Source organism: Lolium perenne, chromosome 7 (genome assembly GCF_019359855.2).
Source record: "Lolium perenne isolate Kyuss_39 chromosome 7, Kyuss_2.0, whole genome shotgun sequence".
In the NCBI taxonomy this organism is placed as follows: Eukaryota; Viridiplantae; Streptophyta; class Magnoliopsida; order Poales; family Poaceae; genus Lolium; species Lolium perenne.
In genome coordinates, this window is record NC_067250.2 from 316977095 (window position 1) to 317049183 (window position 72089).

General features: G+C 44.8%; 2 protein-coding genes and 1 long non-coding RNA gene across 5 annotated transcripts; all 3 read left to right on the plus strand.

Annotated features, from left to right (window-relative positions):
* The first annotated feature begins 18289 nt into the window (after positions 1-18289).
* Positions 18290-19602, plus strand: LOC127314989 (seed lectin-like). The gene is made up of 3 exons (XM_051345531.1): positions 18290-18616; positions 18701-19184; positions 19571-19602. The coding sequence occupies exons 1-3, from the start codon at positions 18290-18292 to the stop codon at positions 19600-19602; spliced, it is 843 nt and encodes a 280-aa protein (XP_051201491.1).
* A 12819-nt stretch (positions 19603-32421) lies between these two features.
* LOC127313212 (L-type lectin-domain containing receptor kinase IX.1-like) lies at positions 32422-34041 on the plus strand. The gene is made up of 2 exons (XM_051343766.1): positions 32422-32925; positions 33218-34041. The coding sequence occupies exons 1-2, from the start codon at positions 32456-32458 to the stop codon at positions 33993-33995; spliced, it is 1248 nt and encodes a 415-aa protein (XP_051199726.1). The 5' UTR covers positions 32422-32455; the 3' UTR covers positions 33996-34041.
* A 5083-nt stretch (positions 34042-39124) lies between these two features.
* Positions 39125-45176, plus strand: LOC127317444 (uncharacterized). 3 transcript variants are annotated; one of them, XR_007861147.2, is made up of 6 exons: positions 39126-39755; positions 39898-40075; positions 40394-41808; positions 41910-42018; positions 43225-44554; positions 44749-45176. It is a non-coding gene; the product is annotated as an uncharacterized lncRNA (long non-coding RNA). The 3 variants fall into 3 exon arrangements; XR_007861146.1 differs by having other exon boundaries at positions 39130-39755; positions 41752-41808; XR_011747920.1 differs by having other exon boundaries at positions 39125-39755; positions 39898-41808.
* Positions 45177-72089: the final 26913 nt, after the last annotated feature.

The following is a 72089-nucleotide window of genomic DNA, read 5'->3' on the forward strand; positions in this document are numbered from 1 at the left end:
TACCTTTGCGATTTTGAGTCTTCTCTCTTATCCGAGTTTCTCCGAGTCTTAGGTTCCGACGCGGGTTGGACGATCTTTCCCTTTATCCTATTAGGACCGATCTTCGGAGGATCTCAGCAGAAGCTCATCATCAACAGCGGAACAACGACTTCTTGTTAGTGGTGTCGCCGATCAACATGGAGCAACAATTCTTGTTAGTGGTGTTGAGGAGATCGACACGTCGCCTGAAGACCCGATAGTTCACCTCTCTCCCCCGTACCTTGAGGTGGAACCTCGGGGCGAGGTTCCTTGTTAATGGTGCCAATTGTAACGGCCCAGGGTAGCACCCCTATTAGCATTGCTTGTTCTTTTTATCTTTGTGCATCATCATGGCATATGCATCATACCATCCATGTTTTATTTAACAAAATAAAATTATTTTATAAACCTAGCTGTTTTATTTTCCTTTCATGTGGTTTCTATATAAATTCTCCCTTATCTTTTCTTTAAAATAAACCCCCCTCTAACCCAGGTCCTATTCTCTCCCGGGTCTCCTTTCTTATCCTCCCGGCCTGCTTCCCTCCAGTCCAGCCCATCTCTTTCTAGCTCTCTCTTCTAACCCGGTGGCCCAAGCCAACCCAGCATCGGTGGCCCATACCTTTTCAGCGGAAGACCTTTTCTTCCTCGTCGTTTTCCTTGGGCACAGACACGCTCCTCGCATGCTCGTTCCGTGGACGAGTTCCCTTTCGCCGCGCTCACCTCCTCGCGTGATCCCCTCTCACCTGCTCCTCCTTATCATCTACTGCAGACCGAGCCTCCCCACATCGCTCTCCCTTCCCACTTTTTCTTCCTCTGCACGAAAGAAGCAACGCGAAGGAGAGGGTTTCCCCGGCGCCAATTCACCGCCGCCAGGCCAACTCCGTCCATCCCAATCCACGTCGCCGGCGCCGTTCGACGCGCCTCACCGTCGCGCAGCTACTGGTGGAAGAAAATCGAGCCGGGGTTGGCTCAACACGTCGCCTTCGTCACGGTTCTCCCTCAGCACCGGCCGTCAATCCTCCGACTCCGGCCACCACGGTCCCTTCCTCGCGACATTGACCTCACCAACGCGTTCCTGGTACTTCCCTCTCCCTCCTGGATCCCTCCTTCTACCCCACCCCTTCCTGGTTCGTCTCACCGACGTTGACCCGTCGCCAACCTTCACAGATCCTCGCCGCCGGCGCCCCTCCGGTGGTCCCCAAGACGGCGCGCCGCCACCTTCAGGTTCACCTCGTCGAGGCGGTTCCAACGCACCCACACTCGCCTCCTGGGACGCCCCCGTTCGCCCGCGCGCATCCGCGTCTGCCGTGGTGACCACGTTCTCTGGAACGCGCAAGGCATCGAGCATCTTCCGTGCGCCCCGCATGCTTCGCCAGCGTGGTATCCACCTCGCCGCCCGGGCCCCACCTGTCATTCACCCGAGTAACTCTCTCTCTGGTGAGAAAACCCCTCCAGATCCAGATCCGTCAGTTTTGCAACGAGGCCCCTGCATCTTTTGCTTTCCTAACCCGCGGTCCCCTGCTATGTCAGCAGCTTCCGCCCAGTCAGCAGCCAGTCAACTTCGCCCGGACCCGCCCGTCAGTCCCTGTGGCTAGCCCAGTTCCGGTATAAAACGTTTCCCGAGCTCTCGCGGTGCGCGCCCGCGGCCCACGGCCGGACGGGATCACGCTGGCGAACTTGCTCCAGGAGGCCCTCACCGAGGTCCGCAGACTCAGCGCGACGCACGGCTGAAAATATGTAAACCTTGCTAAAATCATATCTTTAAATCCGTAACTTGGAATGAAATGTTTTATATATGAAAGTTGATCAGAAAAATGCAAGGATCATGAATATGCCATCCATATGCCCCTTTGCATCTCGCATCATGTCGCGCGTTGATAGTTCGTGCATACCACCTAACATATATGCGGAGTATTTCGGATATTCACCTAAGATTTCCCCGCTCCGTTTAATATTGAAGTAGCTCACCCCTGCCATGATATGCCATGATGATGCACAAAGATAAAAAGAACAAGCAATGCTAATAGGGGTGCTACCCTGGGCCGTTACACCCCACATAAGAGAACAGGTCTCCCGTGTGCATACCGAACCCTTCCGCATCGACGGTGCTGGCTAGGGGATCTTGTTCGTACAAGGAGGGGAGCCCGTCAACGTATCTTTAGTTCAAAGCCCAGCCGCCGCCCCTCTCCCCAAAAGTTCAGCAACGAGAACCTCGATCGCCGTGCCGTGCCAGGGCAGTGCCGGTGGAGCGCGTGGTCCGATGAGCACAAGATCGGACAGAGTAGTCTCGCCGGCCGGCGACCACTTGGGAGACACCCACTCCTCGACATCAACGATGCCATCGCTGCCCACTTCCAAGGTATTTCATCTATAATAATTATGCCTAATCACATGTATGTTGCCAACAACAAATGCAATTAGTATCGCGGATTGCTCCACCGTGGTTGGCAATGATTGACTACGGGCTAACAAATCCTCATCTAACATGACCATTTATACAAAACACTTTTACTTCTTCTTAACACCTTTTATCGTTATATCTACATTGTTTTTTCTTGATATATATCATTCGACATACTATTTTGAATAATATTACACGCTTATTTATGTTAAAGCGATGATAGTAATGTCCAACTATTTACGTTATAAAATCATTTGTAGGGCGAAACTAAACTTATTTTGTGAACAAGTTGTTTGTATTTGTTTTGGGATGTTCGACATATGTATTCCACCATAAATCTACACCTAATCAATGTTACTCTATTATATGTTTGAATGTATCATTAAATATCAACACAACCAGATATGTTTTGAAGTTTACAAAGCTCACAAATAGCTTGAGATGGAGGTTTCTAGAGGATAAGACTATCAAACTTAAAACGTGAAACTGATAGATAAATCTAGACTATATAATATGTCAGCTAATAATTTAGCCCCAAATTTATATTGCAAATCTAGACTATGAAAGTGATAGATAACTTGAGACAATAGTTTCACTTGGTGGACGAAGGTTCATAGTTATCCATGAACATATGCTTTGTATCAAAATCTTGTAGTTCTTAACAAAAATGATATTTGCAGTTGAAACTTGGTACATGTCAAATGCACCTATATCTCTTTCTTTAAGATGTCTTGGTACTTGTCAAATGCACCAATATGTATATCGTACTGTACTATTGTTACAAAAATCAGAGTCGTAATTTGAAATATTTTGTCTGAACGGAACGCCACCTTTTTTTCTTTTTGTCAAACGAAAACAACGAAACAAAAACGACAACACGTGCTTTCCCCGTGCCGTGCCGTCGCCACCACCACCAGTCGTCGTGCTCCTCTCGTCTCTCTCCCCGCAGAGCACGCCTCTCCATGGCTCCCCACCCCCACCTCCAACCAATCCAATGGAGGCGACCCCACTCTCGCCGTCCGTATCCTCCTTCGCCTTCGCTCCGGCTCGATCTCTCCTGCTCTCCACCGAACCCTAGCTAGCCAGCTAGCCTGGATTTCTCGAATCGTGAGGCCACCGCGCGCGGGCGTGTGCGGCGGAGCATGCGAAGCGAGCGCTCGACCCAAACCCCCACCCGCACCGCCATGCCCGACCCGCTCGCCATGGCCGATGACCGCGTAATTCGACTGGGACTCCGCCCGGCGGCGATGATGACCCAGGCTCCCGAGCTGCGGACGCGCCGGGTCGCCGTTTCTCGGTGCCAGCCCCCTTACCGCCGCCCTCGGTCGCGCATCGGCTCGGAGGCCCCTCGGGGCTGCCGCCGGTGCGGACGGCAGCCGCGGCGGCGCGGGCTTGGGGACCGAACGGCGGGGCCCGTGGTCGAGGGTTGGTTTGCCGGCGCGGATTCTGAGCCGCCGTCGATGGAATTAGTCGCAGTTCAGCTGCATTTCGTTTTGGACCCGGTGTGTTCCCCATCTCCCCCAACCTTTTCTCCTCCTCCATGTCCCTCTCTCTGTGCGCGTGCGCAGTGAACACTTCACACCCTGAAGGCCTGAACCCAAACCCTAAACAAATCAGTTGAGCTCTTGTAGCCGACTCGCCGACCCATACGTCCAATTGTTCGCCGCCTCAGTTCCCCACCCTACGGTGCCGCCAGCCTCTGCCGTTCCATTGCTTTGGAATCGGCTGTGGCATGGGCTGGGAACCGTATGGTGTTATCTGATGCGTGGGTTGGAGGTTTGGTTGGTCGAGGCCGGGTCTGAGGAGCTAGCTCCTGAGCATGATTGATGTATGCATATGCATGGATGGATGGATGTGAGTATGTATGTATGTATGGATGGATATTATGGTCAATGTTGCTTTGTGTGCTTGAGCAGAGGCTGCGGCCTGGGAGCAGAGGCGGCTCTAAGACCTCTCCTATAATCCGCGCTGCCCTTGTGCCGCAGCCGTGCCGCAGCATGCTTCTCATGCTCGTCGCCTTCATCGCCGTCCTCGTTTCGCCTCACTGTATCCCTGATCTGTCCAACTGGTTCGCAACCGGGGACATTGGCTTTTGAAGTGTGGACTTCTCTCCTCTAGGTGCTATGCCGTGATGAAGAATGGTATCTTCTTTTTCGGCGAAGGGAATATATTAATCATAAGAATGGAATCCTTGTGAGGGGCGATGATGTTGACCGGCCGAAATAAGCATGCCTTTGAGCAATCAAGGACAGCTGTGGGTTGTGAGTACCAAATTAGAGCCCACCCTTACCTCTCTTGCAGCCTGTTCAATTCTTCGCTAATGTTGGATGCTCTGTGCCTCGGACGGTCATTCTGATGAGTGATAACCAGTGCAGTCCTCTTACATTGCGTTGGGTAGATGATGCAGTAAGAGACGTGAGGGTTGGGCTTGCTATTGGAAAGGAAAAACTGAGCCCTCTTTTGTTATGCTACTCTTCTTCTCTAAGATGTGCTTTTTTTCTTCTTCTCTATTTTTCTCTACTGGTTGATGTGGAGTGAGGATCCATCTGGACTTGCTGTGTCTTCTGTTGGTGATGAACTCAACTAACTTAGTTTGCTTGGATTGATTTCTAGTTGGCATTTGTTTTTGCATATGGAATGAAGCAATGGAATCCTTTTAAGGCTGTGTGGCATTGAGATGGTTTTAAGGCTGTATGTGGAATTGAGATGGGGATTCTGATATTCCAGTATTTGAACCAACTTTTGTCTATTTTTCCATTTGGCTACCCAACTTTTTTTTTCTGCTTTTGTGCCTAAGCAATTCAATAACTGGCCAACCGCAAGCTGATCCCAATGGGCAGTAATGATGATCCATGGCTGAGCCGTTCATGCCTTTATGCAATCAAATTAGTGCCCCACCCTCACCTCTCTTACAGCTAGGGTTGAAAATGAAAGGGAAACTTTTCGCCCGTTTTCGAAGAAAAAGGAAATGGAGGGTCAAATACGGAAAAGGAAGCGGCATTTGGAGGAAAAGAAATGGAAACGGTAAAATCATAAACGGAAACGGAAAAGAAAATGAGGGAGTCCTTTCCGACGGAAAGGGAAATGGCAGAGGAAATTCCGAAAAAATAATACGGAAAGTTTCCGGAAATATAACCTAGAGAGGCTCATGCATTTAGTAGGCCTACATTTACACATGAAACTGGGCTTAGCCATGTATCAAGTCCACTAATTACTCTAACCGTAATCACTTTGTATAATTGTGTGTGCATGCAGCTGTTAAACTATGTGTATTAATTTATGTTGAATTGCCGCTTGTCGAAGTTAAGTGATATATCTTGTCTTATTGTCTTTTTATTTCTGTGTGTCTTTCGGTCTACTAATCAAGGTATTATACCGCATTGTGTTGTGGCAAATATCCGTTTTCGTAACGTAATCCGCTAAGTATTCGTTCTGTATTCATATCCGATGATTTCTATTTTCATATTCGTTTCCGGGGTTTCCGATTCCATTTTCGATTCCGACAAGATAGGGAAACAAAAACGATAAAGCATGTTTTCGTCCGTTTTTGTTTCATTTTCAACCCTGCTTACAGCCTTGTCAATCAGTCGCTAATGTTGGATGTTCTGTATCTTGGATGGTCATTCAAATGAATGATAACCAGTGCAGATACACTTACGCTTCGATGGGTAGATTACGCAGCAAGAGATGTAAGGGTTGGATGAATGATAACTCGTCCCCCTTGTCAGTATATATTTTTTAAGTTCGGGTTCTTGCTTTCATTTTCTTCTCATTTTGTTGAAAGCTGGCCTGATGGTCTTCAGTTTTGTGGTGCGGTAGTATTACCACTGCCCCAACTCAGGTGTCTGTTTATTTAGCAGACCATTTACAACACCAATTTTCATCGGACAAATTTGCCGAGCAGCACATTTATTTTTCTCTTTGGAGCACATGCATCCCTTTTGGTCGATGACGCTATAACCTGGCTTGCAAGTTTATGTTTTCCCGTTGTTTATTTTCAGTACATGTCTCCTTTAATCTTAAGTGAACAAATGCCAACTGTTTATTTGATTGCAAGTTACATGGCCATCAGTGCAATGTGCTGAATTAACTTTTCAACATGGCATGTCTATTCCCCTTGTGTTGACGAGTAATATTCTTTTCCGAATGGCTATGATGATTTTTGCCCCTTGTTGAAGATGTTTCAACAGATCATGAGTTGGAGATGTTTTGGTTCCATCCTCAGTTAGACAGCTAGTCATTTCCTTCAATTGCTGGTTCATGTTTTCCTGTTTTTTTTTCAATGCAGTGTCTCCTTTAATCTTTAACCAAACAAATGCCAACTGTTTCCCGGGTTGTGCCGATCAGTGCAATGTTCTGAATTAATTCTTGAACATAACATATTTATTTGTGTGAATGGCTATGATGATTTTTGCCCCTTGGTGCTGAAGTTGTTTGAATAGATCCTGAGTTGGAGATGTTTTGGTTGCATGCAAAATATTTGCTCAGCTAGTCGTTAAACTAGGAGGCCTTGCTCTGGGAGCAAGTTACCAGTTGCGGCTTTTTGTTGCTGGAGAGAGGAAGAGAGAGATTGTGCTGCATGATGCTGCTACCGAAGCATTTTCCAACTTTGGGTGATTGTGGTGGGGTGAGTCTGAGCCATTAAATCAGTGTTCACTCCAAAAGTCGTAGTATTTTATAAATTATTCCTCACGAGTCATGTCCACCATTGCCAGCGCTGTAAGTTCTACCTGGGAGTCCAGCTGCTAATGCTGTGTTGAACTGCAGATGTTCTGTATCTGTCCTGTTTGTTCCACTCCTACCTGTTCATAAGCAAAGTGACCTTTTGAAGGTAGTTCCCCCATTCAATTTAGTTGCTATCGATCTACCTATCTATGAGGGGTGATGGAGCAAACGTGTCTGAGATAGATTTATATTAATCAAGGCATCACCAGAATACTGACGGCTCTGTCTTGGACGCTCATTCTAAATTTCCAATGAATGATAACCAGCAGAGCTCGACTTCAATGGTGTGTTAATCTGGTGACAAAAAATGTTGGGGCTAGGTTGTATGATCGATCAAAGGAAAATCTGATCCCTTAAATGCAACTACACTGCCTCCCTGCATAGTATTCTTGCTTCACCCTTCGGATCAAAGAGGACCTTAGGTTGTTGCTGCGGCTGTTGCTCCTCCCCCTCCCCCTCCCCCTCCCCCTCCCCCTCCCTCCGTCCCTCCCTCCCTCCCTCCCTCTCTCTCTAATATTCCTTTGAATCAAAGCGGCCTCTTACTCTCTGAGCATCTATGATGCAGGAAGTACTCGGTTGTGAATCTGGACTGTAAGAGATGCTGCTAGCTACTCCCTCTGTTCCATAATATTTTTTTTACCATGAACAAACCTTAAGCAGACAGGGTCTGATCGGTCGCTGGTTCTAGATCCCTCCTCTAAGGGTGCCGCCTCCAACGAGCAGTTGGGTGCTGGGAACCCTCAGGGAGTAGAGATGGGACCCTGTGATGCATGGAATTCAGTGGTGGCAGACTTGGTGGTGAATATGTGATAGTTCTCCATGAACCTTTGAATCAAAGAGGACCTTAAGGTTGTTGCATTTGTCCTAAATGGCCCTTCTTAGCACTTCATTATACTTGTGGTCGAGGGTGTCTACAGCTGCAATATATCAAGTGTTCGATATCTCAAGGCTTGCTGGTTCCTGGTCCCACCTCTAAGGGTGCCGCCTCCACCAAGCAGTTGAGTGCTGGGAACCCTATGGAGTAGGGGCGGAACCAGCTGTGCGATATTGACTGCTGGTTTATTGCCATACAAGATTCTTGGGGGAGCTGAAAGGGCCTTTTTTTTTGCTTTGGAATGTATCTCAACCATGGGAAGAGATAGTGATCATGTAGGCTTGCCTTTGAGCATTTTAGGCAGCCATCGTATGTGCAATTTACACTTTGCTCTAAAATGAAGAAACAATTTCGTTATGAGGGGCAGTGATGATTGACCATTGCTGATATAAACACACCCTTGAGCAATTGAGGTGCGTGTGTGTATCAAATTGGACCCCCCCCCCCCCCCCCCCCCTCCCTCTTCTCCCGGAGCTGTTTTGATCATGTGCTTATTTTGGTGGTTCTGTCCTTGGATGGTCATTCTTGTCAGTGATAATCAGGGCAGATTTTCTAAAGTAGAGACCAGATTGATCTGGTGATGGGAGACGTTAGTGATAGGGTTGCATGATCGATGAAAGGCGAATCTGAGCCCAACTCAAATGCAGTTATACTGGTTCCAAGCAAGATGTGCTACAATCATTATACTCTTATATTGGTTGTTTTAGCATCTTATATTGTGGTATGGAGGGAGTATGTAGTTTTAGTTCTGTATCCATGTTCATGGCTTGTTTGATTCACAGGATTTTAAAATAATACATGGAAACTGGATTACATTGTCATGCATCCTTTTATTATGGTGGTCAAGCTTGAGGGTGATGATGATTGACTTTGGCTGAAATAAGCGTTCCTTTGAGAGATCAAGGCAGCTGTGGTTATCAAGTTAGATCCCCCCTCTCATCTATATGATCCTTTTTGATCCTGTGAACTGCTGGTTTTGTCCTTGGATGGTCATTCTAGCTGCCTCATAACCAGGGCAGCTCCACAGTTAAAACAGGTTCATCTGGTGATAAGAGATGATGGGGCTAAGGTATATGATCGAGCAAAGGCGAATCTGAGCCCCTATAAGCATGATGTGCTACACAGTGTCCTTAAACATTTGTGTTTGCAGGTTTTGCTTATTTATGCTCCAGTGTTTATAGCTTTGTTTGCAAGGTTTTATGCTCTTTCACCTTTATTGCAAAAATTGTTGGTCTTTGATTCATTAACTTAATGTTCTGTTAATTTTGTTCCCACGTTTTTTTTGGTATACATTGGGTGCAATTTAATCCGCAACACTTCGTCTATTTCAGTGTTTGCCTCTTTGATTTCACCTTGCAATTTTTGTGGCCCACAACACACAATACTCTGTGGTTGCACACTTTCCCTGTTTCAATATGTGCCTCTTCTTTGATTTCACCTTGCAGATATTTGTCCTTTGTGTGGTTCTAGGTCAAATTTTGCAATCATTGAGAATTTGAGAACACCTGTGGATGCCTTCTAGGTTGTAAGCAATGCATAAAAATTCTTAGCTTTATAGATGTTGTAACTTCGTTATCTTTGTTGGTTGCCTGTTTGATTGAGCCATAAATCTTCAACCCGATTCTGGGAACCAGCACCTCGTGAAGGAGGCACAAGTGCCCTGAATGCCAGTTGCCTAAAGGATCGGGCTCGGAGATGGGCCTGGGTCCGTTTAGCCCATGGTTCCCGCTAAGCGAGACCTATTCTCCCCTGGTCAAAACTGAACCGGGAAAGTAATAAAATGCCTGGGTAACACTTGCGCTCATTATTTTGTTTGATGACAAGTGCAGTTTTTCCTCTTTTTGTTAATGATGATGTTATTTTGCTAAAATATTGATCTGAATGATTACTGTTTTCTCGCCTTATGTATGTTGTGCTTCTTAACAAATGTATAACGTTTAGTATTTTTTTCTATATCAAAATAATTCCTCCGTCCTGTAGTTTATTCTTATATTTTGATTCTTTACAGGTCCATGAGAATTTGGTTCCTTGGTATCCTGTAAGTTGCTACACTAATGTTGCATCCTTTGCTATTTGTCTTTGCTAATTTGATAATTCTGTTTGACCCTCTATTTGCGCAGGCCTTTTTACTCTCCAGTGATATTTTATTGATTCTGACCTAAAGGTCATAAATATTGTGCAAGTTCAGATTTCTGGGTCAGTTCTATCCTTTCTGAATGGATGTGATGATTTAGCTGCCCTTGCTGAGTTTGGAACACCATGTAAATTGGTAACTTGCTTTATTCAGTTTGCTTCTAAACTAGGAGGGCTTGTTCCGCAGCAAGTAACCAGTTTACCAGCTACTCCGATTTATTTTGGACGGAGGTAGGAGTACTTATTACTGTAGATATTGGATGACATTCCAATTTACAGTATGTGGAGTGACAGTATGTGCAGTTGCCATGGTGGGTGATGCATGGGTGGGGTTTGCTGTGCGTTCTTGTCATGGGTTTAGTCGATGCCAGATCATAGCACCTCACAAGGACATTGAAAGAGCTTTCGGGTGTTTTGCAAGTTAGGTTTATCATTGTTCGTGACACACCCCGATTTTGGGACAAAAAAAAAAAACCCTTGTCAACATCATGACATGTTGTGTGATTCTTCACAACATGATCATCGAGGATGAAAGAGAATTGAGCTTGCCCTGCTTATATGACAACGTTGGCACCCGAGTGGAACCCCAACGCAATTTGGATCGCATTGAAGCTTTCCTTGAAACTAATCGGCAGATTGAAAATGCCAGTACCCATGTCCAGCTCGTTTATGATCTGAAGATGCACCACTGGCAGCGACATGGTCATCGCCTTTGATCCCACCATTCCATTCATTTATATGTCACATATATCATTGTTGAGACATTTGTTCATTTGTCCAATTTTCCGAGAATTGTTGTAATTTGGTTGAGATATTTTTCATTTATTCAATTTTCCTAAAACTGTTGTAAAAATTTGATTCAGACTATTGTTTATGTGTTGTAATAATTTGGATGATTATTAGATTAATTAATTGATCCATTGTTGTATGTCCTGCATTTGAATTCTATGAAAAGCCCTGCCTTTACGGGTTCTGAACCCGCTGACGCGGAACAGAGCCCGTAAACCAAAACTGTAAATATTCTTTTACAGTTTTGGTTTACGGGCTCTATCTGCGCCAGCCATTTTACGACCCGTAAACACGAGTTCGGTGAACTGAACTCCATTTTTTCAGTTCGCGTTTTTACGGACTCTGCTAGAGATGCTCTTATCACCTCAGAAGTTTGGATCTAGCTCCGTCCAAAAAGAAGCGAATCAATTTTTAAATTTCTTCCATTTTATGAAAATTATCCGAGAGTTATCTAAATTTGGATGTATTTAGACATGAAAGAATATCTAGATACATTCAAATTTTGATAAACTTTCAGACAAATTTGATGGAACGGATGAAGTAGCATATATATTTGTCGTCGTGGTGAACAGACAGATGCCATGGGATGGCTTAAGTTGGGGCCGAATGTGCGCTAAAGGATTCGGGGAAGGGTTTTCGATTAGATAGGATGAACTTCCGGATGCTTTTCTCAAGAACTCAGCCGAAGGCAGCGATACAATAAGAAACACACAAGGAAGAACTCTGCTCTAGATCTTTCTCTTCATTGATCTTAACAGGATACAGGTTTGTTTTTGATACAAGGTCCATCGTCGTCGTCGTGCCCGCAAAGGGCAGTGCCCCCTCTCCTTATATAGGGGAGAGGGTGGCTTACAGGGCAAGAAACCCTAATGGCATCTTTGACTAGACAAACTACTTTACAAAGTTATTTTAATCATAGATGACGCCGGGGTCTTCTTTAATCAGGGAGGCTGATGTCCTCTGGCTTCTTTCAGCGTCATCTTCCTCTTTGGCGCCAGGGCTTCGTTTAAAGCTACTTTGCTTAGCTCATCTTTGTCCTCTAGCTCTGAAGAGAATCTTTGACCAGTCTTGCCGACATGCTCTTCTTACCGGTAGCCAGGTGTCTTCTTTACCCGGTTCCGGTATACCCCTCTTGGGGATACCGGCTTAGCTCTACTTAGCCAAACACTTAACTTTGTCCTCCGGTATAAACATTAAACCGGTATCTTGATGTCTCAAACCCTCCGGTTTGGCATGCCTTTAGCATACCGGGGGTCATCCCCCCAACATTAGTCCCCGAAGCTGGTATAGTCCGGTGGATCCTATCCAACGGACCATGCCAGGTTCTATTTTCTCAAGGTACCGGTTTAAACCTTCCGGTTTCCATTTAAACTCATCCGGCTCCTTGCCGAACCCACTTAGCTGAACAACCATCATCGAACATCTCCGGCTTCTTTCTGCCGGTTCCTTGGTCTTTAATGCTTGTCTCGACAAAGTCCAGAATACCCCGAAACTTGTGCCTGTCAGAGACATGTGCACTGTACCTGGCGCGCCATCGTCGGGCTTCAAATCCTTCGTCTCCCTCGCGCAGTTAATGTGGCGCACCGGATCCATGTGACCCTTCCGGAACTTGGGCCGCCGGTTCCGGCTATGACGACAACGATTGTGTTGTGCTTGAGGTATTTACGTCACTTGTGTTATCTTGTGCTTTCTTTGTGGCGCCGGTTTCAGCTGACCGGTAACCCCCGGTGCTAGAGCACGTGACTCCCATCGATGCCGAAGTAGGAGATCCCCCGGCCTCCAGAGTGCGTAAGGCTCCGGCTTCCGATGCCGGCAGCAGCGATGCTCCGGCTGCCAAGCGCTGGAAGGTATCGAGTTCCGTTCCCTCAGGCCAGAAGGGGAAGAAACAGATGGCGGTCTCCTTCGGGTAAACCTCATCAGCACAGCCTTCCGGTTTAGTGGTGCCATCGCATGTTTGTGTCTCGGGGCAACTGAAAGTTGCGCACTGGTGGTTCTTCCCTCATGACCCGGGGGCCAAAGCACTTTGGGCCTGGTGGTCCCTGAGACTTGATCATTTCGGATAGATACACCCCATCCAGCCTGTGCCTCGCATCCCAGTCTGGCAGGCATCTTTCTCCGACACGCTCCCCTAATGGATTCCGGTAAGCTCGTTCCATTCCGGAATCGGCTTCATCATACCGGCTTGGCACTGCGACATTACCCCTTGCGTACCTTGGCGGCCTTTTGTCACCGGCATACGCCGCTCTGGACGCGCGATAACTTTGCCCGGTCTTGCCTCTTCTGGCATCATTTTTTCCGGCATAGCCATTTTCGGCCTACCTCGCCCCTTGGCTTTTCCTACCGGCATCATGTTGCCCGGCTTGTTGCTTTCCGGCCAGAACCGGATTATACACAGTCATCTGCTGTGCATTTGCATCCTTTTCTTTTCTTCTGTCCGGATGAGGGGACGAGGCCTGCCCGTGCGACTTGCTTTTGGCATTCCTTGCCGAACGCATGGATTGAGATGCTGCTTTGTTATTGCGTGCCATCTCTGCATTTTGTGCCTCAATTGTATCAAGTAGCTCTTTTACCCTAGCCTGCTGTTTCACCCGAAGCTGCTGCGGGTCAGCGGTATCAGCCGATGGGCCGTACTAGGTTCACTCAAACTCCATACCGGATTAGTTACTCCGGTATCTATTTTTACCACTCCGAACATCGTCTGCGTTTTCCAACACAGGACCGCACCTACCCGGAACATTCATAACTTATCTGGTATCTTATGCCGGTTTTCACATGAAATCCGATGTATATACTCACAGTCCCCGAGTTTCAGGTTAAGCACGCAGTACTTGGCGCGAAACTTGTCAAAAAACCGGCATAGCCAGTCCCCGAGTTTCGGGTTAAGCACACAGTACTTGGCGCGAAACTTGTCAAAAAACCGGCATAGCCAGTCCCCGAGTTTCAGGTTAAGCACACAGTACTTGGCGCGAAACCTGCCAAGAAACCGGCATAGCCAGTCCCCGAGTTTCGGGTTAAGTACGCAGTACTTGGCGCGAATCTTGCCAATGGTTAGCTCTTGTTCTCATCTCCTTCTTTTACCGGCATCTTTTTACCATCTTGGCATGTTTGACATTTTGCCCTCTTGGGCTTACCACATACCGGTGTATAGCCTTCTTGGCGTATACCGGATTGAAATTTTGCCATCTTGGCATGTTTGACATTTTGCCCTCTTGGGCTTGTCACATACCGGTGTATAGCCTTCTTGGCGTATACCGGATTGAAATTTTGCCATCTTGGCACGTTTGACATTTTGCCCTCTTGGGCTTGTCACATACCGGTGTATAGCCTTCTTGGCGTATACCGGATTGAAATTTTGCCATCTTGGCACGTTTGACATTTTGCCCTCTTGGGCTTGTCACATACCGGTGTATAGCCTTCTTGGCGTATACCGGATTGAAATTTTGCCATCTTGGCACGTTTGACATTTTGCCCTCTTGGACTTGTCACATACCGGTGTATAGCCTTCTTGGCGTATACCGGATTGAAATTTTGCCATCTTGGCACGTTTGACATTTTGCCCTCTTGGGCTATGTCAAGATGATATTCGACGAGCCATGGTAGTTGGCCATCCCAGACATACAGTGACTTGATATAATAGTCATCGCCATGTTACTTGTAATATGACGTAGCCGACTTTGGCATGATATTTTGGCCAACCGGAATAAACAGCAATCTGGGATATTAGATGGTGCCATGATAAACGGCGATCTAAGAGTTTGGATGATGCCATGATAAACGGCGACCTGAGAGTTTGGATGATGCCACGATAAACGGCGATCTGAGACAAACTGTATGATGTCAATATATATGATGAGCTAAAAAGGTTAACGATAGCAATGAATTCTCATCCGAAAATAGTTGTGCCTAAAGACAAGGTTAGTCAATGCATATACATCACAAATACTTAACCTTAGTAGCAACTCTACGCATATGAATGTCGGCCCGGCTTTGTTCGAGCCTCGCTGCCCCTGAGCAAGCCCCAGAAACACCTGCTACTGCCATCCAAGCCCCGGATAGCTCATTTCCACTTTACCTGTGAAAACTCGGTTCCTGTCTCATGACAAATAATCTCGTGAAATTTCCCCCGGTATGCCGGGGTGAGAAGATGTAAGATACAATTTAAGACTTTTTGGTTGTGTTGAACTGAAGTAGTTTATAGGTTTGCATGCTTGACTCTTAAGCTCTTTATGCGAAACCGGTTAATTTACGTTTCCAACCTTTCCGGTATGTTCCGCTTTCTTCTTTTGCATGGTGGATACTCCGGATTCATTCCCGAGTTCAATCTGATGCATACTTGATTCTTTTACTTTGGCTCTGTGTACCTCTTTTGGGTGTTTGACGTACGAGGCCCAAAGTTCTTTTGCCAAGCAAGCATGTTCTTGAACTCAGATAAAAAACTCGAATTCTTTTACAAAAAAACCGGTATGACTGGGGTTAATTAAACTTTTTTCCGGATTGTTTGTTTTCGATTTCTCTTTGCGTGTTTCACGTGCTTAGACCCTTCCGGTTTATCTTGCTTGCCATGAAGCCGGGTTTCGGACAGCAGCAAAGTCGAAGACTCCGGTAGGTTTACCATGCTACTATACCGGAAAAAGAAGATGTCCAACAATCAAACCGGTATACTGAAAAAAGAAACACATTGCATGCGATTCCGGTAGAGGCAGTCCCCGAGATTCATTCGAGGTGCCGGCATATTACTGATAGCAAATAAGGTACGCAAAAGAACTCCTTACATTACCGGGGTTGATAGCGATGGGCGTGGCCAACGAGCTCATGGCGGCCTGCAGCAGGGTTGCCGCCGGTGGCGCGGTAGAGGTGCCGGGATGATCCCGTCGGGCTCCGTTGGAGGCTTTGCCATGCGCCCGAACTTGGCGGGCCCAGCACCCTCCTCAGCTGCCGCTTCGCCAACGCCTCCTGCGCCGGCCATCATAACCTCGACGCTGTCGGCTGCGCGGTCGGAGCGCAGCCCGCGAGTTGGTGAAGATCTTGGCGGGTCTGGCGCCACCAGTACCGGCGAGAGGTACTGGCGCTCCGGGACGGTGCCGAGGTAGACGCGGTGGCTGCCAAGCTCCATGACGTGGCCGTTCTTGGGAAACTTACCGCCGTTGGCGAAGCAGCCCGTGTTGTCGTTGATGAAGTCCATGGAGGAAACACGGTCGACGAGCGCGGTGACGACACGCTCGCCGACGATGGTGAGGAGGCCCGCCGAATATGAACTCCAGCAAGCGCAGCTGCTGGCCCCACGGTGGGCGCCAACTGTCGTCGTGGTGAACAGACAGATGCCATGGGATGGCTTAAGTTGGGGCCGAATGTGCGCTAGAGGATTCGGGGGAGGGTTTTCGATTAGATAGGATGAACTTCCGGATGTTTTCCTCAAGAACTCAGCCGAAGGCAGCGATACAAGAAGAAACACACAAGGAAGAACTCTGCTCTAGATCTTTCTCTTCATTGATCTTAACAGGATACAGGATTGTTTTTGATACAAGGTTCATCGTCATCGTCGTGCCCGCAAAGGGCAGTGCCCCCTCTCCTTATATAGGGGAGAGGGTGGCTTACAGGGCAAGAAACCCTAATGGCATCTTTGACTAGACAAACTACTTTACAAAGTTACTTTAATCATAGATGACGCCGGGGTCTTCTTTAATCAGGGAGGCTGACGTCCTCCGGCTTCTTTCAGCGTCATCTTCCTCTTTGGTGCCAGGGCTTCGTTTAAAGCTACTTTGCTTAGCTCATCTTTGTCCTCTAGCTCTGAAGAGAATCTTTGACCAGTCTTGCCGACATGCTCTTCTTACCGGTAGCCCGGTGTCTTCTTTACCCGGTTCCGGTATACCTCTCTTGGGGATACCGGCTTAGCTCTACTTAGCCAAACACTTAACTTTATCCTCCGGTATAAACATTAAACCGGTTTCTTGATGGCTCAACCCATCCGGTTTGGCATGCCTTTGGCATACCGGGGGTCATCCCCCCAACAATATTTATTGTTTTGTGGATTCCGTGGGGCAGAAGTAAAGTCTGATGATGTGCATAGGTAGATTTCGGAAAACAAGGGCTGCGATATCGAGCGAACGTGCCGATTCTCGCACGACGGCGGAACGGGTGGCAGCCGACGGTGATGGCTTTTTTTTGAAAAAAGGAAAAAAAAATGAAAATTGGTAGAACCCACAGAAAAATAGCTTGGCAAGTTTTCTTTACCATCGCGTGAGCTTGCTAACACGGGCACGTTACAGGAATATGCAGAGGTACCGACGGCCATGGGCCCTCGGTGTAGCCGTAAAAGGTCGTCGGCGTAGTCTACGTCGAAGATCACGGTCAGCGTAGCTCCTCGGGCGAGATTCGCCTCGGTGGAGACACATGTGCCCTCGGTGTTGACCTATATGCCGACGGTGGCCGTCGGCGTATGGACCCTCTGCGCAGGCCACATCATCCCGTCCGTTAACTTCAAAAAAATCATTTTTTTTCTCAAAATTTTCAATCTCTCAAATTAACCATTTTAACTCTAACTACATTTAATCTTAGGTTAAATTACACTCATGGTCAAACTTCCCAATTTGGTCACCCATCCTCACACTTCTCCACTCTAGGACACTTAACATCTTGGTTTCTTTCGGTTGAGTTTTCATCTTCTTCACGAAACATTACTGAAAATACTACCATATCAATCTTATTAACCGGTAGACCCTGATATCATGAATTTTTATTTTTTGATTTTTTTATCATTTTCTGCCATTCAACTGAAACTTAAAAAGACGATTGGGGGGGGGGGGGGGGTGCGTAGAGGGAAAAGGAGTTGAAGACTATACCGAGGGTGGCCGTCGGCGTAGACAAAGGAAAAAAAGAGAGGAGCCTACGCCGAGGGTGGCCATCGGCGTAGCTCTGACGTCGTGACACCGTCACGGCCTGGCCTTGGAAGGACACATGTCCATGTCTACACCGATGGCCTGGAGTGCGCCGAGAGTAGCCGTCGGCGTAGCGTTGCCTACGCCGACGGCTCTCTTGACGGGCGGCCTGTTCAGGTCATATGACTTTTGGCCGTCAGCGTAGCCGCAAGCTGTCGGCGCCTTATACCATTCCTGTAGTGTATCTAGGAAAAGACTGGCTTGATGTAGACATGCAAGGGACTTTGGCGTGTCAAGCGGCTTCCGTGGAACAGATCAAACGGAGGACTATGAGAAGAAAATCATGGCTACAGGACAGGATCAGGACCATTGACTGATTGACTAGTGACTAGCCAAGCAGGTTCGTTCAACTTTGTGCATATCAGCATATGTAGCTCAGACATTACTCCTAACGATCATTGGCCAACCGTGGTAATGAAGAGAGGCAAGTGCTTTCTCGTCCATGGTTTCCCCTGCTTACTCCTACTCGTCGTATCTGGCTGCCTTCCTCATGTCAGCTCCCTTAGCTTCAATTACAACTTCTCTGCTCCCACCGGTTTCGCCAGCACCGATCTCAGGTACATGAACGACTCTGCCCCCGTTCTCGACCGGATCGAGCTGACGAACCAATCGAGGAGGTGGAGCACCGGCCGTGTAGCCCACAACCAGCTGTTGCGTATATGGGACCACAGAACCAGCAAGGTCGCCAGCTTCACCAGCAACTTCACCTTCGCCATCAAGCCCGCCAGCAGCAACCCCCGGGCAAGTAGCTCGATTTTTTTCTGATGGCCTGCGTGGCGTCCATTTATTTTGTTTAATTAAGCAAAACCTTTTCTTGTGCTACAGAGAGGTGATGGCATGGCGTTCTTCGTGGGGCCTTACATGCCGTACTACATGCCCATGGACGCGCCCGCCGGCCACCTCGGGCTATTCAACAACCGCGACAATCCCGGAAACAACTACTTCCCGCCCACTGTCGGTGTGGAATTTGACACGTTCAGGAACGTTGACTGGGACCCCGCTGAAACCAACTGCCACATCGGCGTCAACGTCAATAGCATCAGGTCGACTAACTACACGGCGGTACCGGAAGGGATCTTCAACGGGATCATGTCGGCGGAGGTCAGGTACGATGCTAAAGCGGCCACGCTCTCGGCCACCCTGCGGTTACTCGACCCGCCGGGGCAGGGTACATACACGGTCAGCGCGAACGTCGACCTGCAGGGCGCCGGTCTGCCGGAGATGGTGGAGGTTGGGTTATCGGCGTCCATCGGGGACTACATCGAGCAGCATCATATTCTTTCTTGGTCCTTCCAGACCATTATGATCGGTAAGTGGATTCGCCCCTTCTTTGGCTATGTTCAAGTCCCACCAAAAAGTAAATAAAATTCTAGGTTTTTTAAAATCAAATTTATGAAAATTTGTTCAAATCTACATAAAAATGCCTGATTTGTATCTAAGATTTGTGTCAGCTCAGAGAAACGGAGAACATGATGGACACTGTGAGGTCCTTTTAGTATTCCAGACTCCTTTTGTTTATTTCTTTGTTTATTTGAGACGAGAGTGGACAAATAGAGGCAGAGTTACATGTAGTCCTTTATTTTTAAAATTTTGAAAAAAAAATATTTTAAAAATATGAAACAAAGATTATGGACGTAGCCAATGATAAAATCTACAAATGTGCAAAATCTCAATGTGAATTTTTTTGTATTTTAGGCTACACAAAAATGATAAATATGTGGATCTGATTATAGTGAATAGTGCACATTTCAAAACTATAAAACTTGTCAGATTTCATCATTTTGTGTATCTTAGAATACAAAGAATTTAACACTGAGATTTTACACATTTGTAGTATACATTCGTTGGCTATATCTGAGATTTTTTTTACTTTAAAATATAACTGTTGATGCCTTTTTTAAAATAAAGAGCTACATCTAGCTCGGCCTACATTTACAGTTTTCGATGGACTATTCTCTTAGGGTTTGTCCAGCTCTTGCTCGCGCACCCCGGAACTAGATTAATTCTCGGTGTTGCACTACTGTAACTGATTTTTTGTACCACGTGAATATTTTGATGACTACATGAATTTTTTTGTGAATTGCAACACCTACATGCAATTCAAAAAACTCGCTTGCAATCAACTTGTAACTCATAGGGGCTACTACATGAATATTTATTTATATTACTTACACAATTTTTGTCAGCTGCAACCCCCCAAAAAATAAACTTTCCTACCCCTTGCAACTCAAAGTGGTACCACACGTGAACACCTATAACTTAAAATACTCAGTTACAATGTTGCGCGAATCACGAAGAAATCTAAGGGCTATGGTGGTGACCGAGCGATAACTAAATAGATAAGAACTCGCAAAACAGATTGTGTTATATATGGAGTAGCTTTTTTTCAAGAAAATCGAAGTACTCGTTTTAGAAGATGCTTTCATTAGCCCACCTCTCAACGTACATCGGTAGATGCATATATAACATAGTTTATTATAAGCACACATTCATAATTAAAATGACCAAATTGAAATGTGTGATATGCGACACAAATAGAAAATAAACAAACAATATAGGCCATACAACACATCACACTCGCACATTCAGAATTATATGTCACACACGTTATCCAAACCAGGACATAAACTCACTGCTAAGACATTTCAGCCCTTTGGCACCATTTTTTTTTATCATCTTCCAGTGTTATGTACTTTGTATGAGCGTCCATGTTCGCAGCGAGTTGACACGTAAGAAAAACACTTGTGAAAAGCATATCACTTCATTTTTCAAAATCAAAATAATTATGAAAAATCCATATAGACCAAAATAAAGCTACATATCCCATATAGAAAAAGAGAACAAAGAAAAAAAGCATTACATGTCTGGAGAAGCATTAAAATTAAATGCATAGTAAGCTGCACACAACGTTACCTTGGGCATTGGACAATCAAAAAATAAATGTTGTATAGTGTCATATCGAAACCAAAATCTAGACTGTGTTTCATCCTACCAAATTCACTTAGCTAGATTATCTTTCGGAAACCTTAAATTATTGCTGGCACTTTAAGGTTCATAGCATTTTGGGATTGAATCCACAAGAATGAGATAAAGCAGAGTACAAATAATACTAACTATAAAACACTTAATAGTATCCTAATCACTCTTAAAACTGCATCCTTCGTTGGAAGTGTGAAATTTTCCAATTTACTAATAACGTCATGCCAATACATATTGCAAGTGGACAAACAGAAGTCCAATGAAACATGATTTAAGAGGCCATTGTCCCTAAAATCGAGGTAATAGTGGCATATTTGTTCCAGGCATTATTTCTAGGATATCGCTTGCAAAGTTCGCCATTGTCGAACTACTTATCTTCCTAGAAGCAAGACTGCGCACTGTTCTCGATTTTAATAGAACAAAACTGAACTAAGCTATCTTTAACTCTTAATAAACCTTTCGACGAGTGACTTTAGACGTGAGATAGTGGTATTCGCATCATATATTAGTTCCAAAGTACGACTTTGACGTTAAATTTCAGAACCCATTTACTAAGGAGGCATTTAGTGTTCAGACCAATTTCATGTATACCCAAACCCCCTCATCTTGTGGCATGCATAAAAAACCCATTTAGCGAGTCTATATCTATGTACAAATTTATTTTTTATTTTGTTCAGATTGCTAGAAAAATAGGAAACCACAAAAGTCCCGTCTTATGCACGCATCCCTTAGGAATTTACAAAAAGGACATCATAAAAATCAGGAGGCGGCTTAGTACTGAATTAGTTCTTATCAAACAACAATCATAATACAAAATTTCTGCTTTCTAGGAACTCAATTTTACTAACTTTGTACTCAGTAACTTCCAATGTCGGATTTAGAGTTTTGTTTAATCAATCCGAATACCAGGATACTTAAACGGAAAAGAGCTAACACGACAGCCCAAAAGTCAAGCATACATGTTTTCTTGCTCTTTGGCAGCATCAGAACAACATAGCCCACTCTTAAGGAAATTTATTTTTAATAAAAAAATATTCAAGTACAATTCAAATGAGTTTTGGGTTTGCCTCTTTCTCCGTGTCAGCGTGCATAAAGAGGATAAATCATCCACATATTGTAAAATGGACAAACTATTGTGAAATTTTAGACAACACCACTTATCATCCCTTCTTACTTTGCTATATTGATTAAAATTTCTATCATACTAACAATAATTTAAAAAATCCTTGGTGATAGAGGATCGTGTTGTTGAGTCCCCCTTTTGTTTGAAAGTTACTAAAGACATGTATTAGCATTAACTAAACTACAACACTTCCTTTGTACACTCAATTCTCTATACATGCTATCCACAATGGTGTAAATCCTTTATTCGAAGAGCTAGTTGCCAAAATATTCCATGTCATCAACCAACAACAACCTACCATAAACTCCTCCACTAGAGCCAGTGCGCTTTAATTATTTGATAGGAGGTGAGAAAATATGCAAACTTCCTCTCTATTTTCGACTTGAAACTTTTGTAATTGCTATTATTAATTTACAATCGATTTCCCATGCCAATACCTAATTTTATAGGAAGATGAGATAAAATGATTGAACACATCGCTACTAAAGCATAAGATTAGTCATAGTGCAAGTAAATTCAGCAGTAACATCACACTATTTAAGATAAATTTGCTGATGTGGCAATGAGTTAATGAGGAGAGATGATGATAGATTAACATAACTAGTTATCGTAATAACATATTTTTTAAGACACAATGTGTCTACAAGCTAACTAATTCAAATATTTATGATACAACTTTCATTTTACGATGCACTATGAAATAACATAGACTAGTGTCATACGTATGATACTATCCTATGTTACTGCCCACTATGACTAATCTAATACTCCATGTACGATCATGGTGAATGAAGGATCATTCATTACCCCTTTTTGTATTATTACATGAATGAGATAATCAACAAAAGGCTACGATGATGCACATTCATCAATACAAAACCTAAGTACTCTATCTAGTTGTGAAGAATGTACCATGCAAATACGACCTCCATTCCAAAAAGCAACATGTATATTTTTAGTCACAAGGCAAAGCATACTAAGTTTGGCTAGACATATACACAAAAATAGCAAAATTTATAGAATACATTATATGGTGAATCAATTGATATAGATTTGGTAATATAGATGTTCATATTTTTTTGTCTCTAAACTTAGTAAATTTAGAGAATGTTAACTTTTGTCTAAACTAAGAAGGTATGTCTGGCGGCACGCCGTGCCCTTGGCTATTATATTGTTGGATATATTATTGTAGAAGTACCACAATATCCGGGGTACCAAAGTGTCGTAGAAGTGATGATGTGTAAGTATTGTTGGAATAATGTAAAAGTGCTACTATAGTGCCAAGGTTTAGGTTTTTTCTCGTTGCCACAGGGGTGACCATAATGCGGTGAAAAAAGTGGGTAGTGTGGACAAAAAACAATAGCTGATCGTGAGGAAATGTAGAAAATAAAGTAGTTTTGCAGTAGCACTACATAGTGGTTGCGGTGCCTAGAGACAGCGTGCGCAGGCTGAAATAGGCCGCGGATGGTGGAACAAGTTATTTCCGTAAATAACTACAGAAGGAAGTAGTATTCTCACCGGTTGTTTTTAGAGCTACTGCTGAAGAAGTTATTAATATTTTCCCCTGCTAAAAGAGGCGGCAAACAGTGCAGTAGGTTTATTTTTCTGAAGGTACCGTAGAAGAATGCAGGTCTAGGCGGTGGAGTAGCTATAATTTTTTTAAAAAAATCATGTAGCAAAAGGTAATAGTATTTTCCCCGTGTGAAAGAAATGGTATAGTGGTATTTTTCCCGGGTAAAAGATGGCAGTAGTATAGACATAGGACGGTCAAGTAACTGTATTTTCCGATGATGCTGTAGAAAATTATTGTAGTATTTCTCGTATAAAACAGACAACAAATTGTCACGACAGTATAGGGGATGAACGGTGGAGTGACTATATTTTTCCAAGGAGGTAGAATGAAGTAGTATTTTCCCGGGTAAAATAAGTTTTAAATAGTGAAGTATTTTTATTTCTGAAGCTGCTACAGAAGAAAGCGGTAATATTTATCCCGAATGAAAGAGGCGACGGACGTTCATGTTCGTTGGGCACCGTTCATGAACACATTAGCACGCTGGAATAACTATATTTTTTCGAGGAGATAACATAAAGAAGGCAATAGCAATTTCCTGGCTAAAAGTGATAGCGGATGGTGAACTATTTTTTATTTCCTGAGTTGCTACAAAATAAGTCAGTTGTATTTCTCCTGGCTAAATAAGGCACCACACGGTGGAGCGAGTTTCCCGACTGAAAAATGCAATGGACGGTGGAGTGAGTATATGTTTTTTTTCCAAAATTAGCGTAATTATATTTTTTTAAGATACCGTAGAAGAAGGTAGTAGTATTTTGTTTGGGAAATGTCAGTACTATAGGTGACGGACGGCAGCGTAACTAAATATTTCTCCAAACATATCGTTCCGCTGTTGAAATAATGTATAACCGCTACTGTAGCTCCAAGGTTTGGAATTATTATTTTCCCATCGTTGAGTGGGGTGATCGTGATACGGTGGAAAAAGATGGTAGTACAGATAAAAATCTCTAGGTGATCGTGAGATGATGGAAAAGAAGGAGAGTAGGCGGAGAGAGAAAGCGGATCGGCTCCCGCGGCGCTCGACTGGGCGTCTCGGGGGCGACCTAGGGCCGCCCGTCCGCTCCTCCACCGGCGTTGACCCGCGCCGCCGGCCCTCGCCGCGGTGGCGGCGGGCCCTGTCCCCAAAGGCGGGCGGGGATCCTCTGGCCGCGGCTCGTGCGGGAGAGACCGGAAGCCGGGGCGGCGGCCTCGGGTGGGTGGAGCTTGGCCGTGCTGCGGTCGGCCGCTGCGGCCGCGTGGGCGGCGTGGCGGCACGTTCCTGGTGGCAGGCGTGCGGGCGTCGGGCGGCGACCCCGGGTTTTATGGCGGTGGTGGCTGTGCATCCGGACGGCGTGGCTCTGGTTGGCAGAGGCGACGGCGGGGTTCAGCGGCTGCATGGGTGGACGCCGGGGCGGCGGCCCCGGGATGGGTGGCTGCTGGCGTGGTGGCCGGCCGCGTGGCGGCCGCTGTGGCTGCGAGGGCAGCATAGCGGCTGGACCGGGGAGCTCGCGCTGCTGCGGTCGACGGCTCGGCCTTGGACCCCTGTGTTGGCGTTCATCGAAGCTCCCTCTCTGTGGCGGTTGGCGGCGCCTGCGGAGATCTTCTCGGCGAGCTTGGCCGGCAGTAATGGTGCGACTCGGCTCTTCAGTCTCGCGTGGTGCGGGTGGTGGCAGCGGAGTTCGCGGAGCTCCTTGGTCTGGTGGCGGTGGTGGCTTGTGTACGGCGGTGGCGCCGCTTCTGCACATGAGGTGTGTCTGCGGAGTGCGGGCTGGCAGCGTTTTCGGTCTTCATCTCGCTGTCCGGCCACGTGAGGTTGTGGTGGTTCGTTTGCTCCGGGCGAAAGCCTGACCGCGCGGCGTCTGCGGATGTCGCCGTCCTTCTTGGGGGGGCGGTCGTGGAGCTCTACGACCTTCGCTGCCTCGGGTTCACATCTTCGGGTGAAAGCCGAGATCCCGTGGGATCGGACGACGGCGTCGTTTCTTCGTCGTTTCCCCTCTTGAGGGCGTCGTCTTGAAGTTGGTGATCTCTCTCGCGCCCTCCGGCGGCCTCGACACATAGGGCATCTGGGTTGGCAGGATGTCAACCGGAGATGCGGGTGTTCCGGGTGGAGGCTTGAGTGGCAACGACGATGGTGGTGACCAAGGTTTGGTTGCGGCAAGGTCATGTTAGTTGGCTCCATTCCGGCGTGTTCGAATGTCTTCGTGGTGGTCTCTCCTTGCCGTGAAGTCGAAGCCACCCTCGGGCGGTGTACGATGACCCTCAAGGGGCAGTCCAGTGAAGGTCCTATTCGGCGTTTGTCTTGCGCATCTCCTCTCCGAGGCTCGTCGTCAGAAGCGGAGCTGCCGGTCTCTCCTCGATGAGCCATCTGTTTGGCATAGGCCGGCTTGAGCTTCTTAGCTTTTGTGGGTAGCCAGGGTGGCTGGGTGCGCCCTTCTGGCAGAGTGTGTGTGGTTATGGGTGTGCTCTGGCACTGTTGTTGTTGGTTTTTGCCCGACTTTCTCCTAAAAATCGGGCACCTTCTTCTTAATGAATAGATGAGGCAAAGCTTTTACCTCCGTTTCAAAAAAAAAAGAAAAAAAAAAGAAGGAGAGTAATATAGGAGTAGCACTACATTGTAGTTGTGCTGCCTAGAGAGATACCGACTGCCTAGAGAGATCCCGACACACTGTTTGAACAAGTTTTCCAGTACATCTCCATCTCCATCTCCATCTCCATCTCCACTACTATTAAAGTCACGAAGTTGGCAGGAACATCCAATCTCGGCCCTCCATTCTCCAAAATCTTATGGCTAAGGTCTCTCCAATGACATTGCAAAATAGACGCAGCCATTGGAATAGGAACTTACAGGTACGCTAGCCTGATTTCCGGGATTGCCGCTAATCACATACTTCACGATCCGGAAAAAAGTCCATCTTCCCATAATCATCTGAATGACCGCGAGCACCCTGCTCCAAGCCTCTAACCACCTCGCCCATCGTCCTTTCACAGACGCCGTGTTCGACGATCGTTCGTCATTGCCTGCTGAGTGTTGTACTAGCATGTTAGAGCATATCCAGTCGCGTCCCCCAAATCGCGCCGGATTGAGTGTTTGAGAGACGTGTTTTATTCGTGCCACGTTTGGGGCAAGTCGCTCTCCAGTCGCGTCCCCAAACACCCTCCCCAAATGAATATTGGTGCACGAAAATAAAGATTTTTCATTCAAATTTGATTATATATTACAAAGTTTGAATGAAAACGGCTAGATTTCATCTAAACCTAGCCTACTGACCGCCCGGCGGTGCGTTCGACGGCCCCGCCCCGTCGTCGTCTCCCCTCCGACGCAGCTCTTGCTGCGCGAGCCGCCTCTCCGTGCGTAGGGCAGTGGCCAGATGCCGCTGCTCCAGCAGCGGGTCGACGTCCGCCCTCCCCTGCTGCGCCGCCTGGAGGGAGAGCTCGACGGCGCGATGAATTTGCGCCTCTTCGCGGGCACGGGCGTCGTCCTGGAGCTTCTTCCGACTCGAAGGACTCGACGAGCGCGCGTTGCTAATCGGCCGTCTCGTCCGGGTGCGGCCCGTCGTCGTCGTCGGCCCGTCCTCCTCCACCTCGGTCTCCTCCTCCTGCGCCTCGGCCTCCTCCTCCTCCATTGGTGCCTCCTCCTCATCCGTTGGGGCCTCCATCATCGCCGCCGCCAACTCGTCCGCCCGCCTCCTCCAGGCCGCCTCCGTTGCCGCCAGCGCCACCTCCCGCTGCTGACGCTCCTCCGCCGCCAGCTGCTGCTGGCGCTCGAGCGACTCCCGCCGCCAGCGCTCGATCGCCACCCACCATTCGCGGTACTGCGCCTCCCGCTCCTCGCGCTGGCACCGGTGCTTATCATCCCACCGCCGGCTCATATCCTCTGTCCGGCGCCACCGCGCCTCCTCTTCCGTGGAGGCGTGGAGGCTCGGCAGCACCGACGAGACGTCTCGCCTGCCCCTCCGTCGCCATTAAGGCAAAGATGTCGACGTGTGTCACTGCGCGCGAATAACTTCCGCCGCGAGGTAGGTGACGGTTAGGTCCAAAATTGAATGAGTCGCTGACTCGTCGGGCCCGCGTCGCTTCGCCTCGCTTTTCGTTGTGTCCGGCGTGCCCGGAGCGTCCCCTGTGGGACGGGGCCGGACTTGGGGCGCCGGACACCGTATCGAGACGCGCCGTACAAAATTGGGCTTTGGGGGACGCGGCTGGAACCATTTTTTGGTCCGGCGCGCCTTGCTTTGGGAGACGCTTTGGGGGATGCGACTGGAGATGCTCTTAGACGCCTCCTGCTTCTATGAGGACCTTCTCGTGGTCTTGAGCAATGCTCGTTTTGATTGATTGCAAAGAGCGTGCAGGATTCTCTTTGCAATCAATGAAATGGTCCCGGAGAAAGAAATCAGTCTCTTCAGTCCAGCGGATGCCTAAAATTCATTTTTCCTTTGAATTACTCATTTTCGCTACGAGAGCAAAACGTGCGTGAGAGAGAGGAACGCTGAGATCGTGGGCATCTCGCCAGGATGGGCAGCGACACACCAGGTTTCTCTTTCTCAGGCCTGACGGCGGCCGTGGCAGGTCTGGCCTGGCGGCTCAGGTGGATGGCGGCCAGCACTTGGGCGACACGGCCTCCTCGGAGCAGTCGTGCTTGTCAAAGATCAACTCATGGCGTCGATGAAATAGCTGGCGTTGGAGCTGGTGCCGGATCAGATCGCCACAGGTCAGGAGGTCACCAGATCGCCACCGTCAAGAGCGCCATCATGCACCTGGTGGACTTTGACGGAGGAACAGGTGATTGGGTCCTGCGGCGTAAGCATTGTGCCCGTACATCACTAATGTATGTGAATGTGAAAGTGGGCAAAGATTAGGCACGGCAGTAGGCATGGCTCGCGCGTTAGATCACCCGGGGTGAGTTGCTTACTTTTATGCCTAGCAATGCCTCGAATAGTTATATTTTCAATGAGGAATTCTGCACGGAAGACCTAACTCTTTTCTGGTTGTAGTATGACGACACCATGACCACTCAACTGATTTTAGTCTCTCTCTCTCCGGTGAAGTTTTTCGTAAACAAAATGCATTTTAGAGGAGTAAGAGGTGAAGCATCATTCCAAGTACAAATGCTTGGGTGTACAAATGTATTTTCGCCAGTACAACTCATTCTTTATGTGTCTTTTCTTTTTATTTGAAATGGAGGATATAACCACAGTCCGCTTAAAGTGCTTGTAGTTCAGCACAGAGTGTCTCACGAACTACCAAAGTTAGGACCAGTCTGTCAGATGAATGAATACTTGTCTTTGAACTAAGATGCATTAGAGTACATAGATGTTATTTTAGCTAATAACTTTTTCCTACAAAAATATATGTGAATACATTTATGCTAGACGAGTAACCGAGTAGTCAACAATTTTTTGAGGATGCAGAGATATATTATAGAAGCACGAGGATAACGTTGACATATGTATTTATATTGTTTGCACCTTCTTCATTTGTAAATGTCATTTATTTTTGTTGCGCTTGAATAATTAATATTATTGTTGGTAGAAAATAATTTATGATAACAAAATTATGTGAACAAAAGGATAACCATCTTGATAATACCATCACTAGATGCCGGTTGTTTTTGGAGTTGCTACAGAAAAAGACAGTGGTATTTTCTCCTACTGAAAGATGGAGTGAACGGTGGAGTAATTATATGTTTCAGAAGCTTCCGTAAAAGAACGCAATAGTATAGGTGGTGAATGGTGGAGTAACTATATTTTATGAATATACTGTAGAAGAAGATAATAGATTATCCCCACCTAAAAGAAGGAAGTCGTATAGGCGATGAACGGTGAAGAACTATGTCTTTTCTAAAGGTACCGTAGAAGAAGGCAGTAGTATTTTGCCTAGGTGAAAGAGACGACGAATGGTGTAATAGCAGTATTTTCCTTGAGTAATAGGTAGTAGTAGTATAGACGAAAGCCGGTGAAGTAAGACTAGTCACAATGCATAGTATCATATAGAAGTATCATGCGTATGATACTACATGTTACTAACTCCACAATGCATGGTATCATATACTAGTATCATAGTCTCCATATATTAATTGTTTTGTAGAATCTCAATGCAAATATATGTACAAGATTTACTTGACATTAATTTTTCTAGTAGTATGTGCTATGGTACAGTATCTACCTATGATACTAGTATCCTCTCTCTCATCCTTAATTGCACTGCCACATAAGCATTTTGCATGCATGGAATGCATGATACTACCTATGATACTCCCATTGTGGGTAGTCTAAGTACATTTCCCAATGATGCCGTAGAAAAAGGTAGTATTATTTTTACAAACAAAAGAGAGGTCTGATGGTCGCAATAGTATAGGCGACAAATATGTGGAGGTAGAGAAGGCAATAGTACTATTCCGGATAAAATAGGCTTAGAACGGTGACGTATTGTTATTTCCTTAGTTGCTTCAAAAAAAAAAAAGACTGGCAGCTTCGATTCACATAACAAGCTCTGATGATGGGATATGAAATATTGGCTCTCCGATGAAGGTCTTCATGACTGGGCCACCCCACGTAGGTAAACGTTTCGTCATATAAACAACCGACAACACCTCCCACTTTGCATAAGGGGGCGTCCAACACAATAACATGTCGCAGGTGTTGATAACATGGTGACATCGACGGCAGGCCTGATACGGTCAATGCGTTGATCTCACTTGGAGATGGGTTCGAGATAGATGGTGGTTGCGAACTCTGCGACGTGTGCAATGGCACACCCTCAGGGTTTTGCTTTTTGGATGATGTGCGTTGGTGTACCGTCAGGGAGTATGTTCGTGGTCCCCCCTTCATCGTAGTTTTAGCGAGTTATCGCTAGGTAGGAGGCTTCAAGTTGATCTTTGTATTCTTCTTGTAAGGCATTGCGAATAATTTAATAAAAGAAAGCTGTGTGCATCCTTTGGATGCAGAGGCTGGGGCGATGCTCCTTGATCGAAAAAACTAACAAACTCTTACCTTGACCAAACTCATCAATGTCGCCATCTCCACAGAAGCTGCCATGCAAAGTCCGCACATTGCCGGCCAACCACCTACCAACTGTCAAGTCGTGTATGTCCAACCCCCGGAAAGGATGCAGGAGACCACAATTTTCAAGATGGTTTCCTTGGGATCGTCGACGTCATCTGGTTTTTGCACCTCAAGATCTTGGTCTTCACCCCAAGATGTGACCTAGGGTTGAGAAAACGAGATTCAACATCCATTGGTATACAATAATGATGATCTCAGGGTTTTTGGTGTTCATGGAAGTTTTGGAGGAACCTAATCTGTGGCATTTTTCTATCTGGATTGTTTGATTAGTATCAATCATATGATTTGTCCTTAGAATTCATTTGCATTAGGTCAAAGGGAATACAAGTTTTACCATGATTGGGGAATTTAGGAACCGTCCAACCAAAAGAATCTAACGGTGGATAAATTAGTAGTACTGGAAAGTATTAGGCAAAAAGTACTGCAAAGTACTAGGAAGTACTGATTTATTTTTTTAGTTAAAAGGGCAGATAAGTCATTTTTGAGTCCAATGGCCCCACATGTTCATCTCAATCTATGCGATTCTCTTCCCCACCTGAACTTCCCAGTGAGTTCTTGACCATGATGAATGAGCACCTGATGCTTTAGAAGATACAATCATACAAGGCCAGCCAGCCTGAAGTCTGAAGAATACCAATTCAGTTTTCACAAGAAAAGACTGATGTCATTTCAAAAAACTTTCCTAAGCTAAAATTTAACTTTCTACTTTACAACAATAACAACACTTGGTTAATTACTGAGACAAAAAATACTGCTGCAAGCACTCTTTTGTTTTCTGGAGGTTCATTGGCTTAGATATTAAAGAATCCATGCCTGCAGCAAAGCACCCATCAGCGATCTCTGAAAATGAATTTTCTGTCATCTGCAAGGCGCGGAGGTGGTGGTGGAGTGCAGCCGTGCAGGGACGACGCCGCCGCAGGGGTTTGGAGTGTGAGATCCCGAGCGGTTTGGGTGCCGTGCACCTGCCGAGAGGTGCATAAATCTTGGGCGGTTCCTGGAGGACGCAGGCGAGTCTGGCGACCTGCTAGGAGAGGCGGCCGAGGTGCAGAAATGGAGTGCAGAGGGGGAGATCTGATTCGGCGGCGCGTCCGGCGTCGTCTATTTGCGCCGGTATTAGAGTAGGCACCGGCGGCACGGCAAGGGGGCAGCGTGTCCGGCGAGGGTATCAGATCGTGGTCGCCAAGTGGTGGTCGCTACTCGCGAACGAGGCTGGTCGTGCGGGGTGGGTCTGCAGGGGAAGTTACCATAATACCCCTGATGAGGTTAAGTTAAACTGTAAATTAATTAAGACAGATCGGACGGACAGAATAAATCGGACCGGTAGTACTGGAAAGTACTCGGTAGCACGCCCCAATCACCCTAACAGAGCTCCAAATGGAAACTTTAATCCAACCTAGCATTTGAAAACAGTTATATACATTTTATGTGGACAAATCAAACAAAACAAAACCTGAAGAATTCGAACGTACATGATATTGTTGACCTCCCTTTTATTTATTTCCACGTTCATACAAATTAAAGTGGCAGTAACAGTGGTGTACAATGTAGATACTGTAATAAAAATATGTCAGTTGTGATCGAGTAGGGTAATGATGTAATTTTTACAGAAAAGGACGCATTGCCATATTTTTTACTACATGAAAGGAATTCTTCCAAGACAAAAAGTACGCACGTGCACCTTGTCCAGACAAAGCACACACCTCTTCAGCCGACTGAATGTTCGTTGTTTTTGGAAGTTTCTCTACTATCTGTTATCCTTCTATACTTGGAAGTTTACAATGTTCCACTTAAAAATTGTGAACTCGGCATGTTTATTGGCAGATTTGAAGACAAAAAACACTGGACTAATTGCAGGGCTAGTTTCCGCGGGTATGTTCGTACTATTTGCCATAGCCACATGGCTCGGCTACCGCCAATATCGGCAAAGGAAGAGTATATCATCTAAAGATGCAGACATCCCTCTCGAAGACATGGACACCGAGTTTCAAAGAGGGGCGGGGCCTCGGAGATTCAGGTATAGCGAGTTGTTGCGGGCGACACGAAGATTCTCTGACGAGGAGAAGCTCGGCGAGGGCGGGTTCGGGGCAGTCTATCGAGGGTTATTGCGTGACGAGGGGCTCCAGGTGGCTATCAAGAGAGTCTCCAAGACGTCGAGTCAGGGGAGGAGGGAGTACATCGCAGAAGTGACCATCATCGGCCGGCTGAGGCATCGCAACCTTGTCCAGCTCATCGGGTGGTGCCATAAAGCCGACGAGCTCCTCCTTGTCTACGAGCTCATGACGAATGATAGTCTTGATGTCCATCTGTACAATTCAGAGAAAATCCTAACGTGGGCAATCAGGTACGTAGTACGATGGAATTGAGTACCTATTTATCACTCCAATAGCGCTATATTTAAGCGGTCACACATTTACATGTTGTGATACACCACATCATTTAAACATGTGGAATCAAGCATAAATGTTAACCTAAAGTTGCAAAATTCGTGTTATTTGTCAGTCACTTTAGAAATGTAAATCTCGGATGAATTTCTAGTGAACTTTCCTCTTTTTGAGCTGTTAGTGAACATATCTCTTCTGAAGTGTTCAAAAACCCAGAATTTACTTCTGATATTTACCCTGTGACATGTGCAGACACAAGATCATTCTTGGCATTGGGTCTGCACTGATGTACCTGCATCAAGAGTGGGAGCAGTGTGTGGTGCACCGGGACATCAAGCCCAGCAATGTGATGCTCGACTCGTTGTTCAACGCCAAGCTGGGGGACTTTGGCCTCGCGCGCCTCGTCGACCATAGCCGGGACGCACACACGACAGCGGTGATTGCTGGCACCAGGGGCTACATGGACCCTATGTATGCGGTGAGCAGCAGGGCTAGCGCCGAGACCGATGTATACAGCTTCGGGGTCGTCCTCCTCGAGGTAGCCTGCGGCAGGAGGCCCGTCGTCCAGCAGGAGGACGAGAGCAGGGTCCTGATTGTCGATTGGGTCTGGGAGCTGTACGGGACGGGGAAGCTCCTGGATGCTGCAGATGCGAGGCTTGACGGTGAGTTCGACGCGTGTGAGGTGGAGCGTGTGATGGTCGTCGGTTTATGGTGCGTGCACCCGGACTACGGCTGCAGGCCATCCATCCGGCAAGCCATGAGCGTGCTCCAGCTCGAGGCGCCGCTTCCGAACCTCCCGCTGGAGATGCCAGTGGCTATATATGTGGCCCCGGGTGGAGGATATGGGTCAAGCTACACGTCCCTGAATGGAAGCTACAACACCAGCGGACAGTCGTCGGCAAGTGACCGGACAGTGAAGAGCCATTCTTTTGCCGCTACCGGCACGAGGAGCGAGAGCGACGTCACCAAGCTGATGAATCAGGCCACCGGCACGACCGAGCATGTTCAGTTTACGAACTACACTTCCTAGCATGTATGTGACTTAATTCTTATCTCTAGGAACTACTCCCTCTGTTCGCATACACGACTGAGTAGTGAGCGTGTTCGGTCCGGCGACTACGCTTTCAGATGTTAACCATGGAGTGACTACTGACTAGTTCAGTTTGCTTTGGAAAACTAGATGATACCCGCCGCATTGCTGCGGGACATTTTATTATATTTCTAAAATAATTAACCAAATAATAAAACAAACTGTTTATAATAAACCTCAGGAAAGATCTCGCAAAGGAGGTTGATTCCGAAATTCATCGCCGGCAATTGGATAGGCCATGAAGTGGCCTTGGATCTGCTCAAGAAAGTAACTTTCCACCTCCGGAAAGCAAAGATAACACCGTCGTCACCATCTTCATCTTCCACCTCGCCTCCACGGCCGGCCAGGTCGATGTCGAGGATGTCAAGGGCGCATCTTTGCAACCCGCAGTGCTTATTGCAGGGGGGGGGGGGGGGGGGGGGCTTGGCAGGAGTAGCATACGATTCCATCCCCCACCTTGGGGACTTGACATCGCAGCTGCTCGGCCATCCACCGGTGCCGCACCAAAACACCAGGGAAAGAGAGCCCCTACTCATCTCCATCGATCCACCGTCCTCAATCCTTCTTCCCCACCCCTCACCACCACGGCCGGCCAGTGGGAGAAGAACGAACAGACCAAACATGGAAATCAAAGAGGGGGAGCAAACCTTGGGCTTATTGACGGAGATCCTTGGGGGAAGGTCGAGCGGCGCCATCTCCAACCGCCGGAGTTCCTTGCCGCGCCGCCTCCACCACCACACACACCGGATCTTGCCCAGAAGATCTGGCGCTAGACTCCCAAACGACGGCATCCAGCCGAAAACACTAGACCTAAACCTATCTACAGCACCGGCGCCTCCCCCTCCCCATCTCCGGCCGGCAGTGCCGTCGGAGAAGGGACGGGTTCGGCCCGGTCTCCCTCGGTCAACGGGCAGAAGAGTGGATGGGGGCGGAGAGGGAGGACGAAGGAGAGAGGAGCGGTTTTTATTGTAGAAGAAACTGAAATCTATGAATTCTGCAAGGCTGGAGTGATTAAACAAATAGCTACGTCTACCTATGACATTAAGTTAGCATATATTTGTAGAAGAAAAATTATGAAAGGTATATATAAATGTAAACCGAAACAAATCTCAGGGCACTTCAAGTTGTATATATGGTGCTTACAGAATACAAAATGGAATATGTAGATCCTTACAGATTGTTGCATCATCGTCCCACTTAGGCTGGTCATAGTGGGTAGTATCATATAGTAGTATCATGTATATGATATTTTTCTATGATACTAGATCCATAATGCATAGTATCATAGACTAGTATCATAGTTTTGCTATATTAATTGATTTGTATAATCCCAATACAAATTTGTGTACAAGATTTATTTGATACTAACTTTTCTCGTGATGTGAGCTATGATACAGTATCTACCTATGATACTCTAATCTCCTCTCTCATCTATAATTACTTGCCACATCAGCATTTTTGGTGAGCTAGGATGCATGATACTAGCTATGATACTAGCACTATAGCTAGCCTTATTAGTATTTGAATAAATTATTCCGCCTTGAGTAACAGATGTACATAAACAACTAAAATCAGATGGAAGAAAAAGCATTGTGACCGGTGAGTAGGACTCATGCACATGATAAGAGACGGTGAACATCGACCCGCACGTTTGGGACTCGGGGACGCTGGAGGATGATATCAAGGCCAATCATTGTGTTGGAGATTTGAATTTAATATAGTGTTCAATTTATACGGCAGAGTTACATGAATTATACATGCAGAAATACAAGTAGTGATACAAGCTGTTTAATGTCTGACACACGACTTTAAATGCCACCAGTTGAGAGTGTTTAGTACTTGCATTAAAATGGATTGCATCATATTAAATGTAACCAATCATCTTGCATTAAAACTTTTTGTTCACCACACACCACTTTTTTCACAAAACATATCGAATCTCTGCTTATAGTACAATTTTGAAAAACAATTGATGTACTCATGGTTCCCTAGTACAAGAGTAATTGTGAGAAACAGATTCTCTATAATGTGTGGAACGTTCTGCTAGCAGTGGTTAATTAGCTACGGTGAAGGGATTAACTTAGTTGATTCATCATGTCATGAGATAGACACAACCATATAACAGTGATTATGCAGATAAAGCTCATAATCTGAATTTGTACTATGATATAAAAATATGAATATTGGAATTTATAAAACTAGTTTTATTTTATATTCTTGATTTTTTTAAACCTTAGAACAAAGACTAAAGCTCAAAATTTAGTAATAATTAGACTTTGAATAACATTATTTTTAAAATATGGAAATACAGCTTCCCAATCAATCATAGATGGAAATAGTCAAAATCAAAAAAATTGTAACACAAAAAAGTGTATACATTTTTTGTATCTGTGGTGCAGATAGTAAAAATACTGAATCATAATAAAAATATTGCATTTGAAATTATTAAGTTAATAAATTGATTGCGTGCATGTTGATTAATCCTCTTTCTGATTTGTCCATGTGATAATAATATTTAGTTCACCAATTAGTCGAAGAGTTCTGGAAAATTTCATGAAGAAAAGTAACATTTCTTACCACTGAACCGTTTGGCTGGGAAGAAAAAAATTACTACATCCTTTTTACCAAATAGGAACGAGATCAAGAAAAATCTGTACAGATCCAATCGCACAAGTGAACTGAGACAAAACCAAAAGAAACTACACTAGTTTGGTCAAGAGAATCCGGACGAGGACGACTAGGCTGCATAGACGAACCCACGCAGCTCGAGAACGGCTCTGTTGGAATTCGCTCACGGATCAATCACATCAAACTAGACGAACACATGTAGATATAAAATTTATCACCAAGGGTGCGTGTCGCACCCTCTAACTTTTTCTCTTTTTATTTCTTTTCTGATTTTCTCACGCTCAATCTTATGATACAGAACGTGTGCATATATATATGCACCGTGTGGGGTGCCCACACGGCCAGCCTTATTCTAGTCTAAACCAACACTAACTGCTAGTACTAGTCGGTAACTAAGCCCCGTCTAACTAGGACACTACAAACCAATACCAACTCGTAATCAAGGAAACTTAACTTGGCCTAAACCAACTATGGCAGAAAACGACCGCGCACATAGCTAGCTTGGACCTACACTAGTACTCACACGTGGTAATCTATTTTATTTGGACAAACTTCAATCAAGATTAAGTTAACAATCTCCCCCTAATCTTGATCAACGACTCTTTGTCTTCCGTGCTTCCTCTTATCTTGACTCCTCGCACATCTACGTCTTGTCTAGGTCTCACTCCACGACAAGTTTAATTGGCTCTCCCCAATTTTGACTTGGCGAATTTACGGAACAATTCAAACATGATCCGGACTACCTAGCCACGCTAGCAACCGTGGAACACACCGTCTATCCTAGCGCAATACATACTGACTACCTCGTGGACTACACCATCCACTCCAGCCTCATGTAGAGATAGGTCCTCATTAAAGAGACTCCCCTTCACTGATTTACGCCCCCTTCACACTTGATATTGATCCTCTCGTCTAGACACGTAGATGATTCGGTTGAGGCACGCTGATAGCTACCCGCTATCCTCTTTTTGCGTCTTCATCCATGGTGATATACCTCACCTGTGGACAGCCCCTCAACATCCACACGCATCAACTGCAACTGATCCTCACAGAGACAAGCACTTGGACACAATGACGACTCACAGACTCGACGACAACCGCACGTGTAGACGCGCACACACTTGACTCTTTGACTCATCGAACACCTTCGAAGACGACCTTGATGAAAATCCGCGGATAATGATCTTGACGAGACTCCTGGTACCACACCTTGGCACCACCTCTCCCATCAACGATCATCCACCACCTCGCCTCACCAACGACAACACCCTATCGTCACCTCCTTGTCGCTCAACCAAGCGACGATCGCTCGCTGCCTTGCTGGCAACAGCTTGCTCGTCGTCTCTACCCGGCCGCTCCACCGAGCAACGGTCGCCCGCCCCGAGGCGCTAGTAGGGTCTCCTCCCCGGGGCAAGCGCAGCTTCAAATCTTCGACCTCGCTCTGATACCAATTGTTAGGATTCGCCCACGAATCAATCACATCAAACTAGACGAACACACGTAGATACAAAATTTATCGCCAAGGTGCGTGTCGCACCCTCTAACTTTTCCTCTTTTTTATTTCTTTTCTGATTTTCTCACGCTCAATCTTATGATACAGGACGTGTGCATATATATGCACCGTGTGGGGTGCCCACACGGCCAGCCTTATTCTAGTCTAAACCGACACTAAGTCTTAGTACTAGTCGGTAACTAAGAGCATCTCCGGTCGCGTCCCCTAAACCGTCTCCCAAAACATGTCGGATCGAGCGTTTGGGGGACGTGTTTCGTTCGTGCCACGTTTGAGGGACGTCGCTCCCCAGTCGCGTCCTCCAAACAAAATTTCGGAAATTTTAAACTTAAGCGCGATTCGATTAGATTCGTCCAAACTTACATAGATTCGAACGAAATTTGACTAAATTTAAACTAAACCTAATCTAGAAGTACTTGCGGCGGCCGGAGGCGTCGTAGTACTGCTGGAAGTTGTACATGTCGTCGGTGACGACCTCCTGCTTGACGTGCTCGTGGACGGGCTCGTCGACGGGCTCGTCCTTCACCAAGCCGCTTGGTCCTGCCTCGCCGTCGTCGGTGAGGTCCACGAGCGGCTTGCCGGAGTCGCAGTGGCTTCCATGCCATTTACGTATTTGGGATTGCCAATGGGAACTACCAAACCTACAGTAACATATCTGCTTTCTTTAGTAGACAGAATTGAGAGAAGAGTCTCAAATACAACTCTATTAATGTCACATGCATGAAAATTGATATATGTCAACGCTATTCTAACCTCTATGGCAACATATGCAATGTGCACTATTGAAATAAATCCCAAAATACTTAACCATATTGAAAAACTAAGAAGAAGGGTACTATGGAGTAAAAAAAACAGATGAAGGGGGAAAATGTGTCTCGCTTGCGGCATGGGACATGGTATCTTCTAAGAGCACAGGATTGCGAGCCCCTGTCGTTGTTCCAAGCGTCGCTGTCGCTGGTCCCACCCGCGGGCAGCTGTTACCGCTTGGCTTTCCGCCGCCTGTCAGCGCTTTCGTCTGGTTAGTCGGTTCTTTTGGAGGTCAACGCTGCGGAGAGGAACGACCAGCAAAAATACGGTGGAGCTGAGCAACGGCCGCCGGGTTCAGTCTGCCTCTTCCAAGCTCGCCCCCCATTCATCGCGGGAGGTGCCTAATCGAGCTCCACCGCCTCCGCCTTTGTGCCGCCGGGTTCAGTCTGCCTCTTCCAAGCCCGCCCCCATTCAAGGCGGGAGGTGCCAAATCGAGCTCCACCGCCTCGGGCTTTGGCGCCGACGGCGGCAAGGAGCGGCACACGGGGAGGCAGCGCAGCGAGGCACTACCCCAGTGCTCCAACACCGAGGCGACGACCAGCGGCCGCTGGCCGTGCTGCCATTCGCCCCGAAGTTGTTCTGTTCCTACTGCGGCTGCCGCTGTGCCGCATCGACGAGGGGCTCCACCACGCGGACGTCGTTTGCGGCAGTGGGTCAGGTGGTGATTGGCCTCACCCTCCCACCTCTGGTTGCAGCGCAGCAGCATCTTTGGCGTGTGTCGCGTCCGTCGGCACAGCTAGCTCCTCCGAATCATGGTTAGTTTTGTCTCGCCCTCCCCCTACTGGTTGCGACCTCTTAGGAGTATGGAGAAGCTATCTCATACAATCGTGATTCTTGTTGATTAGCTACATGATTGCTTTTTCGCTTAGTTGGATTACTTTGCCATCATCGTTGCAGGTTCAGATGTGCACTTCAAGTGTTTGTTGGAATGCCTAAAGAGAGATTGTGTATAATAAATCAGCGAGCAATACCCAAATACAAGCCAATGGGCATGTTGATAGCCATGTGTACTGGGATCCTTTCGCAGGCGTATTTTGTACTCCCTCCATCACCTTCCTCATTATCCAATCTGCCGGTACACCTCCAACGTTCTTCTTTGCTGCTTCATGCTTGTGGGTGTGCTACCTCTGGGAACTGGTTTCACTTGTGATTTTGCATTTTCCGTGTTCAGATATATAATTTTGAGTTAGCAAATTTACAATTTGCCTGATTTTTTTATGTGCTCTGATTTTTGTATGAGTGCATGGAAGAACAATCATGTTTACTTTACTGTGAGTAATCCTTGTTTATAAAAATCTGATTCTTATTTGACATTTTATCTCCCATCTTGCATTCTCACTATTTTAGCCAACAAATTTATCATATAACTTTGGTATCCTTTGCTACAATTCAGGTCTAGAACAGATTGCGCCTCCCATTTCCATAGGATCGTTGTAAATAGATACGGTTGGAGGATAATATATAGATGGAAATGGTTCCAACATCTACATGAATATATGCAACCCTGCCCCTTTTTCCTTTCAGCAGGTTCTCAAGTGAATTGCTTGTGGTGCTAACATGGTACAAATATTTAATTTCAAAGATTCTTATTTGGGTAGAACAAGTAGTATATTTCTTTCACTTTTCTGTTAATGTTACGATGAATTCATTTTAGCTGTCGTTTGTCTCGCGATTTATTTCCTTCACGTGCCTTAGTGCCTTCAAAGAATTTATCTTTCGCTTGCTCGCAAAAAAGGTTATCTATTATGCAGTCTTGGACTAAATACATCAATTTTCTCCGGTTGTGCAAATGTAATATATGACTGATTCATACTGAAGACAAAACATTTTAGAAACGTGTAGTAACACTCGGGTTCTATCTATTTCTTAGATGCGTTTTCTTTCTTGCATCACGTCCGAATGGTAGCAGTTCGCGAAAATCTTAGATTGCGTGAACCAGCGTCATTTTATCATGGAAAATAAACAAAAAAAATTATAAACTACGAGTGCACCAAGCCAAATTATTAATGCCGAGTTGCTAGAGGAAGGAGGGAAGAGAAATTATCACGTATTTTTTACCACTGTGCTCGAATAACGTCTGACGAACCAGTGTTCTTGCAGGCCATCAGAAACCTACTGGCTTGCAAATCGGGTGCTTATCATTTTTTAGGGGATTGAATATTCATTGGGCTAGAGGGGAGGGAATGCTTGAGAATCTTGTGATCTTGGAGTATTGAAATTTCTTGCTCTTTTTTTTGCTGGTTTGATCCGAACACGCATTACGGTGGAATGGAGGTTGATTTGAGCAAATTTCACTTGGTTCTGCTTGAGTCCCCACAATGTTGGGATGATGTGTTGTACTGGAATATGGTGTTCGTGTGTATGGAAATGCGCTTCCACTTGGTACTTCTTAATCCCCCACAATTTGGGATGATGTGTTGTACTGGAATATGTTGTTCGTGTGTATGGAAATGCGGGAGCCTCAAGCATCCGTAATTGCTCTCGCTTGAACTGGTGTAGAATATTAGGAAAATTTAAGTGAAAATAATTGTCATTAAGTACATATGTTTTTATTTTGCCATTCTTCTTTGTGTGAATATTTACTCTTAATTTTTAGGCACAAGAAAACTAAGTTGCGTCGTAAAGCAATACTGGATACACTACACTCCTTAACCAACTTTGGTCAGCAGCAGATTGTGTGGTGTATGTTATGTTTTCTGTCATTTGGGGGTTCATTTCCTCCTTTCATGTGTTATTTGTTTTCTTACCCAGTTGTAGGTCTGGTGGCGTTGTGGTTGTTGGTAATGGAATGATTCCAGGCCGCTTGAGGTATCATGCACACGAATCATATGATGTTCTCATTCCTTGCTTCGTATTTTCCAGTTCCTCTATGTTGCATTTCATTTGTTCGCCCTCCAATTCTTGGCTAGGTTCTTGCCCTCATGTTTACAGCATCGTCATCTGCGCTGCCATTGCCTACGTCTCCTACTAGGTTAATACTCTTACAACATGAGTTTCTAGCTCCAATTTGTTGAAAAGGTAAGATGCACATTCACTCATCCATAGGTCCAATGAATAAATCATTGAACTGCCTGGCTTCAGTTTTCCTTTTTGTGTGAAATAAAAACAACTATGTCATCGTATCATTTTTTTCTTACGTGACCGCTCTTTGGTTATTTCACGGTCATATTGTTGATTTATTCTAGAAAATTTGTGTTCTAGATCATTGATCTGTTGGGTCTTAGTGAGTTGCCACACCATTGGTGTTCTAAGTTAGATTTTTGCTCCAGTATAGTGCTTGCATTGTGTCTCCTAGAAGTATAAACGACGGAAAAACAGAGGTCCTGCTAAAATGATGCTCCCTCCATTCCATATTATAAGATGTTATTATAGGACGGAGGGAGTAGAATAGAAGGTTTCTTGATGATGTAAGCACTTGATTACTTTTTTGAAGCTTTGTTCGAATGTTGAGATGGATGGTTAGTGCTGACAACAATATCTTAGAACTTTTTGTACCGCCTATATGTTTCAGCATGGTCAAATAGTTCATTTTGTCTAAAATGATTCCATCATCATCCCTCACAATGAGAGATACCATTTTAATGTTGATGATTCTCTTGACGATTAAGTTTTGTGTAGGAAATGCAAAGATTGGACGTTTTTGTTTATCTAGACGGCTAGACCTACTGCTATATACTAGCTTATGTTAATATTTAAGGCCACAATGACTGCATTTCCTGTTGCGGGAGTTAACTTATGTGAAATTAATCTCAGATGTTTCTTGACATGTGTTTTGACCATATGCAACGTTGCTTACCGCTTCTACAAATTATGTTTTTCTTGTGCTCAGTATATGTCCATGTTTAAGTCATGTATCTATTGCTATGTATTTGTACTAAACTACTAAGTTCAATGTTGTTCAAGGAATTTAAATATCTGATGAGCTTCATAGGCTTCAAGTCCTTGCATTTTGCTATTGGTTTTTCCACTGCTCAACGGGTCGTTTTCTGGTTCGCGGTGTGATTCGTGCACTGTTGACAGTCATGTCTATGTGAAAAGGGTGCAACTGACATTGCTGGTCTGATGCATGCATGCCATAGCCGTTAGGATGGTGACATAGATACTTTTGCGATATTCAGTTAAGCCTGCTTTTCTGGGATTTAAAAGCACTATGTTATTCTAGATTATGCATTGGCTTATTTTGTAGGATAGACTTGACAGTAGTTTCATTGGTTTATTTTGTAGGCATGGTTTGTAAGCAGTGAAAGAGCCCCGCCAAAGAATATTAACTCAAAAGAAGAAAAAAAATTGAGAATTTACAGCAGGAGAGTTTCCTACCGTGTACTTTATTATCAAAAGATTATTATATAAAGAGGCCTATGTACAAGGTCCACCAACGTCGAACCCAAAAAGTCCTAACCTAACAGATAGAGAAACAACTTTGTGTCAACATTTATTGACTTACAAGATAGAAAAGGGAGAGTTGCTACAGAAATATATGGGCGATCAGGTCCTTGAGTGGTGATTGGAGGTTTTCTTTGACTCTGCAGCCAATGATGGTGAGGACTTGGGAAAATTGTATCTGAATATTAGTATAACTCTCTAGATATTGCTGCCTATGAAAAAACATGTTGCTTCTGCACGTGATTTGAGCTCAGAGGGTTAGGTGTACTATTTTCAGTACTTTGAAGTTATGTCTATTAAAAGTACTCCCTCCATCTCAAAATAAGTTGCTTAACTTTTTGTAGATACGGATGTCTATAACTAAAATGTGTCTATATACTTTCATATATAGACTAAGTTGTGCAAGTTATTTTGAGACGGAGATAGTAGTTTGTCTGTCCATAGATTTGAGCTATTTTTCACATCATGCACTATTGTTTTAACCTATAAGCATTGTACCATACACTTACCATGTGTACTACTGCAATACAAGGTTATTCAAAGACAGAATTGACACCGTTATGTATAATATGTTGTTAGACAAAAGAATAGCCACTCCAAAAAATTAAACGTTGGTACCAGAGGACGGCGCAGCAAAGCGCGCTGGGTCCATCTAGTGTAAACCAAAAGACAAAGGTGGCTTAGGGGTTCTTAATATGAAAACTCAAAACCAAGGTCTTCTGCTAAAATTTTTGGACAAATTCTATAACCAGAAGGATATTCAGTGGGTGAAACTTATTTGGTCTACATATTACCAGACTTCTATATCTCATGCTACTAATGCTTGTGGGTCTTTCTGGTGGAAGGCTGTTATGAAATTATCACCGATTTTCAGAGGAATTGCACATTGCAAAATAGGTAAGGGAGACACATCCCTGTTTTGGAAAGATGAATGGAGTAATGGAATTTTGCATGATCTATACCCATGTCTATTCTCCTATGTGCAAAATGAAGATATTTCAGTTAAGGAATTCTGCTCTACAATTGATATCTCTGATATTTTTCATCTACCATTATCTTCGGAAGCTTTCCAACAATTTCAGCAAATACAACAATTCACACAGCAGCTAAATCTATCTCAAAGTAATAATGATGTCTGGACATTCCAATGGGGGGATTCCTATACTTCCAGGTAATACTATAAATTTGTATATAGATCGCTGAATCCTCCGGCTCCTTTCTCTTGGATATGGAATTCTAAACTGTGGCCGAAGCTAAAAGTTTTTGCATGGCTCCTGCTTGTTGATCGGCTGAATACCAGGAATATGTTTAAAAGAAGACATTTTAATATTGGCAATGACTATTCATGTCCTCTCTGTTCCTCAGGTGTGGAGGAAACTCTGGAGCACTTATTCTTCGCATGTCCTTTTAGTACCTCATGCTGGTGTACATTAAATATTACATGGAATGGAGGTTTCGAAAGAATTGATAAGATTACTGAGGCCAAAGCAAATTTCCAGGGGAAGCTTTTCTTTGAAGTATTTGTTATAGCTGCTTGGGGGATTTGGAAAGAAAGAAACAATTGGATATTTAAAAATATAGTTCCCTCAAGAGCCTCCTGGAAGGAAAGAGTAATAGCTGATTTAAGTTTGTTAAGGTTTAAGGTTAACCAAAACCTACAAAGCACAATCTCCTCTTATATAAGTAGAATTTGATTCAGCAGTTTAAACCTTTGTAAAGTGGGTGTATGCACCCGAGATGATGTAAATATTATGGTTTTAATATAGTGCAGTAGGAGCCTCTCCTACTATTTATGGTTCAAAAAAAATGGCGACTCAAAGGTTGCTCAGAACAACCGTGTCGTCTGGAAAATACCTGACGATGGAATGCCATGACATCAATTGTCCCGGAAGGGTGCATGGGTATGTTCCCAAGTATGACACAACATGGCGTGTGAGCGACTTTGTGGCGCACACTTGTGAGCTTGCAAGTATCCGCAACGACCATTGCAACATGTCGTCTAATCTGATAGCTCGGCTGTTGTACACTGAAATAGTGGAAGGGCAAGCCATGGGAGTAAGGGGCATAATTAAGAATGTGAAGAAGCATCATTTGTACAACATTTCTTATGGCAAGGCTTGGAGGGCTAAACAAAGTGCGCTGGAGATGAGATTTGGTTCGTTTTGAGACGCATACGGTGCAGTTGTTCGTTTATCGCGGACACTGCAGGAGAGGAACCCAGACACATATATAAACATCCAGGACTTGTTTTTGCCGGAGTACCCAACTTACAGGGTTCTGCATAGAGTTTTTTTCTCGTTCGGTGTCTGCATCGAATCTTTCGGGCATTGTCGACCCGTGTTATGTGTGGACGGCACGTTTCTCACCGGTCAGTACAAGGGTCAAATCTTGACCGCCATTGGAATGGACGGAAACAATCAAATCGTGCCACTCGCTTTTGCATTCGTGGAGAGTGAGAACACCGAAAGCTGGTTATGGTTCTTCAGACAGTTGAAGATTTCAATTGTGAAGGACACGCCGAATGTTTGCATCCTTCATGACAGGCATGCAGGTATACTGAAAGCTGTTAAGACACTGAAAGAGCCAGGGCAAGAAACGCCATGGATTGACATTCAGAGCCGTTGGTGCATGCGCCACCCGGGGGCCAATTTTTACACACAATTCAGGAACAAGAACCTTATGAATCTCTTCAAGAAGATGTGCATCCAGAACCAGCAGTGGAAGTATACTTTTTTGCTTACCAAACTCCAGGAGTTCACGAAGCAACAAGTTGTGCAGAGGAAAGCAGCACGAGATGCAAACATAGCAGCACATATGCAAGCAGTTGAAAGGATTCGTTGCATAGAAAACAAAAAAATTCCTACCGCGAGAACGCAATCCAAGCCAAGATGCAATCTAGAAGACGGGAGCAACGAGGGGATGAACGAGTCTCACCCTTGAAGATTTCCAAAGACTACAAGGTGAGGCTCTTGTTGCTGCGGTAGATGATCACTTGCCGCTTTCAAAAGCGCGTAGAAGATCTTGACGGTGCCACAATCGGGCAGCACCTCCGTACTCGGTCACACGTTCGGTGTTGATGAAGACGACGTCGTTCTCCCCGTTCCAGCGGGCAGCGGAAGTAGTAGCTCCTCCTTGAATCCGGCAGCACGACGGCGTGGTGGCCGTGGCGATGGAGATCTCCGGCGGAGCTTCGCTAAGCGTTGTGGGAGAGGAGGAGGAGGTGGGCGGCTAGGGTTTGGGGAGAGGGGTGGCCGGCCACTATGGGGTGCGGCCAAGCTATGGCTTTGGTGTGGCCGGCCCCCTCCCCTTGTCCCTCTTTTTATAGGTGGAACACCCAAGAGTTGGTCTACAAGTCTTCGAATAAGACCCCAAACCAAAACCTTACATATGACATGAAACCTACCCAAGGTGGGATTCCCACTTGAGGTGGGATTCCCACCTTTCCTTGGGAGGGGTTGGCCGGCCACCTTAGGTGGAGTCCACCTGGGACTACACCCCTAGGGTTGGCCGGCCATGGGTGGTGGAGTCCCTCCGGGACTCCGCCTTCCAAAGTGATTTCTTCCGGACTTTTCTAGAACCTTCTAGAACCTTCCATAAATGCACCAGATCATTTCCAAACTTGGAATATGACTTCCTATATATGAATCTTATTCTCCGGACCATTCCGGAACTCCTCGTGATGTCCGAGATCCCATCCGAGACTTCGAACAATACTTCGAACTCCATTCCATATTCAAGTTCTACTAATACGACATCAAACCTTAAGTGTGTCACCCTACGGTTCGCGAACTATGTAGACATGGTTGAGAACTCTCTCCGACCAATAACCAATAGCGGGATCTGGAGATCCATAATGGCTCCCACATATTCAACGATGACTTTAGTGATCGAATGAACCATTCACATACGATACCAATTCCCTTTATCACGCGATATTTTACTTGTCCGAGGTTTGATCATCGGTATCTCTCTATACCTTGTTCAACCTCGTCTCCTGACAAGTACTCTTTACTCGTACCGTGGTATGTGGTCTCTTATGAACTTATTCATATGCTTGCAAGCTATTTAGACGACATTCCACCGAGAGGGCCCAGAGTATATCTATCCGTCATCGGGATGGACAAATCCCACTGTTGATCCATATGCCTCAACTCATACTTTCTGGATACTTAATCCCACCTTTATAACCACCCATTTACGCAGTGGCGTTTGATGTAATTGTTGTCGTCAGAAACCCACCGGCGGGCAGCGACGGGCAACACCGTAGAGCCGGGAACAACCTAGAGCTGCGGCTGGCTGAGGTCCCTCCGAGCGACGGCCCGCAAAGCCTTCTGGTCACACGTCCGATGCTGATGCAAGGGCGTGCCACCTGACCTATACCTGGTCAGGGAGGTGATGGAGATGCCTCGCTTAGTTTCCTGCATGGCATACACGTAAACATTAAATACGAGCCTCGATCGGCTCTCAGGTTATCCTGTGAATCGGCTCAAGGAGCCGATCCACCCATGATTCGTATGGGGTGCACGAATATATGGTGGTCCTGCTTGATCAAGATAAAGCTAATGAGATCTACGACGATTTAGGGTTTTCACCGCATAATCGGATCATCCTACTCCAGGTTGGGCCTCGCGGCCACGCACGGTGATCGTAAGCCGATCCTAAACAAGGCCTAAAAACCAACACGAAGTTGATCCCCGGAACATCCTGTTTAGGACTAGCGAACGACACCCTACGCGCCGCTGGATCCTCCCCCCCTTTGTAAGGCCTAACTATTGCAGATATTAAACTAATCCTTGTAGAACAAGGAGCAATCGTAACGGATCAGATCTACTAAATAATGATCAAGCGGGGTGCCGCCCCCACACCTAAGATAGGTGTGAGGGCGGCTAGACATGCAAGGGTCGCACTACGATAGCATGTTACGCGAAGAACTATGCTAACCCTAACACATCTATGATAACTACGTTGCTCGCCATCAACAAGGCTTCAGTACGAGCAACGCATGAACAACGTGGAGCTTGTGCTGCCTAGATCGCAAGATGCGATCTAGGCAGCATGTCGCTTACCGGTAGAAACCCTCGAGACGAAGGAGTTGGCGATGCGCCGAGATTGATTTGTTTGGTTGAACGTTGGTTGTTGTTTATTCCATAAACCCTAGATACATATTTATAGTCCAAGGGCCTTTCTAACTTTAGACGTGCACCTAACCGTGCACGGGCAAAACTCTAACTAATCGACACGTAACCTAATATATTACAGATACAAGGGCAAACTAGCCCAAACTCAGCATAACAGGCCGATTCACGTAATTCTTCCATGTATATTTCCTTAAGTCCATCTTGATCACGGCCCACCTCTTGACTCGGTCAAATTCTGGTGATAACACATGCCCCCCTGGTTTTGGAATTATCAATTCCAAAATCACTCCGTTTTTTCTTCGTCGGGTCATGTCATGGCAGAGCAGAACCGTCGCAGCATTCTTCATCATGATGCCCTGTCTTCTCAACTATTCCGCGTGATTTGACCGTTGTCTTTGGGCACCGCCTCCTCGGAAACTGCTGTGGCATTGAATTTTTTCACCATAGCCCCTTTATTTAACCGCTCTGAGCAGTTTGCCACTCCATCATCCTGCTCTGTTCTGGCCATCGGCACCCAAAAAACCCCCAATCTCCCATAGCCATGTCTTCCTCTTCCTCCTCTTCCTCGTCGGTCTTTTATGACTCCTCCCCCTCCCGCGAGCCGACGCCAGAGTGGGGCTCGTTGGCGGCGCACGACATTCTCGCCCCGACGACGTGGGACAAGGAGGAACACGATTCCTCCATCTGGTCTGAGGATGACAAATCCCTGACCGACGGCGAGGGTGACCTTCAATTCCTCGTCGAAGGGGAAGAGGAGACGGAGAGCGAAGACGACCGCTTCTCCTGGGATGATTTCACCTCTTCCGAGGAAGAGGCGGAGGAAGACGAGGACGACGACGACTCCCTTGAAGGCTACCCACCAGCGAAGCGCCTCCGCACCTGGTGGGATGACGACAGCGAGGACGACGACGAAGAAGATGAGGCTCCCGTAGAAGGCTACGGAAGCTCCGATGAGGAGCCTCTCAGCAGCTGCGCCGGGGGCAGCGACGATGAGGGCAGCAACGGCCCCTAGATTAGGGACCAGTAGTAGTAGCTGGCTTTTGCCCTCTTCTCCCTTGAGCAATCGGCTTTTTTCCTTGTAAGGAATCCCCCTATTAATGAAGAAAAAACCCTTAATTAATTTCTTTTCCTTGTTAACCTTGCCGATTATCGAATGGCGTCATCGTACGAGGAGCCGATAGCAGAACATTGGCTCATATTGCTATCCGAGGCCAAGCTGTTACCTAAACACCTCAACAGGCCTAATTCTCGTCCAAACCATCAGATTGAATCCCTCAGCAACCATTAGGAGATTCGTCTCTCATATCATGATTTCTGGCTTGAACCGATTCCATTAACTTGTTAATCTGATCTTATTCCTTTAGAGTCGATATCAGTGTATCGGCTCTGTTTTTCCGAAGTCGATGCCCGTGCATCGGCTGCAATTGCATACTGTTATCTCCATACGTTTTCTCAAGTCGATGTCTGCGCATCGGCTGTGATTTTTTTTTTTACTGGCCGATTCTTAAATCGGCCCCCACATCTTACTGCCCATCGTCCCACATGCTTGGGAAATATTTCTTGAGGTGTTGACCATTGACAGCCACCGGGAACTTTTCACCGCTCAACTCTTCCAAAGATGTATGCATTACCCTTCAAGGCCTGGACAACTTTGTACGGACCGTGCCAATTAGGAGACCATTTGCCATATGCCTTGTCCCTGGTTCCTAATGGCAACACAGCTTCCCATACTAGATCACCAACTTGGAACTCCTTTGGCCTAACCTTTTTATTGTAAGCACGAGCCACCCTGGCTTTGTTTTCCTTAATCTTCTCCAACGACCAAAGCCTAAGTTCTGTTGCGTCCTCAATAGTGTCGCTCATCAAAGCTGCATATTCTTCAGCTGTCAAATCATTCTGAAACGTGACACGTCTTGATCCAGCCGTAATTTCCCAAGGCAATACGGCTTCCTGTCCATAGACGAGCTGGTATGGCGAAGTCTTTATAGCTCCATGGCACGACATGCGGTAGGCCCATAATGCTTCTGACAACTTCTCATGCCAATCCCTAGGGTTCTCGTCAATTTTCCTCTTGATCAGTTTGATCAGACTCTGATTGGACGCCTCAGCCTGCCCATTAGCTTGAGCGTAGTACGGGGATGATCGGATCAGTTTAATCCCCATGTCATCGCAGAACTTCCTGAATTCCTTAGAAATAAAGACCGAACCTCCATCGGTCGTGATAGTTTGGGGAATCCCGAACCTATGAATGACGTGTTCTTTCACAAACTTGATCACATCTTCTGATTTCACCTTTTTCATAGGGACGGCTTCCACCCACTTGGTGAAGTAATCTGTGATAACCAAAATCCATTCATGTTTTTTGCTCGACGCCGGATGGATTTTGCCGATCATATCCATGCCCCACCCCCGAAACGGCCAAGGCTTGATGATGGGGTTCATCGCTGATGCTGGTACCATCTGAATCTTCCCGAACATCTGACACGCTTGGCACCCCTTGTAATAATTGAAGCAATCTTCAAGCATGGTGGGCCAATAAAACCCTGATCGCCTGATTAACCACTTCATCTTATGAGCCGATTGATGAGTTCCACAGGCGCCTTCATGCACCTCATGTAAGAGCCGATTAGACTCAGTTGGCCCCAGGCACTTAAGTAGTAACCCTTCCAACGTCCTGTAGAACATATCGTCTCCTATGAGGACATACTTCATGGCTTTGTACCTTATCCGTTTAGGTGCCCCCCGAGCCGAATCTTTTAAATAGTTGAAGATTTCGGCTCTCCAATCATCCTGTTCCAGGAATTGTACCTGAACCTCTGATCCGTCAGATATATCCATATAGCCTGACGCCATTTGTGCGAGATTGTTGGCGTCGGTATTTTGGGATCTTGGGACCCAATTAAAGTTGATGTACCGAAACTGTGTCATCAACTCACGGCATTCCACCCAATATGGGAAAAGCGATTCACTTTCGCACTTATACTCATCCGTGAGCTGGTTAATCACCAACTTTGAGTCTCCAAAAAGCTCTACTGCTTCGGCTCCGGCTTCCAGTAGCAACTCCATTCCCTTACGTATTGCCTCATATTCTGCTACGTTGTTGGTGCAAGGGGTAGATAATCTTATGGAGAAGGAGTATTCTGCCCCCCGAGGCGACACGAGCAGAATGCCGATTCCACAACCATCGTCACAAACCGACCCATCGAAGAACATAGCCCATGCACGTATAGATAGTGCTGCTATATTGGTGCTGATCCGTTCAGCGATAAGATCGGCCAACGCTTGTCCCTTGACTGCTTTCGTAGGCTGATACCGGAGATCGAATTCTGACAACGCAAACATCCACTTACCAAGTCGGCCTTTCAAAACAGGGGCCGACAACATGTGCTTGACAACGTCTGATTTGCATATGACGATGATCTCTGCCGTCAAAAGGATGTGATGAAGCTTGGTGCAGGTAAAGAACAGGCAGAGGCAAAGTTTCTCGACCTCAGGATATCTTGTCTCCGCGTCCAGCATCCTTCTGCTGAGGTAGAAAACGACTTTCTCAACGCCATCGTAGAGTTGCACCACCACCGAAGCGATGGACGTGTCAGCTACTGACAGGTAGATGTAGAACGGCCTGTCTTGCTGGGGCGGAACTAGCACAGGCGGCGTCGTCAGATATCGCTTAATCTCATCAAACGCCTGTTGCTGTTCTGCCCCCCAGTGAAACTCGTCATCAGATTTAGTCTTCACCAGCGCCATGAACGGCTCGATTCGTCCTGACAGATTAGAGATGAATCGCCGGACAAAATTGATCTTGCCGATGAGGCGTTGGAGCTCCTTTTTCGTGGTCGGCGGCTGCATGGTACGCACCGCCTCCTGACTTTTCAGGCCGATCTCAATTCCTCGTTCATGAACCAGAAAACCTAGGAATTGACCAGCCGTCACGCCAAAGGCACACTTCTTCGGATTCATTCTCAGCCCGAATTTCCGAGTTCGGTCTAGGACGCGCCGTAGATCGTCCAAGTGTCCCTCCATGGAGACTGATTTGACGACCACGTCGTCGATATAGATCTCCACCAACTTGCCGATCAGATCATGAAATATATAATTCATGGCTCGTTGGTACGTTGCACCAGCATTCTTCAACCCAAAGGTCATGACCACGTACTCGAACAAGCCTATCGCCCTGGTACTCTGAATGCGGTCTTGTGTATATCTTCCGGAGCCATGAAAATCTGGTTATAACCGGCGTTGCCATCCATGAAGCTCAACACCTTGTGGCCAGCAGCGGCGTTTATCAACGTTTCTGCCACGGGCATTGGATATTCGTCCTTTGGAGTGGCTCTGTTAAGATCTCGGAAATCGATGGCCACGCGCCATCGGCCGTCCTTCTTTTCCACAGGAACGATCATCGGAGATCCACTCAAAGATACCTGCATGGCCTGATGAATCCGGCGGCCAACATTTTCTCGATCTCTTTCTTGACTTCTTCGAGAATTTCGGCCCTCATCTGACGTGCTCGTTGTTGGAACGGCCGAAATCCTTTCTTAAGGGGGAGCCGATGTTCAATGATGCTCCTGTCCAACCCAGGCATCTCCGTGTAATCCCATGCAAAGCAATCTGGGTATTCTTTTAACAGGGCTATCATCTGTCCCCTGAGCTGTGGATCTAGCTTCTTGCTGATAAAAGTCGGTCGCGGCTTATCCCCAGGACCAATGTCGATTTCCTCCAGCTCGTCAGCCGATGTAAACCCATACCCTAACTTTCCGTCCCCTGTGAGGTCGACGCCATATACCGGGAGAGCAGGTGGTACGGATGATACAGGCCGATCGCTAGAATCGGCTTCCATCTTGATTATCACCAGGATCTTTCGGCAGTGTCGGAGCCGATCGCGTGGAGCAGCTTCTTCCTTATCTTCGTTATGAGAGCAATTGCCCTCGCCTCTATCCTCATCAGGGGGGTGCCCCAGTTCTATCATGTTGATGTTGAACGAGTATCCTGGTTGGCACCTCCCAGGGTAAGTGTCGTTAACCCTGTCAACGGCGCACGACGGTGAATTAGGCACTTCTGGTGCCGCCGATGTGAATGACGACGGTGGATGGGACTGAAGTGGCACTTTTCCTCGGTGGGTCCCGAGAGCTGGTTCTAATAGAGAGCGTTGATTCTTCATGACCTCCTTGATCATCCGAATGGCGACATGCTCCAGAGTATTCACCAGGCTCTCAGAATGGCGATGCAACGAGTGAGTCACCATGCCACTAATCTCCTGGCGCACGGCCCTGGTGCGTTCCTCCGACGGGACAGATAGGTCCACTCCATCGAGTGCGCCTTCCGGTGAGAACCCCTTCCACCTGACGCCATGTGAACGGGTTCTGTGATATGAGCCGATGAGGTCGGCTTCGAGGATGACTTTGATCTCGTCATACTTCTTCTTGAGCTCGTCCGTCAGATCCTCGTACGTGACTGGCGTGCCGTCCGCCATCTCAGATGTAGATGGCGGTGTGGTTGATGTAGAAGCTTGTCCCACCGGGCGTGCCAGAATGTGTTGTCGTCAGAAACCCACCGGCGGGCAGCGACGGGCAACACCGTAGAGCCGGGAACAACCTAGAGCTGCGGCTGGCTGAGGTCCCTCCGAGCGACAGCCCGCAAAGCCTTCTGGTCACACGTCCGATGCTGATGCAAGGGCGTGCCACCTGACCTATACCTGGTCAGGGAGGTGATGGAGATGCCTCGCTTAGTTTCCTGCATGGCATACACGTAAACATTAAATACGAGCCTCGATCGGCTCTCAGGTTATCCTATGAATCGGCTCAAGGAGCCGATCCACCCATGATTCGTACGGGGTGCACGAATATATGGTGGTCCTGCTTGATCAAGATAAAGCTAATGAGATCTACGACGATTTAGGGTTTTCACCGCATAATCGGATCATCCTACTCCAGGTTGGGCCTCGCGGCCACGCACGGTGATCGTAAGCCGATCCTAAACAAGGCCTAAAAACCAACACGAAGTTGATCCCCGGAACATCCTGTTTAGGACTAGCGAACGACACCCTACGCGCCGCTGGATCCTCCCCCCCTTTGTAAGGCCTAACTATTGCAGATATTAAACTAATCCTTGTAGAACAAGGAGCAATCGTAACGGATCAGATCTACTAAATAATGATCAAGCGGGGTGCCGCCCCCACACCTAAGATAGGTGTGAGGGCGGCTAGACATGCAAGGGTCGCACTACGATAGCATGTTACGCGAAGAACTATGCTAACCCTAACACATCTATGATAACTACGTTGCTCGCCATCAACAAGGCTTCAGTACGAGCAACGCATGAACAACGTGGAGCTTGTGCTGCCTAGATCGCAAGATGCGATCTAGGCAGCATGTCGCTTACCGGTAGAAACCCTCGAGACGAAGGAGTTGGCGATGCGCCGAGATTGATTTGTTTGGTTGAACGTTGGTTGTTGTTTATTCCATAAACCCTAGATACATATTTATAGTCCAAGGGACTTTCTAACTTTAGACGTGCACCTAACCGTGCACGGGCAAAACTCTAACTAATCGACACGTAACCTAATATATTACAGATACAAGGGCAAACTAGCCCAAACTCAGCATAACAGGCCGATTCACGTAATTCTTCCATGTATATTTCCTTAAGTCCATCTTGATCGCGGCCCACCTCTTGACTCGGTCAAATTCTGGTGATAACAGTAATCAAAGTACCTTTCCGGTATAAGTGATTTACATGATCTCATGGTCGAAAGGACTAGGTAACTTATGTATTGAAAACTTATAGCAAATAACTTAATGACGTGATCTTATGCTACGCTTAATTGGGTGTGTCCATTACATCATTCATATAATGATATAACCTTGTTATTAATAACATCCAATGTTCATGATTATGAAACTAATCATCTATTAATCAACAAGCTAGTTAAGAGGCTTACTAGGGACTCATTGTTTGTTTACATAACACACATGTATCAATGTTTCGGTTAATACAATTATAGCATGGTATATAAACATTTATCATAAACATAAAGATATATAATAACCACTTTTATTATTGCCTCCTGGGCATATCTCCAACAGTCTCCTACTTGCACTAGAGTCAATAATCTAGATTACATTGTAAGGTACCTAACACCCATGGCATTCTGGTGTTGGTCATGCTTTTCCCTAGGGAGAGCTTTAGTCAACGGATCTGCTACATTCAGATCATTGTGTACTTTGCAAATCTTTACTTCTCCATCTTCGATGTACTCACGAATCAAATGATAACGCAGCTTGATATGCTTCGGCCTCTTGTGTGACCTTGGTTCTTGTGCATTGGCGATGGCACCCATGTTGTCATAGTAGATGACTAGTGGGTCCAATGCACTAGGAACCACACCGAGCTCTACAATGAACCTCTTCATCCATACCGCTTCTGATGAAGCCTCTGAAGCCGCTATGTACTCCGATTCTGTTGAAGACTTCGCCACCGTGCACTGCTTCGAGCTTGCCCAGCTTACTGCAGCACCATTCAATATAAACACGTACCCAGACTGAGACTTAGAGTCATCAGGATCAGTGTTCCAACTTGCATCGGTGTAACTGGTTACAACGAGCTCTTGGTCACCTCCATAACAAAGAAACATATCCTTAGTTCTTTTCAAGTACTTCAGGATATTCTTGACCGTTGTCCAGTGTTCCATTCCTGGATCACTTTGATATCTGCTAGTCAAACTAACAGCATGTGCTATATCCGGTCTAGTACATAGCATGGCATACATGATAGAGCCTACTGCCGAGGCATAGGGGATCTGACTCATCCTTTCTCTTTCTTCTGCCGTAGCCGGACCTTGAGTCTTACTCAAGACCTTGCCTGGTAACATAGGTAAGAATCCTTTCTTACTTTCATCCATTCTAAACTTCTTTAGAATCTTGTCCAGGTATGTACTCTGTGATAGCCCTATTAGACGTCTTGATCTATCTCTATAAATCTTGATGCCTAATATGTACGATGCTTCACCAAGGTCTTTCATTGAAAAACTATTATTCAAATAACCTTTTACACTGCTTAATAGTTCTATATCATTCACAATCAATAATATGTCATCTACATATAATATCAGGAACGCTACAGAGCTCCCACTCACTTTCTTGTAAATACAGGCCTCGCTATGACACTGTATAAACCCGAAATCTTTGATCACCTTATCAAAGCGTCGGTTCCAACTTCTGGATACTTGCTTCAGTCCATAAATTGAACGCTGAAGTTTGCACACCTTGTCAGCATTTTTAGGATCGACAAAACCTTTGGGTTGTACCATATACAACTCTTCCTCAATGTCTCCATTAAGGAACGCCGTTTTGACATCCATATGCCAAATCTCATAATCGAAAAATGCAGCTATTGCTAACAAAATCCTCACAGACTTTAGCTTCGCTACATGTGAGAAAGTCTCATCGTAGTCAACACCTTGAATTTGTCGGAAACCCTTTGCAACAAGTCGAGCTTTATAGACAGTAATATTACCATCAGCATTTGTTTTTCTTTTGAAGATCCATTTATTTTCGACAGCCTTGCGGCTATCAGGTAAGTCTACTAAAGTACATACTTTGTTATCATACATGGATCCCATTTCGGATTTCATGGCTTCTTGCCATTTGTTGGAATCTGGGCTCATCATCGCTTCTTCATACGTCGCAGGGTCCTCATCATCGTTGTCCACAATCATGACATTTAGACAAGGATCATACCAATCAGGAGTGGCACGTTCCCTTGTCGATCTGCGAGGTTCAGTAGCTATCTCGTTTGAAGTTTCATGATCATTATCATTAGCTTCCTCTGTCGCCGGTGTAGACGGTACAGGAACAACTTCCGGTACTGCGCTACTCTGATCAACGACTGAAGATTCAGTAATCTCGTCGAGTTCTACTTTTCTTCCAGTCACTTCTTTAGTGAGAAATTCTTTCTCAAGAAAGGTTCCGTTCTTAGCAACAAAGATTTTGCCTTCGGATCTGTGATAGAAAGTGTACCCTATAGTTTCCTTAGGGTATCCTATGAGGACGCATTTCTCCGCTTTGGGTTCTAGCTTGTCCGGTTGTAACTTTTTTACATAGGCTTCGCAACCCCAAACTTTAAGGAACGGCAGGTTAGGTTTCTTGTTAAACAATAACTCATACGGTGTCGTTTCAACGGATTTTGATGGTGCTCTATTTAAAGTGAATGCGGCTGTCTCTAATGCATAACTCCAAAATGATAACGGAAAATCAGTAAGAGACATCATAGAACGAACCATATCTAAGAGAGTTCGATTACGACGTTCGGACACACCGTTTCGTTGTGGTGTTCCCGGCGGTGTCAATTGTGAAAGTATTCCGCATTTCTTTAAATGCATGCCAAACTCATAACTCAGATATTCACCTCCGCGATCAGATCGTAGAAATTTAATCTTCTTGTTACGTTGATTTTCTACTTCACTTTGGAATTCCTTAAACTTCTCGAAAGTTTCGGATTTATGTTTCATGAAATAGATATACCCATATCTACTCAGATCATCTGTGAAGGTTAGAACATAACGATAACCACTGCGCGAGGCTACACTCATTGGTCCGCATACATCGGTATGTATGATTTCCAATAATTCTGTAGCTCGCTCCATAATACCGGAGAATGGAGTCTTAGTCATTTTCCCCATTAGACATGCTTCGCATCTATCAAGTGACTCAAAGTCAAGTGATTCAAGTAATCCATCGGTATGGAGTTTCTTCATGCGTTTCACTCCAATATGACCAAGACGACAGTGCCACATATAAGTAGAATTATCATTCAATTTAATTCGCTTAGCATCAATGTTATGAATATGTGTATCACTACTATCGAGATCTAACAGAAATAAACCATTCTTTTCAGGTGCTCGACCATAAAAGATATTATTCATAAAAATAGAACAACCATTATTCTCAGGCTTGAATGAATAACCGTCTTGCATTAAACAAGATCCAGATATAATGTTCATGCTCAACGCGGGTACAAAATAACAATTATTGAGGTTTAAAACTAATCGCGAAGGTAGATGTAGAGGGAGTGTGCCGACAGCGATCACATCGACTTTGGATCCATTTCCAACGCGCATTGTCACTTCATCCTTCAATAGTCTTCGTTTATTCTTTAGTTCCTATTTCGAGTTACAAATATGAGCAACCGAACCAGTATCAAATACCCAGGTACTAGTACGAGAACCAGTAAGATAAACATCTATAACATGTATATCAGATATACCTTCTTTCTTCTTCTTGACAAGGCCGCTCTTCAGATCAGCCAAATACTTGGAGCAATTACGCTTCCAGTGTCCCTTCTCCTTGCAGTAATAGCACTCAGCATCAGGCTTAGGGCTAGTCTTAGGTTTCACAGGAGGCGTGGCAGCTTTCTTGCCACCCTTCTTGAATTTGCCTTTAGACTTGCCCTGTTTCTTGAAACTGGTGGTCTTGTTGACCATCAACACTTGGTGCTCTTTCTTGATCTCAATCTCAGCAGCTTTAAGCATGGAGAAGAGTTCAGGTAACTCTTTGTTCATGTTCTGCATATTGTAGTTCATCACAAAGTTCTTGTAACTAGGTGGCAGTGATTGAAGGATACGATTAATCCCCAGTCTGTTAGGAATAACTATTTCCAAGTCACTGAGTTTCTTCGCATGCCCAGTCATAACGAGCATGTGCTCACTAACGGAGCTACCCTCTTCCATCATGCAACTGAAGAAGTGTTTCGATGCTTCATAGCACTCCACGGCCACATGAGTTTCAAAGATAGTTTTCAACTCATTGATCAACTCATGTGGATCGTGGTGCTCAAAACGTTTTTGAAGATCGGCTTCCAGACTGCATAGAATGGCACACTGAACTTGAGAGTACCGAGTTTTCTGAGTCGCGTAAACATTCTTTACTTCATCGGTTTCAGTTTCTGCATGAGGGTCACCTAGCGGTGCATCAAGCACATATTGCAGGTTTCCACCAGCGAGGAAAATCCTCACATGATAGAACCAGTCGGTAAAGTTGCTACCGTTGCTCTTAAGCTTTTCTTTCTCTAGGAACTGGATAAAATTGATTGGGGACGCCATATCTACAACATATATTTGCAATAGTTTAGACTAATGTTTATGACAAATTGAGTTCAAATTTTAATTTAACAAAATTAAAAACTAGGTGAACTCCCACTCAAAACAATATCCCTCGAATTGTCTTAGTGATCACACGGACCAAATCCACCACACCAAGTCCGATCATCACGAGACAAGATGTAACTTCAATGGCGAACATTCAAAGTGTTCATCATATCAATCATATGATTCATGCTCTACCTTTCGGTATCACGTGTTCCGAGATCATGTCTGTACATGCTAGGCTCGTCAAGGCAACCTTAGTATCCGCATGTGCAAAACTGACTTGCACCCGTTGTATGCACTTGTTGATTCTATCACACCCGATCATCACGAGATGCTTCGAAACGACAAGTCTTGGCAACGGTGCTACTAAGGATGAACACTTTATTATCTTGATATTTTAGTGAGAGGGATCATCTTATAATGCTACCGTCGCGATCTAAGCAAAATAAGATGCATAAAAGGATTAACATCACATGCAGTTCATATGTGATATGATATGGCCCCTTTGTCTTTGCGCCTTTGATCTTCATCTCCAAAGCACGGACATGATATCCATCATCAACGGGCATGATCTCCATCATCGTCGGCGTAGCGTCAAGGTCAATGGCGCCGTCTTCATGATTGTTCTCCCATGTAGCAACTATTACAACTTCTTTGAAATACTACTCAACATGAAATTTAAAAACAACCATAAGGCTCTTGCCGGTTGCCACAATACAATAATGATCATATCATACATATTCATCATCACATTATGGCCATATCACAACACCAAACCCTGCAAAAACAAGTTAGACGTCTCTAATTTGGTTTGCATATTTTACGTGGTTTAGGGTTTTCGAGTGAGATCTAATCTACCTACGAACGTGAACCACAACGGTGATACTAGTGTTGTCAATAGAAGAGTAAATTGAATCTTCACTATAGTAGGAGAGACAGACACCCGCAAAGCCACTTATGCAATACAAGTTGCATGTCGAGCGTGGAGCAAATCTCATGAACGCGGTCATGTAAAGTTAGCCCGAGGCGCTTCATCCCACTATGCCACAAAGATGCAAAGTACTCAAACTAAAGACAACATAAGCATCAACACCCACAAAACAATTGTGTTCTACTCGTGCAACCATCTATGCATAGACACGGCTCTGATACCACTGTAGGGATTCGTTGCATAGAAAATAAAAAAATTCCTACCGCGAGAACGCAATCCAAGCCAAGATGCAATCTAGAAGATGGGAGCAACGAGGGGATGAACGAGTCCCACCCTTGAAGATTTCCAAAGCCTACAAGATGAGGCTCTTGTTGCTGTGGTAGATGATCACTTGCCGCTTTCAAAAGCGCGTAGAAGATCTTGATGGTGTGATGACCCACAAGTATAGGGGGTGTATCGTAGTACTTTCGATAAATAAGAGTGTCGAACCCAACGAGGAGCAGAAGGTGTTGACAAGCAGTTTCGATGAAGGATTCACTGTAAATGCTCACAGACAAGTATTCAGGGGGTTTTGATATAGCAGATAAATTAAGTACGAGTAAGTAAAATGCGAGAGAAATAATTGCAGCGAGTGGCCCAATCCTTTTTAGCACAAAGGACAAGCCGGTTTGTTTACTTATAATGACCAAACGTTCTTGAGGACACACGGGAATTTAGTCTAATGCTTTCGCTTCATATAGCTGATTAATCTTCATTGTTTTGATAAGTGTTATGTGGGTGAACCTATGCTAATGCACCGCCCTTCCTAGGACTAATACATACTTGTGATTATAACCCGTGCAAGCATTCGCAACTACAAGAAAGTAATTAAGATAAATCTAACCACAGCCTTAAACTCTGAGATCCTGCTATCCCTCCTGCATCGATATACCAACGGGGGTTTAGGTTTCTGTCACTCCGGCAACCCCGCAATTGGCAACTGAATACAAGATGTATTCCCCTAGGCCCATAAAGGTGAAGTATCATGTAGTCGACGTTCACATGACACCACTAGAAGAATAACACCATAACTTAAATATCAAACCATTGAATATTACCGAACATAATTCACTACTAACATTTAGACTTCACCCATGCCTCAAGAACTAAACGAACTACTCACGAGACATCATATGGAACATGATCAGAGGTGATATGATGATGAATAACAATCTGAACATAAACCTTGGTTCAATGGTTTCACTCAATAGCATCAATAACAAGTAGAAATCAATACCGGGAGAGTTTCCCCTATCAAACAATGAAGATTCAACCCTAATTGTTACAGCGGTGACGAGGTGCAGCGGTGGAGATGGCGGTGATGATGATGGAGATGATGGTGATGATGATCCCAATGATGATCAGCTCGATGGCGGTGACGATGGCGTCGATTTCCCCCTCCGGGAGGGAATTTCCCCGGCAGATTTTAGCCTACCGGAGAGCTCTTTTCTCTCTGGTGTTTTCCGCCCCGCAGAGGCGGCTGTGACCCTTCGCGACTATTCTGTGGAGCTTAGGTTTTTGGGACGAAGGAGTACGCAAAGGAGAGGAGGCAGAGGGGGTTGTGGGCCCCCTCCCCACATGGCGGCGTGGCCAGGCCTGGGCCCGCGCCGGCCTATGGGGGGCCCATGGCGGCCCTCCTCGGCTCCTCCTTTTGGCTGTTGCCGTCTTCTGGAAAAATAAGATTTTTCATATAATTTTCGTCAATTGTTGATCTTCCGAAATATTGCATTCTGATGGCGCTTTTTCCAGCCGAATCCTGGCTCCGGTGTGCAATTCTCCCATAATCATGAAACATGCAAAATAGATGAAATAACATAAGTATCATCTCTAAATATGAAATATATCAATGAATAACAGTAAATTATGATATAAAATAGTGATGCAAAATGGACGTATCAACTTCCCCCAAGCTTAGAATTCGCTTGTCCCCAAGCGAAACTGAAGTCGGTAAACAAGACCACATGTTTATGGAGTGAAGAGTCGATAAACCAAATACGGACAAGAAGCATCATATTAAATCACACAAGACATTCTAGTGAACGACTCCCTCATATAATTCAACTTGAAACAAGTAGAAGGTAATCACAAACAAAGGTGCATAAGAAATCATAATTGGTGATGGCAAACTTCGTTCTTGGTCAGAGAACAATTAACAGATTGTACTTATCTAACAAGCAGCGCTCTTATGTTAAAGTTTATATGGAACAACTTGCATGCTCAATCATAATAATCTCCTCATAATCATTGATAACTTTCAAGCTATATTCATTCAGATAAAACTTGTACTAAACAAGGAAGAGCAAAAGGCATGATTAAGCAGATCACAATATAAATGGTTTGATCACAACAACTCAATTGCTTGCGTAAGATGGAGGGAAATAGGTTTACTGACTCAACATAAAGTAAAAGATAGGCCCTTCGCAGAGGGAAGCAGGGATTAAATCATGTGCTAGAGCTTTTTTCAGTTTTGAAATCATATAAAGAGAATAAAAGTAAAATTTTGAGAGGTGTTTGTTGTTGTCAACGACTGGTAGCAGGTACTCTAACCCCCTTGCCAGACAAACTCTCGAAGAGCGGCTCCCATGATATTTTATTTTTGGCTGACACTCCTTCCAACCTTTGCTTTCACAAAACATGGCTAACCGAATCCTCGGGTGCCTTCCAATCATTCACATACCATGAAGGAGTGTCTATTTATTTTAGTTTTATTTAGAGATAACACTCCTCCCCACCTTTGCTTTCTCAAACCATGGCTAACCGAATCCTCGGGTGCCTTCCAACAATCACATACCATGGAGGAGTGTCTATTTGTTAATTAATTGGGGCTGTGAACCCCGTTGCCAGCCCTTTTTGCAAAATTATTGGATAAGCGGATGAAGCCACTAGTCCATTGGTGAAAGTTGCCCAACAAGATTGAAAGATAAAACACCACATACTTCCTCATGAGCTATAAAACATTGACACAAATAAAAGATAATAAATTTTGAATTGTTTAAAGGTAGCACATGAAGTATTTACTTGGAATGGCAGGAAATACCACATAGTAGGTAGTTATGGTGGACACTGATGGCATAGGTTTTGGGTTACAGTTTGGATGCACGAGAAGCATTCCCTCTCAGTACAGGTCTTTGGCTAGCAAGGTTGATTAGCAAGCATAAGAGTTGAGGAAAACAAACAAATATACATGTGATAGAAACAATCATGCATCTTCCTTGTAAGCACAAACAATATTAAACTTCAGAATAATAAGCTAAGAGCTAACAAGAAAGAAAGACAATGAAACAACATATCTACATGTATTTCTCTTCTACTTAAACCTCAAAGTGTTGTTGCTATTGACCAATGCTAAGTTTGCCAAAACCAAATAGATTTACTCAATGCTCCCAAAGTGATACCAATACTAACAACAAGATCAATCATATAATAGATATTGCAAACTAAAATAAAATGTGCAATATGTAAATGATAAGACTTCTCATTAATATTCCATAACGATAACTCACACCAAGGGATACATAGACAACCAACTAAAGAGAGATACTTCCACACTACAACCCACCTTATATGATAACTTCCCTACTCATGATATGACTCTACTTGATAGTAAAAAGTAAAAGATAGTGATGATGTGATACCGCGGCACTCCCCCAAGCTTGGAATAAACCAAGGGGATGTCAATACCGATGATGAATTACTCCTTTGGCGGTGGTGTTGATGATGGGACAACCTCGCTGGGAGTGAGGAACCGCTCTAGCATTCTTCGAAGTCGGTGATTCTCCTCCTGAAGTATCTCCACTTCCCTTCTCAGAGCACGGTATTGATCACAAAACTCATCGGTGACCCGTAGAGCTTCTTCCAAAACAGGGAAAGAGTTGAGGCTAGGAGCAGGTGGTAAGGGTCCCTGCAAGTTATGAGAAAAAGAACGTCGAGTGTCAACAGATCCCACCAAGATTTGCTTACTTCCAACAGCTTGTTGCTCTCGTTTTGACGAGATCTTCTTCACTTCTTCCTCCGAAAGCCCCTTGCCCTTGTTGTTGGAGACCATGGTGCTTCTAGATCAAAGACAGATCCTGGCAGAAAACAGCTCGAAACAAAACACGTCGAGAAAATGATATACGGGCATCCAGGGGTCCGGGGGATTATATAGAAGAATTTTTTTACGACAGAAGGACAGTACCAGGTCAAACCAGAGTCGGAGAGGGGCAACGAGGGGCCCTCCTCATAGGGCGGCGCGGCCAGGCTAGGGCCCGTGCCGGCCTATGGGGGCACGCCCTCGTGCGTCCCCTCCACTCCGTTTCGATCTCGTAATTTTTCATATTTTCCAAAAACAGTAAAAACATTGTTCGGAAAGTTAAACGCGGACTTTTTATTACCAGTACTGTTACCTATTCAAAGTCGAACTCTGCAGAACTACAATTTGACCTTTGATGAAAGCTTCCGGAGTCACCACTCGAATAACATCAACATCTTCATTATAAGAATCTCCAGAGATATAATGCTTGAGTCTTTGTCCGTTCACCACTTGTGTGGCATCGCCTTGCAGAGAGCTAATTTTAATTGCTCCTGAATGATACACCTCCACAATGACATATGGTCCTTACCATTTTGAGAGTAATTTCCCTGCAAAAAATCTGAGACGAGACCGATACAATAGGACTTTATCCCCAACATTAAATTCTCTTTTGATAATTCTTCTATCATGCCATTTCTTAACTTTCTCTTTAAAGAGTTTAGCATTTTCATAAGCTTCACTTCTCCATTCATCTAGAGAACTCAATTGTAGCAACCTTTTCTTACCGGTAAGTTTAGGATCTTTATTTAGTTCTCTTACAGCCCAATAAGCTTTGTGCTCTAGCTCTAAAGGTAAATAACAAGCTTTTCCATAAACCATTTTATAAGGTGACATTCCCATAGGATTTTTATAAGCAGTTCTATAAGCCCATAGTGCTTCCTTCAATTTACTAGCCCAATTCTTTCTAGATTTATTAACAGTCTTTTGCAAGATAGATTTAATCTCTCTATTTGATAATTCTACTTGCCCACTAGTTTGAGGGTGATAAGCAGAAGCAATTCTATGATTAATACCATATTTAGCAAGAGTTTTTCTAAAACCACCGTGAATAAAATGAGAACCTCCATCAGTCATGAGATATCTAGGAACTCCAAATCTAGGAAAAATAATATCTAAAAGCATTCTTAAAGAGGTCTCACCATCAGCACTTTTTGTGGGTATGGCTTCCACCCATTTAGTAACATAATCAACAACGACAAGTATATGAGTGTTACCTTCTGAAGAAGGGAAAGGTCCCATGAAGTCAAATCCCCAACAATCAAATGGTTCAATAACAAGAGTATAATTCATAGGCATTTCATTGCGTCTGGAGATATTACCAACCCTTTGACATTCATCACAAGATAAAATAAACTTCCTTGCATCTTTGAAGAGAGTTGGCCAATAAAAACCTGATTGTAGAACCTTTTGCGCAGTTCTATCTCCGGCGTGGTGTCCTCCATAAGCACTACCATGACATTTACTCAATATCTCTTGTTGTTCATATTCGGGAACACATATTCGCAGAATACCATCCACTCCTTCTTTATATAAGTGTGGGTCATCCCAAAAATAATGCCTCAAGTCATAAAAGAATTTCCTCCTTTGCTGAGCTGAAAAGGTTGGAGGCAAGTACTTGGAAACAATAAAGTTAGCATAATCAGCATACCAAGGACTATCTCGCGAGCTCACCTTTATTACAGCCAATTGTTCATTTGGAAAACTATCATTAACAGGAACAGGATCATAAGCAATATTTTCCAATCTAGACAAATTATCAGCAACAGGATTATCAGCACCTTTCCTATCTATAATATGCAAATCAAATTCTTGCAACAAAAGCACCCATCTAATAAGCCTTGGCTTAGCATCTTTCTTTTGCATAAGGTATCTAATTACAGCATGATCAGTATGGATTGTAACTTTTGAATCAGCAATATAGGATCTGAACTTATCACAAGCAAAGACTACAGCTAACAATTCTTTGAGCGGTATCAAGAGTTTTACTAGCATAATGAATAACATTCAGTTTTTTATCTACTCGCTGTTCAGAACAGCACCTACAGCAAAATCACTAGCATCACACATAATTTCAAAAGGTAAGTTCCAATTAGGAGGTTCAACTATAGGAGCAGTTGTTAAGGCTTTCTTTAGAGTTTCAAAAGCTTCCTTACAATCATCATCAAAAACAAAAGGTACATCTTTTTGAAGAAGATTAGTAAGAGGTTTTGAAATCTTGGAAAAGTCTTTAATAAACCTCCTATAAAACCCAGCATGACCAAGAACACTACGAATACCTTTAACATCCCTAGGATAGGGCATCTTCTCAATTGCTTCCACTTTAGCTCTATCAACTTCAATACCTCTCTTGGAAATTTTATGTCCCAATACAATTCCTTCGTTAACCATAAAGTGGCATTTCTCCCAATTAAGAACAAGGTTAATTTCTTCACATCTCTACAAAACTTTATCAAGGTTTCGCAAGCAATTATCAAAGGAATTCCCATAGACAGAAAAATCATCCATGAATACCTCTACAATATTCTCACAAAAGCCATGAAAAATAGCAGACATGCATCTTTGAAAAGTAGCAGGAGCATTACATAAACCAAAAGGCATACGCCTATAAGCATAAGTTCCATAGGGACAAGTGAAAGTGGTTTTCTCTTGATCTTTAGTTTTAACAGCAATTTGTGAAAACCCAGAATAACCATCAAGAAAGCAAAAATGAGTATTTTTAGACAACCTTTCTAACATTTGATCAATAAAAGGTAAAGGGTAATGATCTTTCTTAGTAACTTTATTAACTTTTCGATAATCAATGCACATTCTATACCATACAACTACTCTTTGAGGAATGAGCTCATCATTATCATTAGGCACAACAGTCATTCCTCCTTTCTTAGGAACACAATGCACAGGACTAACCCATCTACTATCAGCAATAGGATATATAATACCAGCTTCAAGAAGTTTTAATACCTCATTCCTTACCACATCCTTCATCTTAGGGATTAGACGACGTTGATGCTCAACAACAGGCTTTGCATCATCTTCCATATTGATGGCATGTTGGAAAATAGAGGGAGAAATCCCCTTCAAGTCATCAAGAGTGTAGCCAATAGCTCCTCGGTGTTTCTTCAATATTTCCAATAACCTTTCTTCCTCAAACTCTGAAAGCTTAGAACTAATAATAACAGGATATATTTTCTTATCATCAATATGAGCATATTTAAGATTATCAGGCAATGGTTTTAAATCAAAAACAAGATCTTCCTTTGGTGGTGGTGTTGTACCTAGATCTTTGATACGTCTCAAACCTATCTATAATTTCTTATGTTCCATGCTACTTTTATGATGATACTCACATGTTTTATACACATTATATGTCATTATTATGCATTTTCCGGCACTAACCTATTAACGAGATGCCGAAGAGCCAGTTGCTGTTTTCTGCTGTTTTTGGTTTCAGAAATCCTAGTAAGGAAATATTCTCGGAATTGGACGAAATCAACGCCCAGGGGCCTATTTTCACACGAAGCTTCCAGAAGACCTAGGGGGAGACGAAGTGGGGCCACGGGGCGCCGCCACACTAGGGCGGCGCGGCCTACAGGGGGCCCGCACGGCCCTGGCGTGTGGGGCCCCCGTGACTCCTCCGACTCTGCCCTTCCGCCTACAAATAGCCTTCGTCGCGAAACCCCCAGTACCGAGAGCCACGATACGGAAAACCTTCCAGAGACGCCGCCGCCAATCCCATCTCAGGGGATTCAGGAGATCGCCTCCGGCACCCTGCCGGAGAGGGGAATCATCTCCCGGAGGACTCTACACCGCCATGGTCGCCTCCGGATTGATGAGTGAGTAGTTCACCCCTGGACTATGGGTCCATAGCAGTAGCTAGATGGTCGTCTTCTCCTTATGTGCTTCATTGTCGGATCTTGTGAGCTGCCTAACATGATCAAGATCATCTATCTGTAATGCTATATGTTGTGTTTGTTGGGATCCGATGGATAGAGAATACTATGTTATGTTGATTATCAATCTATTACTTATGTGTTGTTTATGATCTTGCATGCTCTCCGTTATTAGTAGAGGCTCTGGCCAAGTTTTTACTCTTAACTCCAAGAGGGAGTATTTATGCTCGATAGTGGGTTCATGCCTCCATTAAATCTGGGACAGTGACAGAAAGTTCTAAGGTTGTGGATGTGCTGTTGCCACTAGGGATAAAACATTGATGCTATGTCCGGGGATGTAGTTATTGATTACATTACGCACCATACTTAATGCAATTGTCTGTTGTTTGCAACTTAATACTGGAAGGGGTTCGGATGATAACCTGAAGGTGGACTTTTTAGGCATAGATGCATGCTGGATAGCGGTCTATGTACTTTGTCGTAATGCCCAATTAAATCTCACAATACTCATCATGTCATGTATGTGCATTGTCATGCTCTCTTTATTTGTCAATTGCCCAACTGTAATTTGTTCACCCAACATGCTATTTATCTTATGGGAGAGACACCTCTAGTGAACTGTGGACCCCGGTCCATTCTTTTTAATCGAATACAATCTACTGCAATACTTGTTTTACTGTTTTCTGCAAACAATCATCATCCACACTATACATCTAATGCTTTGTTACAGCAAGCCAGTGAGATTGACAACCTCACTGTTTCGTTGGGGCAAAGTACTTTGGTTGTGTTGTGCAGGTTCCACGTTGGCGCCGGAATCCCTAGTGTTGCGCCGCACTACATCTCGCCGCCATCAACCTTCAACGTGCTTCTTGGCTCCTACTGGTTCGATAAACCTTGGTTTCTTACTGAGGGAAAACTTGCTGCTGTACACATCATACCTTCCTCTTGGGGTTCCCAACAGACGAGTGTTTTACCGTCACAAGGAAGCTACTACGCCCACGTCAACTGTGCGCAAGCAGCTCTTTTTCTGGCGCCGTTGCCGGGGAGATCAAGACACGCTGCAAGGGGAGTCTCCACATCCCAATCTCTTTACTTTGTTTTTGTCTTGCTTTATTTTATTTACTACTTTGTTTGCTGCACTAAATCAAAACACAAAAAAATTAGTTGCTAGTTTTACTTTACTTGCTATCTTGTTTGCTATATTAAAAACACAAAAAAATTAGTTACTTGCATTTACTTTATCTAGTTTACTTTATTTACTATTGCTAAAATGAATACTCATGAAAATACTAAGTTGTGTGATTTCACAACCACAAATAATAATGATTTATTATGCACACCTATTGCTCCACCTGCTACTACAGCAGAATTCTTTGAAATTAAACATGCTTTACTGAATCTTGTTATGCGAGAGCAATTTTCTGGTGTTAGTTCTGATGATGCTGCTGCCCATCTCAATAATTTTGTTGAACTTTGTGAAATGCAAAAGTATAAAGATGTAGATGGTGACATAATAAAATTAAAATTGTTCCCTTTCTCACTAAGAGGAAGAGCTAAAGATTGGTTGCTATCTCTGCCTAAGAATAGTATTGATTCATGGACTAAATGCAAGGATGCTTTTATTGGTAGATATTATCCCCCTACTAAAATTATATCTTTGAGGAGTAGCATAATGAATTTTAAACAATTGGATACTGAGCACGTTGCACAAGCATGGGAAAGAATGAAATCTTTGGTTAAAAATTGCCCAACCCATGGACTGACTACTTGGATGATCATCCAAACCTTTTATGCAGGACTGAATTTTTCTTCGCAGAACCTATTGGATTCAGCTGCTGGAGGTACCTTTATGTCCATCACTCTTGGTGAAGCAACAAAGCTCCTTGATAATATGATGATAAATTACTCTGAATGGCACACGGAAAGAGCTCCACAAGGTAAGAAGGTAAATTCTATCGAAGAAACCTCTTCCTTGAGTGATAAGATTGATGCTATTATGTCTATGCTTGTGAATGATAGGACAAATATTGATCCTAATAATGTTCCGTTAGCTTCATTGGTTGCTCAAGAAGAACATGTTGATGTAAACTACATTAAAAATAATAATTTCAATAACAATGCTTACCGGAACAATTCTAGTAACAACTATAGGCCATATCCTTATAATAATGGTAACGGTTATGGTAATTCTTATGGGAATTCTTACAACAATAATAGGAATACACCCCCTGGACTTGAAGCTATGCTTAAAGAATTTATTAGTACACAAACTGCTTTTAACAAATCTGTTGAAGAAAAGCTTGGGAAAATTGATATACTTGCTTCTAAAGTTGATAGTCTTGCTACTGATGTTGATCTTTTGAAATTGAAAGTTATGCCTAATAGGGATAATGAAAATAAAATTGTTACTACAGCAAATGCCATCCAAGTTAGAATTAATGAGAATATAAGATTAATGGCTGAACTGCATGCTAGGTGGGAAAGAGAAGAAAATGAAAAACTAGCTAAAGAGAATAATGTAGCTAAAGTTTGGACTATTACTACCACTAGCAATGCTAATGCTACACATGTTGCTGCACCTCCTACTATCAATGGTAAAAGAATTAGTGTAGGCAATGTTTCCACTTCTAATGCAAAGCGCGAAAAACTACCTGAAACTGCTAAAGCTCATTTGAAATCGCTCGTGATAAAACTGCTGAAATTTTTTCCAACATTGGGGACAATGATCCCATTGCTTTAGATCATAATGGTTTAGATTTTGATGATTGCCACATCTCTGAAGTTATAAAGTTCTTACAAAAACTTGCTAAGAGTCCTAATGCTAGTGCTATAAATTTGGCTTTCACGAAACATATTACAAATGCTCTCATAAAAGCTAGAGAAGAGAAACTAAATCGCGAAACTTCTATCCCTAGGAAGCTAGAGGATGGTTGGGAGCCCATCATTAAGATGAAGGTCAATTACTTTGATTGTAATGCTTTATGTGATCTTGGTGCAAGTATTTCCGTTATGCCTAAGAAAATCTATAATATGCTTGACTTGCCACCATTGAAAAATTGTTATTTGGATGTTAATCTTGCTGATAATTCTACGAAGAAACCTTTGGGGAGAGTTGATATGGTTCGTATTATGGTTAACAATAACCTTGTCCCCGTTGATTTTGTTGTCTTGGATATTGAATGCAATGCATCTTGTCCCATTATATTGGGAAGACCTTTTCTTCGAACTGTTGGTGCTATCATTGATATGAAGGAAGGTAATATTAAATATCAATTTCCTCTAAAGAAAGGTATGGAACACTTCCCTATAAAGAGAATGAAGTTACCTTTTGATTCTATTATTAGAACAAATTATGATGTTGACACTTCGTCTCTTGATTATACTTGATACACACTTTCTGCGCCTAGCTGAAAGGCGTTAAAGAAAAGCGCTTATGGGAGACAACCCATGTTTTTACTACAGTACTTTTGTTTTATATTTGAGTCTTGGAATTTGT

Excerpts from the sequence above, each read along its gene's own strand:
- LOC127314989 (XM_051345531.1), top strand. The coding sequence starts at position 18,290 with ATGAAGAGAGGCAAGTGCTTTCTCGTCCATGGTTTCCCCTGCTTACTC. Across the intron at positions 18,617-18,700 it reads CCGCCAGCAGCAACCCCCGG|AGAGGTGATGGCATGGCGTT; the intron begins GCAAGTAGCTCG and ends CTTGTGCTACAG. Across the intron at positions 19,185-19,570 it reads CTTCCAGACCATTATGATCG|GCTACACAAAAATGATAAAT; the intron begins GTAAGTGGATTC and ends TTTGTATTTTAG.
- LOC127313212 (XM_051343766.1), top strand. The coding sequence starts at position 32,456 with ATGTTCGTACTATTTGCCATAGCCACATGGCTCGGCTACCGCCAATAT. Across the intron at positions 32,926-33,217 it reads ATCCTAACGTGGGCAATCAG|ACACAAGATCATTCTTGGCA; the intron begins GTACGTAGTACG and ends TGACATGTGCAG.